This window comes from Lemur catta, unplaced genomic scaffold (genome assembly GCF_020740605.2).
Source record: "Lemur catta isolate mLemCat1 unplaced genomic scaffold, mLemCat1.pri scaffold_66_ctg1, whole genome shotgun sequence".
Classification (NCBI taxonomy): domain Eukaryota; kingdom Metazoa; phylum Chordata; class Mammalia; order Primates; family Lemuridae; genus Lemur; species Lemur catta.
This window is the reverse complement of record NW_025423865.1, coordinates 343392-404339: the sequence shown is the minus strand read 5'-3', so window position 1 is coordinate 404339 and position 60948 is coordinate 343392. Positions and strand designations below refer to the sequence as shown.

The following is a 60948-nucleotide window of genomic DNA, read 5'->3' as shown; positions in this document are numbered from 1 at the left end:
ATGACAATAAAAATATAAAGCTTTTGAGTGTATTTCTTAGACATTTGTATTTGGTAACATAACAAAAATGCTTATTGCCTAAAAGACTCTTGAGCGTTATTTGTCAATTGGTCAAGAAAGTAAATGATTGAAAATGATTTTTGACAATTCTGTTGAAAAAACACAGACATTACTTCCTAGGACAGCTCTATTTTATTATGAGAACCCTAAGGACTGAAACTACATCTATCATTGTCTACTGCAACTTGCAAAACCTAACTTATAAAGGCTCTTTCTTAAAGACGTACTAAATTAAAGGTGTCTCGTACACTTCAGATTAGCAGGTGCTTAAGTTGTCACACCTAGGGAGAATAGTACCATTTTTGCTATTGTGAAATGTTTGTGTACTTTTATTACAATTTGTTGAGCCCAAAGTAAGTCTGTTGGAATACTGACTATGGTAATCTTTTGCCTAATGGTAACAGGGTATCCTATTCTAATAAAATTACTGTTATCATGATAGTTATCTGGCAGATAGAAGAATATATATCTTGTTTTAACAAAGTAAATATATCTCATGCAGTTTCAATTTATTTGGGATGAGGTCGATAATAGTGAGACCACGTTAGTATAAAAATATGTAAGATAACTTGTGCTTCTCAACAAGGAATATCTGACTTTTGTACTCAGTATCTTTAAAAAAGAATTTTCTTCTGACACTACTGCACACTGGCTACTTTTTACAGTTCTTATTGCTATTTGTTCACACCAGAAAGCTATTTTTGAATTGCCAGTATTAAAGATAATTACTTCCTTAGTGACAGGAAACACTATGTAATACCCTTGATCACTGAACAACAAGGATTTGAAGTATAGGGGTCAACTCATATGCATATTTTCTTCTGCCTCTGCCACACAGAAGCAACAACACCAACTTCTATTTCTCCTCCTCAGCCTACCTTGTGTGAATACGATGAGAATGAACACCTTTCTGATGATCCACCTCCACTTTATGAATAGTAAATAGTTTTTCTTCCTTATGATTTTCTTAATAATGGTTTATTTTCTCTAGTTTTCTTTATTGTAAGAATATAATGTATGATACATATACACAACGTTTTAACTGACTGCTTAAGTTAACAGTAGGGCTTCTGCTCAGCAGTAGGCTGTTAGTAAAGTTTTGGGGGAGCCAGTAGTTACACGCAAATTTTTCACCACACAGGAAATTGGTGCCCCTAACCCCTTCAATGTTCAGGGCAACTCTAATTAATATTCATTTCCTAGACAGAAACATTTATTATAAAATAGAAATAACTCATTTTAATAAGAAATCCAATTGATTATAATGTCACCACAGAGGAAACATATAACATACTAACTTTAAAACCTATTTTATTATTTATACAAAAATATCATAGAGCATTTTAGGGACCATAATTAAATGAAGACTTTTTTTAGACAATACTGTTTGTGATTATAAACTCCCTACAATTAACTTCTTACATAATTCCGAATTCTAGATTACTAAGAAACAAATTTTTAAAATATGCACACAATTTACACATTGACTTTTTAACTGCCCTTTTTGTGCTCAAAACTTCCTTACTCTTTATTTTTTTATCCATGGTAGAACGACCAAGAGTAATTCACTATCAGAAGTCTTACCTGGATTGCTGTTTTCAGAAAGATCGTCAGTTATCTTTTCTTCTTTATATTCTGAAATTTGGTGGTGAATGCTATGTATAAAAATGTAATAAGTAATATTACTATTTTAATGCTGATATGAAAACGTTTACCAAATATGTGAAATTCTCAGAGTATTTCAACAAAATCAGGGCTAATATCAGAACTTTAATTAGCCCACACACTTCAAATCTGTAAGCACTGCAAACTTATTATGCTTTGATTTAAAGAATAAAAAACTAAGGTGAAGTCCTCATGAAGTGTGAGCAGCATAGTTCAGTCAACAAACTAGAGTACGCTTGACATAACAAAAAGTGTCCTGAACTTAAAAGAAGTCTTAGGTGCTATGACCAACAGCTATTTGTTCATGGAAAAGTTGCTTGTCTTAGGCTCAATGTCTTCAAAACATGACGATTTTTCTTCCTTGTGTCACTCTTAATAGACATTTTTATAAATATTTAATATTAATACTATAACATTTTTACAATGCTTGAAGAAATAGTCAAGTAATGGATTACTTTGTTCTTTAATTTAATTGCTGAAATTATTTTAGAATCCCAAATACAACCCATTCTGCATTTTTCCCTAGGCTGCAATATTGAATGAAATGTTGAAGTTTCAAGAAAATGTTATTAAGTCCTAATTTTGATTATTAGTTGTCCTATTCTTTGTGGCTTGTAATTCAGGGTATCTCAGCTATTTCATAATTTGTGACAAAATTTATTAATAAATATATTATCTCATTAAATTAGATAACATAACTCTACCCCCATTACTGAGCTAATCAATCACACCAAAGGCAGAATAATCAACAAATGTCAAGACCTGCCTTGGACTGCTACTATTCCTTCTCTACCTACTCAAACTCTGAACCAGCAGATCTTCGTTAGCAAGATGCTTAATCTCCATGTTCTCTCCAAGTGATGGGGAAGGCAAAACCTTACTTTTATTTTTACTAGATTCAATGAAGGAGATTCTGGTTCATATTTTCTCATGTCTGAGACCAGTACCAACAACATATTTGCATATGACATTATACATGTTGCTCAACACTCAACTCCACTGTCATTTCATACATCACTTTACACAAATTTCTTGTTAGTGAAACTCACAATCTTAATATTAGGTCACACCTGTTTTGCTTTGACATACACTGTTTCCTCAGAGCTAGTCAGCAAATAGTCAAATGATGTTCACAGGACTGCACAGAATATGGAATGCTTCATAAATTTTCATGTCATCCTTGGGCACGGACCGTGGTAATCTTCTTTATATTCTTTCAATTTTCGTATATGTGTTGATGAAGCAAGCACAAAGCCCTATATGGACACTGATGAGTCAGGGATGAGGTTTGGCCCTGTTAAATCCAATCAACCTCCTGTATGTATGTATGTATGTATGTATGTATGTATGTATTGTATTAACAGAAGAGCCAAACAATTAACCTACCTTTAGCTCAGAGAATTCTGATGAATGGTTTCCCTAAGAGGTAGAATTTGAAAGAATTTAAGAAACCTCAGGTACAGGTCCAAGTAGCTTGGGAGATTTTCATTACTATGGAAAACACATCACTTGAGAGACCAGATACAAGTTAGTGACCATTACTCTGCAGAAGGATGAAATGTGACTTTCCAATACTTAAAAAAAAGGCACTAAACACAGGCAAAAGGAGCCTTGGCATACAAATTGGTAGCAAAGAAAAAAGGAAGTTCTAATGTCTTCCTACAATGATATTTGAAACTCTCTGACAGTTTAGAACAATCTCAACTATTTGCTAGAGGGAAGACAATCAGGGGCATCAAAGGATAACTTACCATAAAGACCTACGCTAAGTCTAGGCTGAGATGAGGGCTCCACATAAGGTTTGGAGTGTGGAGGGAGGGCCATTTTGCTCACTATGTGTGTGGCTCTAGCTAGGAGGCCCAGCTGCCAGAGCAGGGTACTGGTGGTTTAGGAACAATGGTTGAGCATACGTGCACGAACTCAAAAAATGTGTATGTAGCCTTGAAGTCTAAATATGGATCACCATATGAAGACTGAGGGATCTGAATCTGTAAGGGCATCCTGGTTGCAAAGGTCAATCATTTCCAGACAGCAAGACCAGTGTCAAATGGAATAACAGAATAAATGAAACAATAGAATGATTGAAGTGTCCTTTCATTCCCCTCTCTCAGACTTGTAAAAAGAACTGTCTTCTTTGCATTTAGAGAACCATTTCATTTCCTGAAAAATTCAAGGAGGAGGCTATAGGAAATAGCCCCTAGAAGACACTACAACATTATCTGTCAAGTAGACATTTCAAGACCCAAATAACTAATTAGAAGGATCAAACATGTGGCATATAATCCCATGCACAAGAGTTATTCTTCAAATGAAATGGATGATGCTGATACCATCCCTGATGATAAAGGTTTCTTGAAAGTCTTGAGATGATGAATTCTGTACCCATTACTACTTCTAACTCGTTTAGCCTTTTGTTTGATTTCTGGCTGATGAATTCGACTAATTCACTGCCATTCCAACACTACCTGAAACACACTATGAAATCTCACCTGATGTATAAGATACAAAATTTGAAAGTATTTTAAACCTTGATTTAGTGTTCACTGGTCTTTTAATGTAAATACTTACGTATTAAAACCACTAGTATTGGCATAATCCTTAACAGTCCTTCCAGAGATATCTTCAGAAAAAACATCCATACCTTCCTCAAGAAGGTGTAGTATACTTGGTGAGTTATGATGTTCAGCAAGCATGAGGGCCGTTCTAAAATAACAAAGAGATAACCTCACCCTTGGGAACTTTAATAAAGTTATTTAAAATGCTAATTTGATATACATTGCCAGCTGAATATTTTGCCTATCAGTATAGAATTAACCTTTTATATGTACTAACAGACACAAGCATCTTGGGTGCTCAAGCGTGCCTCTTTGTAAATTACCACCTAGGTTAAAAGGAAGGGACAAAAACGTAGCTTCTTGTCCCATTAAGGTATGACATAGTAGAAGTTGGTCATTCTCTGCTGAGATCACTTATCTAAAGTAAGCAAAGCATTGCATGAAGTATGCTCCATGTCTTCCCTATTTTGACATAATGAACTGTAATTCAGAGTCAACTAGGGGTCAGTTAAGTAAGAGCTATCTGCAGGCTTAACCAATAACATTAGTAGTAATGGTGAAAATAGTAGCCATAGTAGTTTCAGTTAATGATGTTGATGAGCATGTGCTGGGGACTAAATTCAATGTTCTATATATAATCTTACTTGTACACAACCACCCTGGAAGGGCATAGTGTTATTCTCCTTCTCATATTAGAATACACATTTGGTGGGAAGTGGTCTTCCCAACGTCGCACACCTAGCAAGTGGGAAAGCTACAATTTAAACCCGGTTTTATATGAATGAAAAGCTGTCTCTTCCCTTTATCATCCACTTATGACTTATCTTCATTAAAGAAAAATTTTATCCACTTAAAGTTGTCTTTCTCCCTTTTCTCATGACAATTAAAAAGAAAAAATCAAAATACATTAGAAATGAAAAAGGAAAACAACTGATGAACCCACAGTATCTAGTTATAGCAATTAATAATCCTTTACAGATCACCTAACATCAATATTTTTCAAAGAAAGCACTTAAGGCAAAAGAGTGGTCCCAAAGAAAAAATGATTTTCAACTTCTATTTATGTTTCATATAGCATTTTTGAAGGAAAACTCTATAAGAAGAAGTTAACAAAATACTATAAAAGTATTAAGAAGGTCAATATTGAGTCATAAAGTGATCTAAAAGTTAAAATCCACACTTCATTAAAACTAATATGGAACCTCTTTAGGTGATATAAGATCACATGATCAAAAACATCAGATTACAAATAACAAATATCAGTCAGTATCATGAGAGATGATGAATCCTACTGCATATTGTTCTTTAGCTTCCAGAGTCCAAATAATTGCTTTTCTATCTAAGTGATGATTTGTGTTGATATTTGTCACTCTATCCTCTCAACAATTATGTTAATCTTCTCATTCATTTAATAATTCTGACTGGAGTGACTCTTACTACCCTAAAATAACATTCACATTTAAAAAAAAAGCACTAAATACTATACCTGTTCATTTTATCTACTGCATTTATATCTGCATTCTTCTGTATCAAAAATTCTACCATTTCCTCTTTAGTTCCACTTACAGCAAGTAGAAGTGGAGTGAGGTGATCCTGTAATACAGAAAAATCAATTTATCATTCAAAAAATTTCATATTTCTCAACTGAACTGAACATTTGATGTAAGAGCCTATGAACTTAAATGTATCATACAGAAAGTAAATGAAAGGTAGTTTCATCCACTCGCCCGTCTGTTCTGCTCCTTCCCTTAGAAACTCCCCTCCTCTGCCTCTCCAGGCTAACTCCTGCCATCTCCAAAACTCATTTCAAACGTTTCCGGGTTCTAAGAATCTTTGTTTCTATCACAACATTTACCATGATATGCTGTACTTATTTTATTGTTTTCCATCTAAACCAAGAGCTTCTTGGGGGCAGGGGCTGTATCTTTTATCTCCATATTTACAAACCCTAAGATGTAGTAATAAATGCTTCAAGGATTTTTATTGAATTAATATCAATTATTGTACCTACAGCAATGTTTTTTAAATGATATTCCAAAGAGTATTTAGATACCATAAGTTAAACACTGTACCCCAAAAGGAAGATTCCATGACCATCCAGGCTAGAGAAGTAGTGCAAAACTGTGCATCGTATGTCCAGTATTAAAGAAATCTCTCAAGCTTTGTCTGATCTCTATTTGACAAGTATTATTATTATTTAGTTTTTTTGGTAAACAACATGTGAAGAATTAAATCTTTAGAGATACAGTTTTAAGAACTTTCCAGTGAATGTGGAGGTTTCCTCCAGGTGATACAAACTCATGTGATTCTCTTCTAACAGTAGTGTAGGACCCCAGGGTACCAATGTCAGGTACTCCTTCTCCAAAGGGTCACGAAGGAAATGGGCTCTGAATAAAAGAGAGAGGTTTCAAATGAATTTCAACTCATTATTTCATGGTCCATGTTGTTTCTCCTGTGACAAGGTGACAGATTTTTATCTTAGTTATTAGAAGGCTCACTATGATTTTTTTCCTCAATTATCCTGATGATCCTGGGATGCTAATGCCTATCTGCTTTATTTTAATCCACTTGTATTCTGATTTCTATTTTAATTGGTACTCGAGTTGGTTTTTACTTCATGCAAAATATAAATCAGAAATAAAAATATAATGGCTTATCAATTAGAGTTCTAATACTGATCTATATGGATTATTGCTAGCACAATGGAAGCCATTAAATCATTTGCATTTTATAGAGTTTATGCTGAGGAGAAAGATATAATGCTGTCTTCATTACACACAGCCTAGCCAACTATAACCATGGGTAAAGTTCCCTCGTGGTCTAGTGGTTAGGATTCAGCGTTCTCACCATGTGTAACCTAAAAAGCTTATAGGTATTCCAATAGGATGATGATTTTTTATGGTATATATAATAAAAACTTGATTTTTTAAAAAAATTTCTATATTCTAAAATTCAACCATATTACTAATGGATAAATGTATATTATAATATAGATGACATACATTCTAAACAAGTATAAACTGTCTTGAAAACCTTGAAATTATTTCAAAAAATACTAAAAAACAAGCTTTGTCCTCTCAAATACTTAGGTAGGCAAGTAGATGTCCTGAGCCTGTGAAATATCTAGATAGGCACAGTAGCAAACTGGAGAACATACACGTTGTATAAAGGGGGAAGATTCTGCACAGCACAGCAAACATATGAGCTCAAGGGACAATAGGCTTGACTCTTTAGGGAAGCCTGAAACCCAGGTTCCTGCATGTCTCCCAAATTTTACATGCGGACTCAACTTATCGAGGCAAAGTAAATCTACTTATGGGCTGCATTTTGACTATAGTCTCATGTTCTAAAATTCACTAATGATGTTTCCAAATAGTCATGTATAAAGCAAGTACTTGCATGTGAAATCTTTGTTTTCTTTAGTGTCATAGGTTTTACCAAAATATCAAGCCCCAATATGGAATAAAAATTGCTATTAAGATTTATAATACCCACAACAAGAATTTTTCAAACATCTATTCGTTTACTGTCTACTTGTGTTTATTTTTCCCAGATTGTTACCCAAATGGTTAACTAGTTCACAGACTGCTAAAACTAAATTATTAAAAGAATTCCTCTCTGTGTTCTTGGAAACTTCATGCTTTTAAGTGTTGAAAACTGCCATCCTCATTATGTCAAAGCTGTATGAACTTAACAGACATACTGAGATAGTCCATAATACAGCTGTACCTGAATAAAAGATTCAAGATTTGCTACTGTGCTAACTGAGAATGCCTTGCTTGTAGTAAACATTTGTTGAACTAATCCCCTGAATGATAACAAAGAAATGTGAAATCCCGAAAGGGCCCGTTACTACTTATTGAAAGACTGTCCATAAGCAGATTTCTAAAGACCCTCTGACTGGCAGTGAATGATTGCTAAACAGCAGGAAACGGGTGTTATTCCATAAGCTGATAGATGTTGCCAATAATATTCTTTGGAACTGCTCAACCACAGAGCTAGAGAGAGGCAGATAAAGTCAGGCTAATATTATTAGAAAGGACAGATTTGAAGGAAGTAGCATCTCTCAAACTCCAATTCTTCTGGAGATTTCTTATGTTTTTGAAACATGGGAATTTCTATATTATATTTGTTTATTCAGTGGTTCTTAAATAGGAATGCATCAGAATCTGAAGAAAAGTATTTTTATTGGCTACAGAGAGGGTCTGACTATGTTGCACAGGTGGACTCAAACTCCTGGGCTCAAGTGATCCTCCTGCCTCAACCCTCCAGACTAGCTGGGACAACAAGCACACGCTTCTGCACCCAGCTTTGAGGAAATGTTTCAATATACATATCCAGGCCTTCTTAGATTTACTAAATTAAAATCTGCAGGGCTGAGCCTAGACTTCTAGATTGTTAAAAAATGTTCCCCGGTCACTGTGACACGGCTCTAGCTGAGCACTAGCACAGCAGGCAATCACTTCAATGTCCGGTCTCTCTCACATGGCCAAGGCCCTTTATCACTTGGAGATCTGGCCCAAAACAGGAAATAGTGAGAGATGGAGTCATTTGCTGAAAACTCCATTTAGTCTTGCTGCACAGGGTTAGAACAGGGACTAAGAAACTCAAAATGCAACTTGATTTTGCTATTTATAAGTTTTGTACCTTCCACCTTCCCAACAAGAAATTCTAGTAGAGTCTTGTCGAAGTGGCTGTTTCTGCAAGAGGAGGATAAGTGGCTGTTTGGGCAAGAGCAGGATATTCTTCCCTCTTCTCAAGTCTTTCCCACATCCTCACCACCTATTCACTGCCAATCTGCTTTCCTCAGAGTCCTCCTAACATCGATTTCTGGGCAAGTTTACAACTCCCTAACACTCTTTCCCAAACTAAGAATTACTTTCCGTAAAACTGAAGAGCACTTTGTCTAAACATAGAAACCAAGAACAAACAGACAAGTAAACACACAAAAAACTCTTCATTGTATTTTCCGCAAATTACCTAATTTCCAAATTTCCTGCATATTTCTGACTGTTCTCTCTTTCCCTTTCCATTTCTCTCTCTTACGACTTGCCAATTAGAGATAAGTCACTTTGATATAAATTGCATTTCTAAGGAACCTGTCAGCAGCAGCAAGACTTCCATTTACTATATAATGCTTTAGTTTTCAGGTATAAGATAAAGGGTATTTGCAGGGCAAATTTGGCTCCCCTGGGTTGTTTTATACTAAATAGAAAAAACAAACAAACAAACAAAAAAAACACAACACTTGTTTCAAAAAAAAGTTAACAAGTTTTCCTTTAACAAATGCAGGGTTTTCACAAATATTAACCATGAATGTAGAAAAGAAAACTGCATCTTCTAATGCTTCTTTAAATGTATAAACATTTTAAGTAAAATTTTAAGACAATTAAGGTATTTCAAAATATTTTCATTCACGGAACGTTTGAGCTTCCAAATATGGAAAATTGACAGTTACATATGTCAGCGTTTGATATTTTTCAAATACAGTTCATTGATCTCTACCTTGTTTATGGCTTCTTTATTTGCGCCATGTGAAAGGAGCTTTGCTGCGATCGATGGGGTGTCGCCATAGACAGCATAGTGAAGAGCTGTGTTGCCATACACGTCACTGTGATTCGGATCGGCACCGTGTTCTAACAGGATGGTGGCACACTCCTCTTCCAGGCATTGTACCGCCTATCAGTATCAGATCAAGAAATAGATCATAAATTCTAAGAGTTCAAAAGAAACATTCCAAAGATTCCACCGACTAGTTACATTTAAATGAAACAAATTTGTTTTTATTGTGTATATTGAAATGAAATCTGTCTCATGCTGCAATAGGTGGCTGCTATATACCTTAATCAGAGCTGTCCTTTTTTCACTGTCGGGGACATTGAGCTTGCATTTTCTGTCCACCAGGACAGTAACTACTTCTGGATGGCCACTGGCACAGGCCAAATGGAGAGCAGTCCTATGAAAGTGAGAGAGATTTTTAGGAAATTGTAGTGCACTACCTTAAAATATACAATGATTCATGTAATTATAAATATTAAACAGCATGTTTTCTTCTACCTTTAAAGCAAATATTTAATTTTCTTGTGAAGAAAGTACAATATTTATTAGCTGCTATTCCTCACTAGATTAATAAAAGAGCAGCCTATTTTAATAGAAAGAGATTGGCTTTTGGTATCAGTTCAACTTGGATTTGCATCCTACTTTAAGCTCTATCAATTATGAGCTATTGACCAGGCACGGTGGCTCATGTCTGTAATCCTAGCACTCTGGGAGGCCAAGGCAGGTGGATCATTTGAGCTCAGGAGTTTGAGATCAGCTTGAGCAAGAGCGAGACCCTGTCTCTACTAAAAATAGAAAGAAATTAGCTGGAAAACTAAAAATATACAGAAAAAATTAGCTGGGCATGGTGGCACATGCCTGTAATCCCAGCTACTCAGGAGGCTGAGGCAGAAGGATTGCTTGAGGCCAGGAGTTTGAGGTTGCTGTGAGCTAGGCTGATGCCATGGCACTGGAGCCTGGGCAACAGAGTGAGACTCTGCCTCAAAAAAAAAAAAAAAAAAACTTATTATCTATCACTTAGCCCTTCTGTGCCTCAATTTCCTCTTCAATAAAATAGGCAAAAAGAAAAAAATAGTAGCTATCTCATAGGACATCACTGTGATGCTCAAATGAGAATCTGTACGAAGTATGTGGAACAGTTCCTAATGTAAATAACAGCTCAGTGACTGTTACATAATGTAATTATTACTACTGCTTAACAAAGATAACATTTTAATTAAGCAAAATAATGCAATTATGCCTACATTGTGATTTATTTAAAGACTAGAGATAACATTGTATTTCAGTGCTGCTAGGGTGCTCATTTTCTCACATTTTAACATCACTGATACTGGAACAGCACCTTTTATTCATGATTTATTTCAACTACAATGGGCAGCATAGAAAAATTATCTCATTGATAAGCAAAATAACGGGACATCACAAAATCAATGCTGCCTTACATTAAGTGAAATAGGGCATATACAATAGGTCTATGGAAGTTCTAGTTATTTCACTGGCAGTTATGTAAGTTTCAGTTCTTAAAAGTACTATGGAAAAGAAGGTTGAAATAACAAAATTTTTAATACCAAATAATTCTTACTTTGATTTTCAAATAACTTCAGAGCAAAAGAAACTCAGGACTAGAATGAATAGGTATGCCCCATTTGTTCAATATATAGATTTATACACTGTGTGAGAATCAGATATTTTGAACGTTTAATGTTAATAATTAATACTGTTACAAATTTTAAAAGGGCAGTTAAAGTCATCTTTTACAATTGTCTACCTTCAGAAATGCTTTTGTTTGAAAGGAGTGAGCAATGACTTTAACTGAAATTAAGTCCTAATCCTCCAATTTTAAATTTCTCAAATTGCTCAGGCTGGTCAGGTAAATAGTTTTAAGGATGGATGTGTCCTGAAAGTTAGTAGAATACGTCTGCTACATAACAGGTCTTCATAGTATGTTTGATGAATAAATGCATTGAGAAAACAGAGTACAAGAGTTAAATATTTTGAAAGAAAACCCCTATAAAGTAATACCTTTGTAATAGTAACATTTATATTTCCTATTTTTCATTTTCATAATGATACACCTAAACTATAATGATTCATCTAAAATTTTTGCATGTAAGTAATAAATTATATAACAAAACAGATGCACATTAAAAAACTGTGTATGTAATAAAATCTTCAAGCACAGATGAAAAGATTCCCTTTACTTCTGAAGGGATAAAAGTTGGTGGAATATTCCAATCCACAAAATAATTTTAAAATAAATTCATAGAAATTAAGAAATTACTTCTATCTGTGCAAGATTCATATAACTGCTCTTCCCAGGGATTATATCCTTAATGACAAACTTTTACTAGAACTTTTAAATCGTACATGCTAATTGCCCAGAAATAACAAATTTTACCACATTGTGTACATATTTTAAGCTAACATGAGACCACAGTGTGTTTGTGTATATGTATAATAATCAAATTGACTTTTATTCTTACTTGATATACCTAAATACTCTTTACATGTCAGCACACATATGTACCTATGCCACCTTCTATGGTGACATATTATTCCATCTATGGACACAATCTAATTGATTTATAAAGCCATCATATGCATTCCTCTTAAAACCGTATTATTTTAAGTGCTGAGAAAAACAAATTGTATGATCTCTATTTCTTGAGGATATTTTGCTGTAATGCAATTGATGGGTAAAGGGCATATACAATTTTTAAATGTGTAGTTCCAGTTGCCTCCTTAGTGTAGTAGGCAGCGCGTCAGTCTCCTTTGTATGTAGTTACCACCAAGTTGTCTATTTGAAAAGAAATCAGCAACATAAACTGTAAGCACCAGTATAAGTATTTTCCATGTTTAATATTAGTATTTAATGTCTTCATTCTTACAAACTTCGAGGATAGATTAACAGTATCTCATTTCTCTTTTAACTTAAAATCCTTCTCTTAGCAGGGACACTTAATATTTTTTCTTATGTTTGTAGGTCACTTGTAGATCTGTAAAAAAAAGTACTTTGCCCAATTTTAAATTAGACGTCAGTTTTTATCTTGTTTAATTTGTCACCATCATCAAGTTTTAAATTCTTTCATACATTTGGGTGTTTCTAGATTTTCTATTCTATTCCATTCATTTATCTATCTCTTCAACTGCTAATAAATGATTAATTTGTGGAAATTCATAGCATATTTGGATGCCTAGAAGAGCAAGTCTTACTCCATTACAAAATTTTTCTTCATCTCATCACAATAGTAAAAGCAAGACAGCATGTGTTAACTAAAAAATTTAGAAACCTTATAACATTTATTTAGCTCATGTAAAATTGATAAAATAGAAAGAGCTCATATTTTCAGAAAAATGAGTCTTCCTATTGAAGACTATGGTACCATATACCCACTTCAAATTTTCCTTCTAAGTTCCCTGAGTAAAGAACACATTTTCATAGGTGTACAGTGACATGAAATGGATATTGAACTTCTTGCTAAGATGTTTTAGCACAGAATTATTTATAGTATACTTATTATTCCTCTCACTATGTACCTTCCCATAAGGTATATAACATAATGATTTAAAATGTGTACATTAACAATAAAACACCGTGTATACTTGTGCTAGTTAAGTAACTAAACTTGGCAAGAAGCTGTCCTAGAAGGGGAGTCATGAGTGGACGGGGAAGCAGCTGAAGTCCTGTTTTTGTGCTGCTGCCCATGAAGCTGGCCTTGGCGCTGGACCCCTCCCAGGTGCCACGTCCCAGGTGCTGCGGAGCCCGTAGGGAGGACAGCCGGGCTCCCTCACCGCCAGTTCCCCGGGCTCCTGCAAGTCTGGGAAAGGCATCTCCCCCACAACCCGGGATGGCCGCGCCCATTACCTCTTCTTTCTATCTCTGGCATCCAAGACCTTTTTCTTCAGCGAAAGGATCTGCTCCACTTTCGCGACGTCACCGGCGCTGGCAGCTTGGTGGATTTGGCTGAGATCTTTCTTCCAGATGTGGTACCGTGGCTGCAGGAAGGCGCTGTCACCAGCCTCGCCTTCCAGGCCCTCTCTGGTCTGGCCATGGTGGCTGGAGGGGCCGGAGGGCGGCCCACCCTTGTCTGCCCCAAAGCAGAAGATCTTCCTCATGGTGGCGGCTGCCGGTTTCGGGGGAACCTCAGCCCACCCGCACCCCCACCCCACCCCACCCCAGCCCACCCCCTGCCTATTCCCCGCCTCGGGAGTCCAGTGCAGTGAGGACAATCCGATCTACCACGACCTCCAACAAGGGAAATCCTGGTCTCCAACTTCTGACAGCTGTAAATGGCCAGGCAGCACCAAGCACAGCCAAGCGACCACAGGCACCGCCAGAACCGTTAAAGCAACTGCTCACGTGCGCGTGACAATGAGCCGTCACTGCGCATGCGCACAACTGCCAGTGGGAAACCGCCCCCGTCCCCCTCCCCCCCTTGGTGACACACTCCAGAACGCGCCACTCGGGGCTGTTCTGTCCCTGCTGCCGCGTGGCCTGCATGTGTGGCTGCAACTCGGGCCCCTACGTGGGCTGGCGGAGCTCACCCCGGGGCTGCCTCAGGCTCTCTGAGGGTGGCACCCCTGGGCCTGTGGGTTCCCAGCCAGCTGAACTCTCTGCTGACCATGGCTATAAAATTACAGACTCTAAATAAAGCTGTCTATTTTTCCAAATCTTTCTATCAGAAAATGTGTTTCTGTTTTGAATACCTAAAGCTGGTGCAGACAATTACTTTTCAGTATGAGTGGTGGGAAAAGAGGCTGTCAGTGGAGAAGTAGAATAAAATATGATCCTCCAAGATTTGGAACAATAGACAGCTTTCCCATTGTTGGGTGATGGCATTTGGGCCTGGGTCTGGTTAAAGTCCCTGACCTGGTGTTTGTCATATAGGAAGGGTCACAGGGAACTGACAGGGGTAGACTCCTGTGGCCTTTTGGTCTCTCTCTGCTGACCATGGCTATAAAATTGTAGACTCTAAATAAGATACGCACATCTCATTGATACCTTGAAGCTGAAAAAAAAAAAAAATCAGTCAAGACCCAAAGATTGCCTGGCCACAAAATATCTCAAAGCAAGCTTGGGCTCTTATTTCTGGAACTTTCTTCTTCCCCTTTTACAATTCCTCCTCTTAATTGTTCCCTTAGCTAACCTCTTCTTTTTACAAAATCCTTAGCTATTCTGTCAGACTGCTTATCAAAAACATAAACCCTCTTGAAAACCAGATTTTTTTTAAGAAATATTTTTGCCATTCATACTTTTTTTAAAAGTAAAATGTAAAATTCCTATAAAGACACCCTCCCTATACTAAAGGAAATGGTGACATTATCTTCAACGACAAAGAATGAGTCCAAGAAACTACTGTCAGACCTTGTTAAAAGAACTCATAAGAGTTCTAAACTCATAAGTTTTCAGCCTTCTCACATATTTCAGTCACATTTTCACAGTTAACTGTTGTTTGTACAATCCAGTATATTGATAACTGAATCAAACTGCCTTACTGAAAATTGGGTGCACAGACTTTATAAGATGGCCTACTAAAAAAAATCTTAACCTTATGCCATTTTGTCAGAAAAAATGATTTAGATCCAACTGGTTTTTATAAACTGGTGAGTTTATGTGTTTTACTATCTCATGACTAAAATTCTAAAATGAAAACTTTAAGACCTTTTTTATGTGTACATATATATATATATATATACACACAATACATATATTTAGATATATTGATGCATATATACATACATTATGTCATATGTAATGCCTACATAATAAAATCAGGTATCGTCAGCAAGAAATCCCTTCAAAAGTTCTATTTTGGCCGGGCGTGGTGGCTCACGCCTGTAATCCTAGCACTCTGCGAGGCCGAGATGGGCGAATTGTTTGAGCTCAGGAGTTCGAGACCAGCCTGAGCAAGAGGGAGACCCCGTCTCTACTAAAAATTGAAAAAAATTATATGGACAGCTAAAAAATATATATAGAAAAATTAGCCGGGCATGGTGGGGCATGCCTGTAGTCCCAGCTACTCGGGAGGCTGAGGCAGGAGGATTGCATAAGCCCAGGAGTTTGAGGTTGCTGTGAGCTAGGCTGACGCCACGGCACTCTAGCCCAGGCAACAGAGCGAGACTCTGTCTCAAAAAAAAGAAAAAGTTCTATTTTGATTGGTTTAAATAAATGAGCACTCAAAATATTTAGTAATTGAATCAAATTATTTTTAGTTCAAAGGACAAGAAAAGCTTTGATAAATTAATTGTTTTAAAAATTAATGATAAAATGAAATTAGAAATGTCTTCAAAGTTGTCAACATACTTTCTTGCCTCGGTTTACTGGCTTACCAGTGAAGGTTTTTACATCCATGTAACTTTCTGTACTGTTTTCAAAGTCTTTTGATTATCAGTTTGGTTAAATGAATGACTACTATTTTACAGTGTTCTGTGATTTTGTATTGGTCAAATGTTTTCAGCCCTTTAACATCTTTGACAAACCTCTCCCAAATTGAATTCTAACTTAAGCATCTTTAACCTAGAATTAATTATGAAAATTTCCAGTTGGGTCCCTGGAGAGTTTCAAAATACATATCTCCCATCTTAAAAGGATATTAAATGATTAGGTGTATTTGGTAAATTGTATAAGAAACATGGTCCAATGATAAGTGATACTAGATCTTCTTTAGTTTCATTTATTGGTATGTTGTTGATATGAATGTTTCAAAAATATCATTTCTATACACATGTAAGTATATAGAAATCTAATATATTATCAGTCATAATGCTGGTTACTATATGTCATAGATATGGTGAAGTTTCCTTATTGACTGTAAACTTTCATCAGATTTTTAACCATGGCTATTCTAATTCTTTGTCATGGTTATAGTTTTGAATTCTCTAAAAATCATTTACAGTCAGATTCATGAAACAGACTCCAACAGATTCGCTGTTTTTTTTTTTTTTTCCCCCAGGGACAGAGGGGAGGGAGAGGAGGGAGAGAGGAGAGAGAAAGCCTCCAACAAATACTCTTAAATACAGCTTTCTGATAACTTTAAGGACAATGGACTAAATAAAAATTTCCAGAACTCTGCTAAAGAAATGGGTGGATTCATGATACTACTAACAGAGATTAAGCAGAACAAATGTTCACTATATGACATTGAATAACTGATAAAATCATGTCTTTATGACTTTTATTTAAAGCATTTTTGTTTGTCTACTTGAAAGGTTTGTTTTCCAGATTTATTTATTACCAAGGCTTTGACTAAAATATCAAATTTGAAAATATGCATACAATGCCTGACTTCAAGCATCCTTAGACTAAAATAAGTAAATAAAAACTCACTTTCTGCCAGAGCCAGCATCCTTAAAACTGTAAATAAAACCTAAAGTCTGCCTTGTTTTGGCGTCCTAGCCTTAAGAAGTTATTAAACCTGAGGTTTCTATGTGATCAATATAGAGAAAAACAGTTATACTTCCAAAAAAAAAAGCTATAATACACTCATTATTCGACTGTAGCTCTGTATATTATTTTGTGAATTTTTCTGTGTTCTTCTTATCTAACTTTCCTACAAAAAATTACAAAAATGCAAACTTCTCTGTGCCTTAAGCCCTATAAGCTGAAACTAGATAAATTTCAAGGGACAAGTCTATGGGTAATGTACGGGCCACACAGAAAGTTCACCAAACTATCCGATGCTATAGCCAGAGACACTGAAATGTAAACCAGGACAAGTTGAATTTCCCGTGCCGTAAATGGCTTTTCCTAAGAGGTTGAAACAAGACTCCATATAATAATACTCACCACATATGTCTGGACTTTTCAGTATGTTTAGTTGATTACCTTTAAAATTAGTTTCATGGTTTAAAGCTATTATTCAAACTGGGCTTATTATTTCATTATGATTTTAAGCTTTGTTCTTATTGCCTGCCTAATCTTCGTAAATCCAACTCTCTTCATAATATAATTTGGCTAAATGCTTCAAGATAATTTCTGATGCCTGTGGGACTGAGAAGATGGAACTTGATGCTGGAATCCAAACAGCTGGGCACAGAGAACATTTTTCCTTCTGGCCTCTCTGTTACTCTAATGTGTCCTGGGTCTCTGACAGGTCCTCATACTTTCCCCTGACCTGGGACAGAGACCGCCAGGACAGGTCCATCCTGGCACCAAGGGACAATTACGTCTAACTTCAAAATGATTGATCAGTGATTGTTTCAGAAAAAGATATTGATCCAAAGGGGGAAATGTAAAACTGTGTCATTCTTACCACACCCAACTAAAACAGAGTGAAGCAGCCTGTGGTGGGGGAAAGCACTGAGAACACATAACATGTGTCAGCAATGCAATTCTCTGTAAGTCTGGCTGCTAAAACCGTGTTCAGGGAACTTGAGGCCAGTTTTATCTAATATTGCTTTAAATGACCTGCTGTAAATCTAAGGCTAAGTTTTTCCACTACCGTTACTTCCTAATCAAAACTTGCCAGCTCCATCAAACCTTACTAGTGCAAATGAATATATTACATTTCTGGTGTTTATAAAACTTCCAAACTTCTCTTTGTTTTCAGACATAACAAAGACCACTCAGTCTGCATGTATGCCTTGAGTTGCAATTCTTCTTTCCCAAATAAAAAATTAAATTTATAGATTCATCTCTATATTTTTATTTTGACTTTGACAGTGTCAGGGCCATTTCTTTCCTTGGTGTTTGGGAAATGTTGAGTTCCTGTTCTAGGAGAGAGCACAGAGAGTTGACTGGCTATTTTGGGATGAATAGGGGAACCAATAGACTATAGGATCAAGTAATATCAGGTGGTATTCCAATCAAGTCCCTTCTGCTTACTACGTCCCAAGTTTCTAAGAATAGAAGACAAGGGTGTCTTATATGGCCATACACTTCTCATTCAAGCCTTGGGACCCAAATTCCAGCCAGGAAGGTAGCAGAGCTCCTGGCCCAAGAACATCTGACTGAAACAGGGGCTAGATAGCTCCCAGATTGTGCAGGTTCAGTGTACATCTGCTATGATGTACCCTCCTAACCACACAACATAGGTACTAGTTTTAGCCACCAGTATCATCCATTCCCCTGGGCTAATAGTGTCCAGCAGTCTGCCTGTGACCTGGTTTTCCTTGCCTGACACTTGCTGTGGAGTCCAGAATGGTTTATCAAATCAGACGTCTGTTTTCCATGTTCCATGTACTTATGGAAGAAGCCTTGGGGACCTAGCTTCAAAGTTATTTCCAATCCAGGTGTTCTTAAGGCCTATTTATTGTTTTCTCCAGATCCAGCTGAAAATGGCCAAAACAGGCTTAATCTGGACTGTGTAGCGTTCTGGTCCAATAGCCAGGCAGCCAAAAGCCAAAAGACCATCAGTGCACTTCTAACCAACCTGGTTTTGCTGTTCTTCCAGGCCAGTACCACTTTACCCACCTACACTTTCAATGCCCCCAGCCTATCTTGGGGGTGTAGACCTTGTTCTTCTGTCTCTCCATGGAAAGCATTTTCTCCACCCACCCATTCTGAGACATAATTATCTGCAGCCCTCTTAGGTGTTAAAAAGAAAAGCACCTATCCTGATTGAAAAGTTCAGAGGGAGACAGCGTTCCTACTTGGAAGATGATGGCACATTACTTAAAGCTGCAGGCCTGGTGTTTGCCATCAGGGATGGTCACATGAAACCAGCAGGAAAAGACACCTGTGGCCCTTTTGTCTCCTGTAGCTGAGACTAGGTGGCTGGAGGGACAAACACAAATGTGTTTGGCTTCTTTACATAATATGTGTGTGTGTATATGTATGTTTCCTTTTACATGTATATGTATACATATATGTAACCATATAACATCTATGCATGTATGTATCTGCATATATGTGCATATGTGTGAATGTGCACATACACTTCTCTCCTGTATGGAGAAAGACCACCAAAGAGTGGTAGGCAGGGCTATGAAGTTGCATGTATAAATATCTATATTTTAATTTCTATTTTATATGTTGATGCTTATATTTATATATGTTACATATTTAATTACATATTTAATACTATGCACATTGTGTGTATACATATTTATTTCTAGTTATTTGGTTTTTTTGTTCCCTGTATACATGGGGAAACTTCAAACCGATAGACTGTGCTTCAGTGTTTCTTGAGAGCCCCTCATGTTACTCCGCTGCTCTATGTGAAAAATGCAACTGTGTGTGGGCTGTGAGCTTCAGAGTCTTTTCTTCTCTTGGTATTTGGAGAAAGTTGAGCTCGTGCTCTAGGAGAGAGCACAGAGAGTTGACCTGTTTGGGGGTGAATATGGGTGCCAAAAGCATTTGGGATCATGTATTATCAGGTGGTCTTCAAATTAAGTCCCCTTTGGTTGCTACCTCCTGAGATTCTGAGAATAGAAGAGAAGGGACTTCCGGCATGGCCATGCTCTCCTGATAGTAGCCTTCGAACACAATGGTCAGCTGGAAAGCTCCTGGTCCAAGGCCCCATGCCAGGAAAAGGCCTCAGGGCTCCATATAGCTTCCCACCTTGCTCATATGCAGTTCGTCTCTGCCAGGGTGGACCAGCCTTGACCCCCAAGGTAGGCACTACCTTAGCCACTGGCATCATCCATCCACCTCGGCTGCCAATGTCCAACAATCTGCCCCTAACCTGGTTTCCTTGACCTGTCAGCTAAAGTCCAGAAAATTTGTCAAGTCAGACTTCTGTTTTCTATGCCTAATGTACTTATGCAAGAGGCCTCAGACATCTATATTTGAGTTTATTTCCCATCAGCTATTCTTCATGCCTGTCTATAGGTTTCCTTAGATCCAGATGGAAAAGGCCAGAACAAGCTTACCCAGAACTGTGCAGCCTTCAGTATCTGAGGCCATGTTTCTTGCCCCTTAAAGACCCCAGTGGCCAATGTGGCCTGGTTGTCCTTCAGTCCAACACCTTTACCCCTCAGGACTCCCAGTCCCTCCAGCCAATCCTGGGGGATCAGACCTGGCCTTTCTACATCTCTATGGAAAGCCCCTTCTTCACCCACCCATACTGAGACAAAATTGTCTGCTCCCACCTCAGAGGTTAAAAGGAAAAGCATCTATTCTAATTGAAAGATGCCTCTAGTATAAATATATTTGTATGTGTGTCAGTCTGTGTGTATTTGCGTTTGTCTTTTTGGATAATGTTTATTTATTTAATACATATTATTTATGCATATTTATTTATATTTATATAATTTTTAATATGTGCATATATACATATATGTAATAAAAGATATATATATACACACACACACATTTATATACATCTGTTTTTCTCCTGTATGGAGAAAGATCACCAGAATGGCAGGCAGCACTTCTATATTATATGCATAAATATTTATATTTTAAGTTTATATGTTGATACATATATTTATGTTGCATATTTATTCATATATTTCTAAATATCCACATTTATGTCTGTGTATATATTTATTTCTAGTTATGTCTTTGCTTGTGCCCTGTACACATGAAAAACTCCAAACTGACAGGCTGTGCTACACTGTTTTTTTAAAGCAATGTTTCCAACACAGTGAGATGCCCCAAGTGCTTTTCCTTTTGTTTCCTGGGAAGGCACAGCTACGTGCTAAACTCTGGGTGTCAGGACCGTTTCTTCCCTTGGTGGTCTGGTTACAGTTGACTTGACTTTCTGCCCTGAGAGCACAGACTTTTTACTGTCTCAAGGCACAGGGGCACCAGCAGCCTACGAGTGCAGGTAGTACCAGAAGTCTTCCACTCAAATCCCATCTGGTTTCTACCTCCTCGATCCTCTGCGAATAGTGGAGACCAAGCTTTCTGCACATCCATGCACTTCTCACTTCAGCCTGGAGACCCACAGGCCAGGTGAAAGCTGGCAGATCTGGCCCAAGGCCCGTTGCCTGGCCTAGGGTCCTGGGGCTGTGTGTAGCTTCTCACACCCCCAGAGCAATGGTGGCTCCAGTCAGGGGATAACCACTCAGCGCAGACAGACCACTTGAGCAGCCGGGGGAGACTCCGGCCACTTTCCCCACACTACTTTCTACTGCTGTTTCCTCATCCTAAAGGGATGCATGCCACCTCTTTTTACTCAATACCTTGCATGTTGTTCTCCCTCCAGATACCTAGCCAACCTGAAACGCAATCTTCTCTCTGCCCCTTTCTAGAGTCTAAATTCTAGCCACCTGACATCCAGTCAGCACCACCTTGAAGCTGTCCCTAAGGGTTCTATCTCCGAGTTCATCCTTCCATTCTAGTTTGCCCACAGGGTTTGGCACTCAGTTTTGTACCATTTTCTCCAGTTTCCCGTGTGCTTGTGTGACATTCCAACATGACTGTGTGATCTCTGGGTTAGAAGCTATGTCCTTACAGTCAATTACATTCTTAAAGCCTTCATGGGTCACTTATTACCCTGTAGGTGCAAAGCAGTGTTTTCAGGGTATATGTGCGTGTGTGTTAGAGTATGCAGGTCTGTGTTTGTGACTGTGTCTGTGTGTGTGTCTGAATGTTGGTTCGCATCCATATGTGCATGTGTGTGAGCGTGTCTGTGTGTGTGAGAGAGGGACGCCAAGGTGAATGAGACACTCCCTGCTTTGAGGAGCTCCGACTGGAAGATAGGGCCATCCAGGGCACAGGTGACTGTGGTGGGAATCAGACATGTGGTGGAGACGGGGTAGAAATCTGGGAAGGGGTGGGAAAAAGCTCCATGGAGTGAGAGGCCTCTGGGCTGGGGCTTAGAGGTGAAGCACATCTCACCTGGGCACAGTGCAGGGGACAGGCCTTCTGAGGAGGGAACTGCTGGAGCCAGGCTCAGAGGGCAGGGCCATGTGTGTCCAGGGTCAGGGAACTCCAGCTTGACTGGGTCTGGCTCTGGCTGTTCTCACAGAGTCTCCTTTGGTACTGGGACATCTGATGTGGTCATGAGGCCCAGGCCACAGACAGAACCCTCCTCTGTGTCCAGGAGGTCGGCTGGAGCCAGGAGGGGACATGGCTACTTGGACTCCCTACAAGCCACACTGGGGGCCCAGGAGACTCAGCCGTGAGGTGCGATGGAAGATGGGGCGTGGATGTGCTCTGGCTGCACCTATGTTCTCAGGCCCTGCCCAAGCACTTCTCACCCCTCAAGCCAAGGGCCCCAACTGAAGTTATTTGGGGGAAGCCACGGCCCACAGCTGAGTGAGAAAACTGGGCACACACTCTGATAGGAGCACACACTGATTTTGTCAACCCATGTCAGTTTATTTTCCCCCACCCCAGAAAGTTCAAGGCAGAATTGAGCACAAGCTGAGGTCCAGGCTCTGAAAGAAATCCAGGTGTTTCCCTGTAGGAGCACGTCGTGAAACCAGCACACACTCCGGGCCCCAGATGCCCACTCCTTCCTACCAGGGGAGCCCGTTCATGTTCTCGGTGTGAAGGCACCTCCCGGAGGTGGCCACCATGCAGCATCTGATGTGACTCAGTGCCCCTTAGGCTGCTATGTCAGCTGAGCCAGCTCCCTCCCATGCTCAAACTGCTGTTGGCCGCCTGAAGGAGCAAGGACAGCTTCCACTCCAGGTCTTCAATCCTCTGAGCCAGGTGGACTCTCCTCACCTCCAGCTCCAGGGCCCGGTGGCTCTTCAGGGCCCAGGGTCCCAGCTTCTCTCCGTCTGGGCCACTTGTCTCCAGTGGGTGAAGTTTATCTTCCTGCCACTCACAAGGGGAGATGCTGGGAGCCACCTGGGAATGACAGATGCACAACACGGACAGGTGACCCCTGAACGCTCTCAGCTCACTCTAGCCTGAGCCCTCTCTGTGGTCTTGTCCCTGACTTTTGTCATTTAGACACTCTCTAGGCACCAACATCCACCCCAAACATGGGAAGATGCCAGTGAGCTCCCTCCAGGGACTGACATCATGATTAACAAATGAAGACACAGTGTTCACAAGTTTCTGTCACCACAGTAATGCACAACAGTGCCAACTATATCATTATGCAATTGTCATGTTTAATAATTTAGAATGATTATTGAATAATTAAATCTCAGCATATTTTATAATCCCTCATCTAATCCTAATTTTCCCTTCCTTAAAACCAGGGATATTTGTATAAAATGTATTTTTAAGGATGATCACCTGTTACTTTACCCTCACCGAGTCATGCTCTTCTGGCCCCTCAGTGCAGGTGAGGACAGGCTCCTGCACCTACCTAGTCCCTCTGCTGTCGAGCTACCTTCACGGCTGCCCGTCTGAGGTGGACGGAGGGCGGGTTCACAGAGGAACTGACCCCTCAGCTTAGAGCAAACGCTGTGGAGGAAGTCCAGATAAAGCTCAGGGCAAGAATGATTGGTGCGATGAGATGACAGGAAGCCAGCATCTGCATTTGGGTTTCCCGAGGGGACCCACCTCTGGGGCTCAGGGACCCTGGAAGGCCGTGAGAGACACAGTTCCCGCAGCCTCACTGGGAAGGGCATCTGTGCCTCTCGTGGCCAGTCCTTGGGCCCCACCCTGCCTTGTCTGCTCACAAGAGAAATGTCCCCTCAGCTGTTTGTGGACACAGGTGCCCTTTCTTATCATTTCTGTACTGAGAGGTCAGTTTGACCAAGATGAGTTGATATTCCAGATCTTCAGACATCAAGACCCAGATACCCACGATGTTCTCCTGAAACTCTCCATATTGAGGGACCAACCTGATTTTCCCTGCTGAGTAAGAATGAGAAGAAAACCTGCCCCTTGGCCCTGACTCCTGGGGTCACTGTGGCAGAGGGTGTTCCCTGGCAGGGGAAGAGGGGATTCTGTGGTATTTCAAGGTATCCCAGCTCAGATGCCCACACTGGGAAGGCGGATGTGAGAAGGTGCCTACCCATGCCCCTCCGCCACCCAGGGTGCTTCGCTAATTTTAGCAACGCAGGGACGAGGCTGGGACAAGTGAGGCACTGGGGTTCGGTGCGAAAGTCCAGGGGTCTAGAAGAGAGGATTAAACATGACCCGATAGCAAAGTGGGAACACGACACACAGTAGAGATAAACGACATAAAAGGTGCCAGAAACTTCAAGTCCGGTTGAATAGTATGTTATGCAGTACGAAAACAATCAAACTGGTCAACTAACACCCAGAGACTGGCTGCAAGCTTTAGCAAATAAAGTTGGCTTTTTTGCTTTACTTTTTTGATATTTTTAAGCAAATAAAGTTGTACTGAGCTCAGTGCAGACACAATGGCATGATCACTTCTATCTTTCTTCTTCGTTTCCTCTCCATCCTCTCCTGCGTCTGCAGCTAGGACAGGGAACAGCCTGGATGGAAGATGCATCTTGCAGAAAGCTCCTGGTCCCAGAGGTGTGCACTATTAATTAGGCTACATCTACAACAGCCATTGTTAGTGCTCCTTTTCCATGCCCGTCCTCAGTATTTTCAGGCTGTGAATTAATTTAGAGAGTTCCAACCTAATCTGATGGTGTGAGCTTCCCTGTCTCCAGCCCCAGCTCTAAGCTTTCCATTCATGAAACCAACAAAACAGAACCTGACTTTGACTGGCGGACACTCTGGTCAGAGCTGGCTACTGTAGTCCCAACACCTCTCTGTGGAAGGGGCCGTGACTCCATGGGTCCCACCCTCCTGGACACCTTAGGAGCTGAGATGCTCGTCTGCTGGGCTTACCACAAATGTGCTGCCTTCACCTGGAGGCAGTGGGTCTGGCTCATCCTCCTCTTTCTGGAGCTCCAGGACTGGAGAAGAGAGCTGGAAGAACTCCTCATTCACCTCATCCACAGTGTCTTCCACATGCCGTGTCTTTCTCTAGAAACAAGGAACATGTGGTCTTTATTACTTTCATTTGTATTCTAACTTCATTGAAAATTTCTTGTGCTCCTACTCCATGATTGACAGCGGGGTCAGTGCAGGGCACACAGACTCAGAGTCAGGTGCTGCTCTCAGACAGCTGAGCGTCTGAAGGCAAGGGGAGCCAGACCTGCAGCCCAGCACAGCAAAGTAGCAAAGCTAATTGTAGAGAGTTACACCAGGCACTGCAGGAGCAAAAAGCAAGATGCCTAGTCCAGGGAGGATGGTCAGGGAGAGCTTTCTGGAAGGGGGAATGTCTCAGCTGAATATTAAAAGGTGGATAGGAGTTAGCTGGGTGGAGAGCGGGAGAAAAGCATTTTAGGCAAAGGAAGCAGCATTTGGGTAAACACAGACATGAGAGAGTATAGGTAACATTGATCTATTTGTCCATCTAGTCATCTGTCCACCGATTCGTTCATCCATCCATTCATCTAACCTTCCATAAATGAACTGAACCATCCATCTACTCATATATCCATCTAGCCACCCACCCACTCGGTTATTTGTCCATCCATCTATCCACCCACCCACCCATTCTCTACCCATCTATCTACCCATGCTTCCATCCATAAGTAAAGAAAGACTTACTATGAACCCAGTGTGTATCAAGACAATGGTCAGTTATGGGACACTATTAAGCGAACTTCCATGGAGTTTATAACCTATGAAGAAAGGCAGACATAGGGCAAGAAATTACGTGTGAGCGGGGTTATGTGAGGGGATGCTTGGCTTGCAGTGGGGAATAATTAAAGTTCATTTGGCAGTAGCATAGAATTTGTCAGGAAAAGTGTCAAGAGATGATGCTAGAGAAATGAGGGTGGCGTGCTTTTCTTACATTGTGGGGTCATCTAAAGGCCAATTTGGTAGAACCTTTCTTATGAATAGAACCTTCATTTTCTTGGGAGCGTCAATTCACCCCGCTGAAAAATGATTTATCTCAGACTCTCCATAAGATAGAGATAATCATGTGGCTAGTTTTGGCCAAAAAGATGTAAAAGGCAGTATTGCCGGCCTCTAAATGATGGCTTTGTTGTCAGGCTGGCCTCATAAAATGACTGCCAGCAGCACGCATGCTGGCTACTCCTTCACATCCAATGGCAGAGCAAAGGCCAAGGCCCCTTGTTAGAACTGCTGGTTCTAAAACCATATGGTCTCAAGCTTCACTCTGACTGGGCTGCCCCAATCCAATTTATCTAACTAGGAAAGTGCCATTCCCTGATTGACTTACATCTGCATCAATCACTATGACAGGGAAATGGGATTATTGCAAGTGGTTTAGAGCAACCAGAGCCCTCCTCTGGATCTGAAGATGAAGTTTCCCCTTCTAAACACCATGGCTGTCACTTGAGGGAACTGAAAATGGATGGTAGAACAACTTCAATGTTTGCTACAATTAAAAAAATAATTTTTAGCTATTTAGTGCAGTGTGTTCCTCCTTGCCTTTTTTTTCATTTTAAAGTTATCACTTATTTTACTACATTAGACTCTTTCCAAATAAAATATCATGCTTTAGCATCCAAAGGCAGGCATAGCTTAGAGTGAATTAATGCAAGCCAAGACATTAGCAACAATTTCAGAATGTCCAGGTTAGCGGTCTTGTCTTCTCTCTCCAATTCCCCTGATTTTCCTCTCCCTCCATTTTCTCAATAATCTTTTCTGTTATCCCTTTCCTTCCACTTATAATCCTGTTTTTCTCCTCTCAGTATAACTTTTAACATATGCAAACATAACAGGATGTATAATTAGACATTTCCTTACCTCTCACAAGTTTAGCTAAAGCCTCAAAGCTGTTGACACAGGTGACAATGTCCTCCCACAGAGGAACTACACATGCCCTCTCAGGAGTTATTCAGAGGAAGCCAAAATCATCCATTGCTCATCTCCCCAGCATCCTGTGAAAGAGAAAAATAGAGATTCATTAGAAAGAAAGTTCTACAGAGGTGAATTTATAGGTAGAGATGAGACAGGGATGGTCTCACCCCCCCAGAGCCAAGTGAGGAAGACTTTCAAGTGACTCACTCACAGTGTGCAGGTGCTTGTCACAAGGGGGAGCTAGTATCTTATTCCCCAAATGGATATATCCCTAGAGCCACAGTCTAGGAGTTTGGAGGGTGAAACAGGGGAAGAAAGAAGAGAGTAAAAGAACAAATATTGCCCATCCTTCCCACCGCTGAACCTCAAGGTTTAGGGGCAGGGTTGAGCTGAGCTGAGGGTGGAGACCTTACAGGAAACCTTTAAGTTGCATGCAGGATGGAAAGTTGGCTTTAGACTGAACTGGGCTTTCTAATACCTAAAAACACCACTCTTCAATAATATCCCCAAAAGGCCCCGCCGAAGCTGTTTTCAAGAATTGAGAAAAGTCCAAATGAATACCATTTTAAGTTAGTTGTGGAAACATTCTTTAACGTTTTACATTACTTTTTTAATGTGAAGAAAAAGGTGGTTTCCTAATTCTACCCTACTGAATTCAGTTATTTATTAAGCAGGAGGAGTGGCTGCCTGAGCCCACAGAGAGATGGAGCTGAGCTTCTCTGGCTTGTGCCCTGGACACCAGCAGGGGAGGAAGCCCGGCACTGCTGGGCACAGAGCAGAATGTATGTAAACAGCTCACTGCCCCTGGGAAATGGCAAATATTTAGCACATATGAAATATTTCCATTTCAGAATTCTGACAAGCAGAATTGTAATATACATAATATCCAAATTACTTCTGACTGGTAGATTTGTGTAGAATAAAGTAGAATTTTTCCATTGAGTCTTTTGGCCAAACATAGAATTACCTTACTCTAGGAAAAGAAATTCACTTGGGATCAATGAAACCAGCCTTAAGAGTGCAGAGAATGTATTTGAACAAAATTATTATTAGGCTAAAATGAATATGGATAAATACCTGATAGAAAATAATCACCAAGGCCAGGCACGGTGGCTCATGCCTGTAATCCTAGCACTCTGGGAGGCCGAGGTGAGAGGACTGCTGGAGCTCAGGAGTTCAAGATCAGCTTGAGCGAGAGCCAGACCCTATCTGTACTAAAAATAGAAAAATTAACTGGGCATAGCGTCTGTAGTCCCAGCCACTCTGGAGGCTGCAGCAGGAGGATCGTTTGAGCTCAGGAGTTTGAGGCTGTGGTGAGCTATGATGAGGCCATTGCACTCTAGCCCAGGTGACAGAGTGAAACCCTGTCTCAAACAAAACAAAAAAAAACCCACATTACTCACCTGGTATGATTTATACTCAAAACATCCCCATCAGTTTGAATCCATTATATTTGAAATCTCCAAACAACTTTCAAATATTGAAAAAAGACACATGCCAGAGCTCCTGCCTAGTAACTTCCAAAGTGGAGAGTTTATGGATAATTCATTCTAACATTTCGTAAGCAGGTAGCATACCCGCATACATTATGACGGTGGAAAACATAAAAGGGAAAAGCCAGCGACAGCACTGCTCATTCACAGTCAGCGCAGCAGTGGGCTGGTGACAGTTTTCTAGGTGACTCTCAGGGAGGCTCCAACCCGGCGGCGCTGGGTCAACGTGATTCCTTAACCCTGGCCCTTACAACTACACACCACTGTGATGCGCTCCGAAGCTGATTACAAAAGCCTGACTGCTTGGGCACATCAAGTACTTGGGCGTCCTTTTATATTTCTCTCCCACGGAACACGAAGCCTGACACCTGAAACTCGTCTAACCTTGTTCGGGGGCTTTGGAGTTTTTATTACTTTTAAAGCCCACTGGGCATAAATTCAGTTTCGTGTGTGCTGTGTATGCAAGACCAACCCATCTCCCGCATGCACGGGGAAGAACGCGTGACAGTCAAGCGGCTCCGTCTCCCGAGTAACTTTTTTATGGGTTAGTCCTGAAATTCCCACAGGCAGCAAACGTCAAGCACCGGCCTGGCCACGCGCACAGACCGGGCCCTGGCGCCGCCCCTGGCAGATCTGCGCACCCTGGTCCCGCCCGGCCCAGCCCCGGCCCCGCTCCGGCCCGGCTCCGCCCGGCGGCCCCGACCCAGCGCCCCCCTCGCTGGCCCCGGCGCAGCAGGGCGCCTCGTCGCGAGCGCGGGGCTCCCCCGACCGCCGCCGCGCGTGTCCTGAAGCCGTCCCGGCCCGCGCCCGCCCGCCGCCCCCACCCGGTCGCACCCACGCCCGGCCCGGCGGCCGCACCCCGGTCGCAGAGCGGCGCCCGCTCGCCCGTCCGAGGTGCCCACGGCCCCCCAGAGGCCGCGCCCGGAGCCCGTCGGCGCCCCCGGAAGGGGGTCCCGCGGGGGACTGAGCTCGCGGCGTCCTCTCCTCTCCGGACACCTTCTCCTCCAGCCGCGCTCACCTGGCCGGCTCCCGCCGAGGGGCCGCCCGCCCGCACCCCGGGCCGCTGCGGGAGCGGGGACTCGGCGGGTCCGCAGTCGTCACGGCGCGGGGCGGGGGCTCCCTCCAGCCGGTCAGGCCCGCCCGTGAGTTTGACCTTTCCCCCCAGCGTGGCTGTGGGGAGGGGCCGAGCGCGCGCGTGCATGCTTCTGTGCGCATGCGCGCTAGCGGGCAGGGGGCCGGGGTCGCTCCCGGATGCCGGCGTCACTGCCATGGCAACGGCAGCCCATACCCCCAGTTCCCCAATTCCTGTCCCTGCCCACCGTGCATGGCCCTGGGCTTCTCATGCTCTCTCGCACGAACGCACGCACTCTCAGAGCGCGCCCGCCCAGAGCGCTGGGGCGTTGGGAGGTAATCTGGGCCTCCTCGCTCCCCGTCCCTCTATCTCCGCCTCTCGGAGTTCGACCAATCCGGTGAGGAGGAGCCATGGGCGGGGCGGGCTCGGCGGCGTGAAAAATTTCCCAAGGCGAAACTGAGTCCTGGAGAGAGACTTGGAGGCAGGCACGGCCCTGACGAGGAATTGGGCACCACTCTGCAGAGGTGGCGGGGTCGGAAGGCCCCTCAGGGCGGGAAGGAAGCCCCCCCTCCTGCCTGCAGAGCCCACCCCCAGGCCTCGCCCGCCAGGGGGCAGCCCAGAGCTTTCCAGAGCAGTTACTCCTGGGTGGGAAGGAGTTTGTTGGAACTGCTGACACACCTGTCCTTGACCCCAAACCACCCTCTCTGTGGGGTAGGCTTGGGAAGCAGGACGAGGTGACATAACTGGAAACGCGAAGACGTGACGACCCGCTCTGGCCCCAGCAGGATGCGCCTGTCACAGTCACACTGAGGACACGGATCTCACACCCGCCATGGCCTGGTCCCACAGCCCTTCACGTGGGGTGGGAGCAGCAGGCCCGGGTCATTCTCACCCGACACCTGCCTCGGGGTACAGGGGTCTTTGGGCCCTGTGCCTTCCCTGTGCCCACCCAGTCCTGCCTGCCCCCCCCACCCTGCCTGGGCCCACTGAAGGTACTGGCCCCTGGGACGCTGTCCCTCGCGGGCTGCAGAGCCTGAGGGACCCGTGCTGAGCGTCGGTGCTCAAGCCTCTGGGTTCAAACCCCAGCCCACCGCTTCCAGGCTGCGGATTGGGGGTGAGAGCTCATTTCTCTGAGCACAAGTTTGCTCACCACTGAAATGAGGCCGCTCTTTCTAGGGTTGAAGACAGGTTTCTAGAGGCAGAGGGCCAGCCCCAAGGCTAATCACCACCGTTTGCTATTAATGACACTTATTACCACGGGAAAAGCTCTAACAACCACGGGCTATGGGGCACTCAACCAAAGGGCAACTCACTTAACTGCTCAGACCCTCCGTCTCTTCCTCTATAACCAAAGACGAGGTCCCAAGAGTGAAGAGAGGATGCGTGGAGATGCTGGGCACAGAGTAGTCACGGAACCAGGCAGCCAGGCCCTTGTTTGTGGCAGGTGGACGTGGGGCTGGGCTGCCGTGGGCCGAGGCCGCCGGGGCTCCAGCCCTGCTCTGCCCTCGGAGACCAGGCCCCCAGGGAGCACCCCCGGAACTTCTCCCTCAGCAGAGGAGACGGGGCACAAGGTGCAGGGACTGCCAGTGAGCGTGTGCCCGGCCCCGTGCAGTGGAGGGGCTCAAGCTCAGAAGCAGCTGCCCCGGCTTTAGAGGGCGGCGGCTGTGTTTTCCCTGGGTGGAATCAGGCACCGGCCCACACACACTCACTGTGCACCTACTGCGTGCAGCCTATCAACTGCTGCGGACCAGGCGCAGGCTGAGCCACGTGGGAACGTGGGGAGTGTTCCAAATGGCCCTCCCAGAGGGTCTCCTGGGGCTGGGGTTGAAATCACACACCTTGTCTGGGGTCCCTAGAGACTCTTCCCAGAACAGAGAAGGAAAGCAACTTGCCCAGGGTCACACAGCCCCACTTCCTGACTGTGAGGCTGAGGAGCTCCTCCCAGCACGGCAGCCTCCACTCTCCTGGGAGCCCACATCTTGCCCACACTGGTTCATCTAATGTTGACCTGAGTCCAGCTGGCCCCCTGCTTTGGATGAGGAAGCTGAGGCTCAGAGAGGGAGGGTGACCGTTCCAGGGATGTTGCAGCTCAGCCTGACATGGAACTCTCTCCTGGGCAGAGTTCTCCAGAGACAAGGGAGGCCACCTCAGGGAGAAGGGTCAAGGAGGACACGGGGGTCTCCTGCATGGATGGAGAAGTGTGTCCAGGTGACCTTGTTGGGGGCATTGAGGTGCCCTCAGACACTGGTTGGCACTGCAGTGATCTGGGCTGCATTTTCTAGGGAACTTGGTAGCTGCCAGCTTGAGCTACCTTGTGTGCCCAGTGCCTGGCCCGGAGGACAGGGGTGTTGGTCACAGGCTGTGCACCTGGCCAGGGTGGACTCTGTGTGAGTCGGGGGCAGGAAACCAGTTGACTCCAGGCACCAAGCGCCCCCAGCAGTGCCCCTCAGCGTGCCTTCCGTGAGCCTCAGGCTTCTCGTCTGGAGAAGAGGCAACGAGAGGGACCCTGATGGACGGTTAAGAAGATGGACAGCGGCATGTGCGACAGACAACCAGCGCGTCTTCCAGGGCTTGTCAGGCCCTCCAGGGCTGCTGTGAACACACAGGGAAGACAAGGATGGAGGATGAGGTGCTTTCACCCGGGCGGAAGGCTGGGCAGGGAATTCTAAAATGACTGTTCCTCGTCCCTCCTCTGGAGTGTGGGTGGCTGGCTCTGGGATATGACAGGACTTCAGTCCCATAATTAGGTTACACTGGGTGGGAAGGTGCAGGGTTTGCAAACATGGTGAGAACTCTAATCCGTTGACTCTGAGTTGTTGAAAGGAGATGACCCTGGACGGGCCAGACCTGACCCGGGAGCCCTTTACAAGGGCAATTCTGCCACAGCCACGAGAGTTTGGAGCGAATCTGGCGAGGTCGCAGCCCAGGTGGCACCTTGATTATAGTCTGTGGAGCCCCTGAGCGGAGAGCTGTGGCCGGACTCGACCCCACAGGAACTGTGAGACGAGAAATGGGAGCTGTTTGAAGCCGCCGGGTCCGTGATAATTTGTTCCGCAGCACAGGTAGCGCGCACAAGGCCGAGCCCAGGACCCGGGAGGCCGAGCCCCAGGCGTCCCTGCAGCCTGCGGCCCCGCCTTGAGGACCCACAGTGAGCAGCAGACCTGGCCGCCCTGCCCGAGGCCTCACCCCACCTGCCCCTGCGCCTGCCACGGGGTCCACGCATCAAACCGAGGCCTTGAGGCCTGGCTCCCGCACCAGGAGTGCAGCGGGAGGGAGACGCAGGGCAGGGGCTGGGCCCCCAGGCTCCCCCCTGCACCCAGCTGCGCGACCCCAGGCCAGCCCAGGCTCCGGGAGACCCTTGCACAGGGCAGAGGTGGGCACCCTGCCAGGACCGGCCTGAGGCCCCCCTCTCTGCCCCAGCCCTTGTCCACCCCCCGCTGCGCTCACAAGGCCTCAGCGCCCGGCCAGAGCCCAGCAGGATCTCACACCATTGGGGCTTTGGGCCGGGTGCGTAAGGCCTCCTGGGAAGAGGGAATTCCAGGGCCAGAATGTCTCCAGGAATCGGGGGGTCCCTCCCAGAACAAACAGGGCAACTCCCCCTGTCTGTGAGGTCCTGGCGAGACCTCAGCGGGCACCCAGGGATGTGGGGAGGCTGGGGACTGGGGAGACAGGGCCAGCTCTCTAGGGAATTCTAAGGGAGGAAGACTGCTCTTGCAAGCCGGTGCCTCAGGCTCTAGGATGGCCCAGCCCTTGGGCGACGGCAGCAGGTGGCAGAACCCTGCCCCGTCCCCCACTGTCCTGAAGGGAGCCACCGTGCATGTTCGTGCCTCCTGTGCAGGGAACACACTGACTGGTCACCTGTAGGCCAGCAGGCCAGCAGGGAGGACCCCGCCCAGTGCAGGGCTTTGTGGGCATGCCCGTTCCCGACAGGGGCTGGATCCTGGGCCAAGTGTGAGACTGTGACCTGAGCCTTGTTTCCAGCACTTTCCTCAGAAGGTCCTGCCTATCCAGGGTGGCTGAGGAGGAGTGGCGTCACCTCCCCATGTCCACCCGGCCCTTCTGGGGACAGCCCTCCCTGTGTGGGAAGAGCCCTGGCGAGAAGGAGGCTCCGGGACCACTGTGCACTCAGCACTCCCCTGTGTGAGCTTCACCCCAACTCCAGCCCACGCTGTGTGGACACATCAAGGGAAGCCCCAGAGCCACCTCAGCAGTTGTAGGAGGAGTGTTCCACACTGGTGACAAATACTCCTGCAAACGAGCAGGAGCATAGACCCGCCTACACGTGACAGGGTGCTGTGCCCTACCCAGCAGTGCACGTGAGAGCATTCCGTTCAGGTTCAAGTGCAAGGCTGATCCTACCACCAGGTCTTGCTAACATCCTATTGGAGATCCCAGACAAGGCAGCAAAACAAGGGGAAAGAAATGGATTCAAAGGATTGTTAAAGAAGAAACAAGTGGCCATTATTCACGGGTGGGACCGTTGTGGAGAAGATCCAAGGGAGTCTCAGACAGCTTTAGAGCTGATGGGTAGCCAGGTTTGGTGGGGAAGGAGTGAGCAAAAGTCAACTCTATTCCTGCAGACCCGCAACAGAGAGCCAGGAGATGCAAACTTTAAATCATACAATTTAGAATACCAAAAAGAAAAAAAAAAAAACAAGTAAGATACCTAGGAATGAATCTAACCAAATATTTACTATGTTCAAGGGTAGGAAAATGCAATACGGTAAAGATGTCAGTTTTTCTCAAATTAATTTATAGTTTCATGGCAATTCCAATAAAATCCCAGAAGTGTTTATGTAAAACTTCACAAACTGATTCTAAAATTTATATGGAGACAAAACGTTCAGGAGTAGCTACAATACTTCTTACAAAGAAGAAGAAGTGGGGATGGAGTCCTGCCCTATTAGACTTGATTTGTTATAAAACCACTTTATTAATACTGAGTGTTATCAGTGCAGGGATAAATAAATAACTATGGAGAAAAGGAAGCTGAGAATGGAATTATCAAATATCTGGACACCTGGCATAAGGCATGCAGATTGACGGTGACAAGCTGGCTTGTTCAGTCACCAGAATGGGAGCAAGTAGTTGCCCAGGAATCATGGGCATCCTCACATCCTCCTCAAAAACCCACCCCTGTCAGATTAAAACCCAAAATATGGAAAGCAAAGTGATGTTCACTTCATAAAGAAATGAGAATATTTTCACGAGCCAGAGTGGGAAAGAGTTTCTCAAACAATACACACATAACATAAAAGGAAAAGATGGGTAGGTTTGACAACATTAATGTTATAAGCCACTGGGCGTGAAAACATAACACAGACACAGTGAAAAGATAGGACAGAAGCCTTGAGGAGACATTTGCAACGCATCTATTAGCATTCTGCAGAGAAAACGAGCCTTAGGAGACATGCATGAGAAGATCTGTTGCAGAAATTGGCTCGTGATTATGGGGGCCAAGAAGTCCCATGGTCTGCCATCTGCAAGCTGGAGGAGGCCCAGGAGAGCTGGTGGTGTGATTCTGAAGGCCTGAGACCCAGGCCAGCTCACATCCGGGGGTAGAGGGTGGATGTGCTGGCTGGGAGACAGAGAGAGAGAGAGAGAGAGAGAGAGACCATCTTTCCTCCACATTGCTGTTTTATCTTGGCCCTCAAGGGATTGATGATGCCTTCCCCCATTTACTCAATCTACAGATCGTAATGCTAGTCTCTTTTGGAAACACCTCACAGACACACCCAGAACTAATGTTTTACCAGCTATCTGGGCATCCCTTAGACCACTCAAGTTGACACATAACACAAACCATCATGATGTGTATTCCAAACAGCAGTAACAACGTGTGTGTGTATGTGTGTGTGTGTGTGCGTGTGTGCTGTGTAACACATAGAATATACAACACACATGCGTATACAACATACAGTAGTATACAGTTGTATATTATCTCTAGGTATATGATCTGCAAACATCATGTGTAACCACATACATGCACATGGCCACACACACATACAATCCAACAGGCACTGTAAATAGGGAATAAAAATAGAGGCAAATTAGGGAAGAGGCAAACGAAATGGCCCACAGTGTCTGCAAAGGAGCTCAGCCTCCCAGCCGTCAGGACGACTCACGTCCGGGTCCTCCCCGGCGCCTGGAGAATGGGAGGAAACGCAACCCCAGGAGCCCCGCACACTGCTGCTGCGGTGCGAGTTGGCGCGGCCACCGCAGAGAGCAATGCGGCATTTTCTAGAGACTCAGTGGCGACTGCCCAGCGCCCACAGGGCCGCGCCATGCTGCGTGATGAGTCCTGCTCAGCTGCTCCAGGAGGCTCACGTGATGACACTGAAGCGTCCTTGGTGGCAGTCAGTACAGCAGAAGGCAGGATGGACATGGCCCGTCCCTTCCCCTGGATCTGGGGGCTCCTTCCCACCCACAGGCACCTGTCCAGGGCAGTTCAACCTCCCTGCACCTTTATGTGTCTCCCCCTCCCTTGCTGTCCCTTTCTGACCCCGACAGGCCACGTGACTGGCTTGGCCGGTGGCCCACAGCACGCGGGCAGAGGTGTGCGAGGCGCGTGTGCATCGGGGCTCAGCCCTGCTGGCCAGGGGACCCTGCCCTCCCCGACAGCGGGGCAGGGGGGCGAGGCCACCCCAGACCACCCGGCCGCTCACGCGCCGGCTGAGCGCCAGAGCCGAGGGGGCTCCGCGGTCACCGCCCCGCGAGCCTGTGCAGAGCTGCTGGTGGCGCAGGGACTCACAAGGTGCACAAAAGGGCTGCTGTGTAGACCCACTAAGGGACGGGGCTGCCCGTGAACGGTGGCGATGGCAAGGACAAGCTGGGGACCTCACCATGCCCGTCCATGGGAGACCGGGAGGGCGTGGGGTCCGCACAGCGAGACTCCCCCCAGCAGGGACAGCGAGTTGCCAAGGCCAGACTCGCAAACGCCGCGCAAACTCACACGCAGACGACACCGGATCACATGCAACCCGGTGCCACCGACACGCAGTGTGGGTTTGAAGAGCTGATTCCACCCGGCCAGTCTCCAGCCACCGGCGTGAGGCCACTGAGTCAGGGTTGGGAGGACGTGCTCCTGGGCAGCTGTCCCCAGCCTGGGCCGCTGGGCGCCAGCCCCCACGGCGTCTGCTTCAGCCCCCTCCTCCCTGTCCTCCTGCCTCAATGGGCCTCTCTCCACCGAGCGTTGACCATGTGGGGTGTTGTCGTCTGCCCGTCCCACCCTGTCCCCACGGCGGCATCCTCAGAGTGGGACTGAGTCATCTCTGTGTCCCCAGTGCCCAGCGCAGGGGCCTGGCCAGAGACAGTGTCTGGCCTGTGGGGGCTCCCCAGGGTGAGAAGGTGCTGAGAACGAGGGGGCTCCTTCCAGGGAGGGCGCCTGTGCCAGGATGGGGAGGGGCAGCAGGAGGGCCCCTTTCCCTGACCCAGCTGGGCAGGTGTTAGCTGTGTTCTCCTGGTGGCAGGAGCGGGGGTCAGTTTAGGGCCCCAGGGTCGCTCCTCCTGCTGGCTCTGGGACCCAGGGACAGGGGGGTTTCCCGCGGAGCCCAGGTCTGGCCACCCGCACACAGGGGAGCTCTGTCCTCAAGAAGGGCCGGGTGTCTGGCGGGGGCTTAAGTATGAAGTGGCAGCGGCACACTGGGGCTCTGCCTGCTCCCCAGCAGGGGTGTCTGGGCCCCCCGGCCTGGCAGCGTGCTCCGTTCGGCGGTTATCTGGGTGCCGGGGCCCCAGGCCCGGGGCCTTTTCTTCACAGGCCTGCTCAGCTGCTCCCCGGGTGCACAGAGGCAGGGGTGAGGCCCGAAGGGATCGGGGCTGGCTTGGCTCCACCTTACTGTGGTGGTTTAGACACTGCTGTGGCTCCCGGCTCTGCAGGGTGATGTCCCAGCTCCTGCATCTGGCCTAGAGGCCCTGGAAGCCCCTGCTCAGTCTCCAGCTCACCATTCACTCACCATCCACCACCTGGGAGCCTTCTTTCTGGCCACCCAAACTCTTTCACCTTTGTGTTGAAATCTTGCCTTGATGGCTTTGAACTCCTATCTGTCCTTTAAGATGCTGCTTAAATATCCCCTCCTCCAGGAAGACTTCCCTGATACCCCAGTGTTGTTAGGTGCTTCTGTGGTGCCCCCACAGCCCCGTCTTGCCCTGCTCCATCACTGGTCTCCCTCAACAGTGTGACCTCTTTGAGAATGAGTCAAAAGCAGGGTCTTCACTGTGATTCTGAGGCCCATGGGGGCTGGACAGAGATGGAGGTGGGGACGTTGGCTGAGGAAGGCGTGAGTGGCAGTCTTGGGTGAGGGGCTCTCCCTCAGCGTGGTCTGGTCACTGTCCCTCAGCGCCTGCTTGCCTGGGCTTCCAGGGGAGCCCGTGGGAGGTTGGGGCCAGTGGTCTCCAACGGTGCCCGGACTCCTGCCCCTCTCCTGGGATCCCGGGCCCAACGCAGATTTTCTTGGTAAAAGAGCGACTCACACATTAGAGAAAGGTGCTCCATGCTGGTCAGCATCTCACAGAGCTGGTCCCTCGGTCACCTGGAGACCAAGGGAGGGTCATCAAACCTCTGGCACTGCCCAAAGGCTGCACGTGAGTGTCCTGCGGCTGTTGCAACCACACACTGGGGGACTTAAAAGAAATTTACTCCCTCACAGTCCTGGAGACCAGACGTTCACAATTAGTATCTCTGGGCCAAAGTCAGGAGTCAGCAGGGCTGCACTCCCTCCAGGGTCCTAGGGGAGACCCGCTCCTCTCCTCTGCAGCTGTGTTGGCTGCCACATTCTGTGGCTCGTGGCCACATGGCCCCAGGGTTCAAAGCCAGCACCTTCAAACCTGACTCTGTTCCATCTTCTCATCAGCGTGGCCCCTGCGTGCCACTCTCCCTCTGCCTTCCTCCTGTAAGACACTTGTGATGGCATTTAGGGCCCGCCCAGATGACCCAGGGCAGTCTGCCATCTCAGGACCCTTGACTAGTCACACGTGCAAATCCCTCTGTCTGCAGCGTAGGGGACAGGCCCAGGACCCAGGCTTAGGGCGTGGACGTCTCTGGGGGCCCTGTCCTGCTGACCACCCATCAAGGGCAGTTCAACCCCTGTAACTTTACACTTCTCCCCCCACCTCTGTCCTTGTCTCGATCTTGGAGGAGGAGGCGAGGACGTTTAAATCGCTGCCCCTCCCCAGACAGTCCTGGGGTTTGGGATGAGACAAGGAGGCCCGTGGCTTTTCTGCTCAGCCGTGCGCTGAGCCACTCACCCATCCCTTCCCTCCCCTGCGTTCCCTCTCTGGAGTGTGCTCCCTCCCAGCCCCCACCGGGCTCAGCACCTGGAGGAGGAGTAGCCCCCCAGCCCCTGGCCTCAAGGAGACAGACAGACATACAAGGGTGCCGTGCCCTGATGGCCAGGGACCCAGGGCCTGGGGACAGGGTGGGTACAAAGGGAGTGCCCTCCTGGGGGGCTGCCCTACACCAAGGACGGGGCGCTGGGTGGCACTCCCCAGGTGGAGCTGCCGGGGCCAGTGTACCTGGAGCAAGTGGCCACGATTCTCCAAGCAAAAGGCTGCCTGACAGTTCACTGTTATAAACAGCTCTGCAATGGACATTTTGGTACATGAATTCTGTCTTCCTGATCACATTCCCAAGGTCAGATCATCTGGACTCATGAATTTCGAGGAGACATTGGCCCAGGGCCTCCCTGAGCAGAATCACAAGCTCCTGAGCAGGCAGGGCCCAGGGAGGACGCTCCGTCCCACTCTAGCTTGACAGAGTCACTGCTCGCTGTGTGACTGGGGGCAAGTCGCTTTCCTCTCTGACCCTCAGGATTCTCATCTATAAAATGATGCTACAAGCACGGGGGGAGCATGTTCCAGAGTGCACAGGATGGGTGGGCTCCCAATGGCATCCCAGAGAGACCACCGTGCGCCACACCAGCGCAGTTCGCAGAACCCCAGCTAATTAAGCCCCACTGGGTGCTGGGTCTGGGTAGGCTCCGAGTGGCAGCGATAAACGATTCATCACGTAATGCGGAGTGGACAGGGACACTGTCACCACTAGCTGATAGACACAGGGAACGGGGCAGGGGGAGGGGGAAATCCTCCCTGGGGGACTGAGCATGGCTTCACAGAGGAAGCCGTGACTCAGTGGGGTCTTAAAATGTGTGCAGAGCCTCAATGTTTCCCGCCTCCCCGATTGCACTGAACCCCTGAGTGCCGCCCGTGCACCCCCGGGCCTAGGGCACTTGGGGGCATGTGTTCCATCGGGAGCCAGGAATGAATGAGCAAACCGGTGAAGGCGGGAGGGCAGGGGGAGGGAATTCCAGGCAGGGCCAGCTCACGCGTGACGCTGCTGGGACAGCACATTGTAGGGTGTGACTGGAGCGTGGGCTGCTTGGAGGGGTCGATCAAGTAGGGCGCCAGATGGGAGCGTCTCAGTATGAGCAGCTGCTGCCAGACCCCAGGCATCAAGCAAGGGAGGACAGGGGACCCGCCGACACGAGCCCTCTGGCTTTCCCCTGCTTCCTGTCCCAGACACCGCCCCATGGCCTCTGTTTGTGTCACTCCCAGGAGACTCATCAAGCACCAGGAGCCAGTTGCACAGAGTCAGCTTTTAGACCTTTGAAGCGTTTAATGCCGTTTGAAGGTCATAGTCCCTGGCGGCAGAGCTGCATCAAGGGTAGAAAAACAAGCCGGTAGAAGAACAAACCAGCTTCTAGAAAGAAGTTGGCTCTCTACGTCAAGAGTCTCGAAAGAGTTTATATTCACTGACCTGCGACTACTCTTCTGCTCGTCCTATTCTTATCTACGTCCCGAGGAAGGAACCGCAGACGCCGCAAACGCTCATGCCAAGGATGCTCACCCCAGGGTGGAGACCGTCGGCACGGCATTCAGTGCTGCGGGACTGATGGACTATATGTGACGCCCTCAGCGTCACAAACCCACTAGATTCTAGGTAGCTATGTAAGTGTGTTTCTAAAAATATTTAATATAAGTCAAACACATAGACTACACAACTATAACGTGAGCACCGTTGACAAAAATAAGCACAGCTCTGGCCACCCCGGCCCTAGCACTGCAGTGATCCCACCTCCTCCCTCTGCCCCCAGCCCCAGGAATGGAAAGAGCTCCTGGCCCTGTGCCCCTACATCCTCGAGTGGCTTTTCTGTCCTTCCATCACTACGTGGCCAATCCCCTGAATTAATCACCTCTGTTTTAAACACCTAGAGTAGCTTCTGTTTTGAAAGCATGTTTTTTTTTTTTTTTACTTTTTATTTTGAAATACTTATTGATTTGTAAGAAGTTGCAAAGATAGCACAGTGAGGTCCCGTGTACCCTTCACTCAGTTCCCCCAGTGGCTGTATCTCACGCAACTGTGGTACAATATTAAGGCCAGGACACTGCCGTGGGTGCAACGCGTGTCTATAGTTCTGCCTCGTGTCATCACACGCCTGGATCCCTGTACCCCCCACCACGAAGACTTCCCTGTGCTGCCCCTTTGCAGTCACACCCAGCCCCTCCCCAACCCTGGGGACCACAAGTCTGGGCTTTGTCTCCGTCGGTTTGCCATTTTGAGGTTATACACATGCAGTCACACAGTGTGTGGTGCCTGGGGACTGGCTTTTCCTCTCAGCGCGATGGCCCTGCAATCCACCCAGGTCCTGGCGTAGGTAGTCTGCTCCTCAGCCCTGCTGCGCCGTCGCCGCAGGGCGGGTGGCGTGGTCTGGGCACACCTTGATCCGACTAACTGCTCACCTGGTGCGCTTGGTTGCTGCCAGTCTTTGGCTTTTACACATAAAGCTGCTATGGACAATTATGCACAGGGATGTGCGGACATAAGTCTTCCTTTCTCTGGGAAGATTGCCCAGGAGTCAATAGCTGGGTGGCATGTGTAGATTCAGTTTTTCTAAGAAACCACCAAACCATTTTCCGTAGTGGCTGTACAATTTTACATTTCCTGAGAGGATTTTGAGCAATGCACAAATCTAGAAGAAAACCACAAAAATGATCATTATTTTTGGTTGGCATAATGAAATACAATTTTTATTCCTTGTGTGTATATGTCTGTATCTTCCAAATGTTATGAAATAAACGTATTTTGCAATCAGAAAGATATTAAATTCTGTAAAAATTATTTGATGAAATGAGAAAGCTCTCATGAAATCATGTTTTTAAACATGAAGATACTGCCAGGCTGTTGGTATGATCTTAACTATAACACACACTCGCACACACTCCCGCACATACGCACTCCCACACACAAACACCCACACTTTCATACATACACCCGAGACTGAAGACCAGAGGAGAGTAACCTGGCGTGAGTGACAAGGACTCACCGTGGCCACTGAGACGAGGGCCCGGGTGTCAGCGTTAGTTTCCCGTGGCTGCCGTAACACGCACTCACAGACTGGGTGGGTTAACAACAACGCAAATGTATTCTCTCGCGGTTCATCCAGAGGCCAGTTCAGAATCAGGGCGCAGGCAGGGCTGTGCTCCCTCCAAAGGCTCTTGGCGGGCAGCTCCTTCCTGCCCCTTCCAGTCCCCATGGCTCCAGGATTCCCCTGACTCGTGGCCGCGTTACCCCAGCCTCTGCCTCCATCTTCTCAGCCATCTCCTCCTTCCCCTGCTTCTCCTCTCCGTGTCTCTCACAAGGACACACCTGTCATTAGATTTAGGGTCCCTGTGGATAACCCAGAATGATTTCAACTTCTGTACATCTGCAAAGACCCTTTTTCCAAATAAGGGCACATCGCGTGGCTGGGGGCTTGGATGTGGACATATGTCTCTGGGGCCACCATTCAACTTACTACAGGGGGTGACTTTTAAAAAGATTTCTGCATACCCTTTGCTACTTTCTAAATTATCCATAATGAGAAAGGATAGTTTTTATTATGAGAAGCAATCGGTAATAATGCTACTAATAATAAACAAGTTACAAAAAGGTACTAGTAATTTTTCCCAACTTCAGAGAGGACAAGAAACAGAAAGGGGGAGACAGTTGACAATGACAGGGGGACGCCTGGATTCCTGGACCCACCACCACAAAGACTTCCCTGTGCTGCCGGATGAGGGAGGGAGCCAGGTCCCCCCCAGGTGTCAGGACACCCCTCCCTATTCCCTCTCCACTACATTCCTCTCCCCACCAACCCGCCCATCGCACAGGGCTGGACACTGCCCAGAGAGCAGCCGTGTCAGCGAGCTGGGTGACATCATGGCTCAGGCATTTCCCAACTGTGCAGGGACAGGGCTGGGGGCAGGTGGCCAGGACTACAGGGACAGGGGTGGGTGATGCAGGACCTAGGGGAGCTGCAGATGGGAGGCTTAGACCGTTTACTGAGCACTGACCGGGCAGCACTGTGTGGGCCCAGGTGAGGTGGTGCCGTATCTCCCTTTACAGCTGAAGGGACAGCAGCTCAGACAGTTGGACCTTCTGGTCCAGGCTCATGGCTGGTGAGTGGCAGGGCTGTGACTTGGGCTTGTGTCCAGGCACTGTATGCAGCAGACGTTGGCTGAGCTACGCTGGAAAATGTGTCGCTTCATCTGTCCTGGAAATATGCAGTGGTGCTCAATAAATGTCCCTGGATCCCATCTCCCCAAGGGCAGAGGTCATGTTTCATGTGTTCCTGTGTTCCAGTGTCCAGCCCCAACGGAGGGACCCCTGGGGTGATGACCGAAGGCTCCAGGGGATGGTCCCAGGGCAGAGCGGGGCGACCTGAGCCCTGTCCCACAGTGTCACCTGCTCTCTCTGTGATGGGCCAAGTTTCACGCCCTCTCTGGGCCCCCGCTTCGCCATCTGCACAGTAGAGGTGGATGCTCTCTGAGGCCCTTCCATGCTCTGCTCCTCTGAGCTGGGGTGATAAACGGAAAAGCAAGTTTTCTTGCCCCTGGCTCATCGGCAGCCCGGCCTTCCCAGAACTGTAAATTAGCTCCCAGCTCCCATCATCCCAGGCCACCCCCCACCCCCGGGCCCAGCTAAGGGCAACCCACCTCCCCGTCCCCTTTCTCTCTAGAAGAAACCAGGCCAGCAAGTCTGGGACAAACTCTCACCCAGGCCCTGGAAATGGGCCTCGGGGACCAGGACTGTCTGCCCAGTTGAGACAGTGATGGACGTGAAGATGCTACTACACTCCCAGACAGAGCAGCACACACACACACACACACACACACACACACACACACACGCACGCACGCAGGCATGCACACACCACACAGGCATGCACACACATACTCACACACACATACACATGTGCAGGCATGCACACACCCAAAGCAATACACATGTACCACATGGACACACACACAACACAGAGATGTGTGCAATACACACACATGTACCCACACAATGAACACACACATGCATGCATACCCACACCATGTGTGCATGTGCACATACACCACACAGGCATGCACATACATACCCACCCACATGATATGCCTACACATGTGGAACACACACACCACACATGCACACACTGCACATGCAGGCACCCGTATGCTTGCACATGCACACATAATACACATGCTTGCAAACACTGAGACAAAGCAATATACACTTCCATATGATAGTTTTATTGAGGACATATAAGGAAATGTTCTTATTCTTGGGATTTCATGCCCAAGTAGTCAAAGTTGAATTGTAATGTTGTCTATAACTTACCCTAAAATGGGTCAGAAGATAAAAATTTGAGAGAGGAGAAAAAATAAACGTGACTGAATTGGAGAAGTTGGTGAATTCAATATACTACTCATGCAGCTTTTCTGAAGATTTAAACTTTTTCAAAAGTAAAAGAAACTGGAAAAAGCTTACATTGTGAAAACAGGAGTAGGCTGGGGATGTGTCAGGCAAACTGGGAACTAAGATCACCTTCTTTACACAGCATATGCTATGTGTCAACTGCTGTCCTAGGTTCTGGATACAAAAGCTAAGGCACCTTTTTCTTTTAAAGGAGCTCATCACATAGAGGAAAAAACGGGTTAACAGATGTGAAATTTGTTGTAGAGAAAGTGTTTTCATGTCCCTGTGGATTTTGGTCATTCTGAACAAATTTTTGCTGAAATTTGAGATCTGTACTAACAGACCAAACTATGGAAAGAAATTTAGAATTGTATAAGTAGGAAATGAGAGTTCCAGAGAGATTTACCTAACTGCAGAGGTTTGTGTTTATATTATATTTCAAAAGGGGATCAGATCTGGGACTTTAGAGACATCTCTGTGTTGTAAAGCTAGAAACAGTGGACCTGTCTGGCTGGTGGAGAGATTATTTACATAGTACAGTTTAGAGTTAGAATCCAGGATCCCTCCTCCTGTTATATTTTTCAGATTCTCTCACTAGGAGAGTTTATCCATATAAGCAGCTGAAATTTATTTTTAACCATTCTTGCCTATGATAATGGCTGTACACATAGGATATTTGATCTGGCTTTCATTGCATTGCCCCAGGGATAAGAATTGCACCAGCACTATTGGTTGCAAACAAATAGAAATCTGTCTCTGATTATAAAAACCTAGTACATGCATTCAGGACAAAGTTGATGATGACGAATGTTAAAAACCCAACAGAAATATATTAGCGGTTCTGTGTTCTAGTAACACAGAGAAGGGAGCTGCTACTGTCCTTCAGGATTTGGTCTGGATCTTGAAGACTTACTAGCATTACAGACAAGAAAGAAAAAGCATTCTCATAACAGTTCCCAATAAATGTGCATTTGAATTGGAACAGGTGACATATTTCACATTTTAAATTTATGACGTAATACCTGTTCTTGTCTCTCTTCACCTTGAAGGATTGTGTGAAAAGACCAACATAACAGTAGATATTGCTTAGCAGACATTTAGGCAGACAGCAGGAACAGTAGAGAGCATTCATGGGCTTCAGAGCCAGTCACATGTGAGTTTGAGCTCAACTGTAGGAGCTTGGACCTGTTTGAGCTCAACTGTAGGAGCTTGGACTCTGAATATCAGTTATAATAGCTTAAAAATGAAATATTAATGTTTAAATCAAAGAGATGTCAGAAGTAAATGAAATAACCTATGTGAAGTGCTTAATGTAGCATGTAGAAATAATCAGTGCTAAATTTTGAGTATTTGTTCTCTTTCCTTCCTTTTAATCCTTCCTTTTACCACTATGTAAAAGGCCATCACGTTACAGGAAAAAGATGTCGACTAATTCTAGGATGTTATTTCTACTATTTACCTGTCTCTGCAAATATTTCATTCTTGAAATTGAGCTTTTTATACATTGATCTTATGGGGGGAATTGAGTACACATCGTGAGCCTGTAAAGAGTGATTCTGCTTGAGTGAGTGGAATTAGGCTTTTGAGAATTCTTAAAAGAATCACAGAAATTGGAAACATTTATCAGTTATCTACGTTCAGGATTGTAAATGATCTGAGTTTATTAGCCACATTCTAAACTGTTTTTAGGTCAAAACAATTAAATTAAAAGAGAAAATGCCATTTTATTTTTCTTCATTCATTTACAGATTTATACACTGTATGGAAATATATAGGTATTCCAGTGGAACCTTTTCTCTGAAATTTCTACAGATACACAATGTGAAAAACAAAAGATATGTAGATATTTCCAACCACTTCAGAAGTTTTTTTTTCTTTTCTTTTCTTTTCTTTTTCTTTCTTTTTCTTTCTTTTTTTTTTTTTTGCTACAAAGATGATTGTAACTTTCTTATCAGTAGTAAAGTACCATTTCAAACTGAGACCACCACAGAGGAGCTGCGAAACCCAGACTTCAGGCATTCCTTATTTTCAAAACTAAGAACCTCTTAGCTTTCAGAATGATTTTAGTTGAATAATATTTGATTGGTTAGGAGCTGAAAATCATTCATAAGCTGCTGATTACATGGGATAATGTTTGTTTTTTCTCCCATCATTGTTTATGGCATAACACCCATGGATAGAAAATTCCTCTGGACAGAAAAAAGAGTCATGTGTGCACATTAAGGAAAGAACAGAAGGAAGACCACTAAGGGCAGTGATATAATTATTTTAAATAATTTTTTATGTAAGACCAGGTGAAACAAAAATATATACTATCACAAATGCATTGACTATGTTTTCCATGCTATTATTTCAAAGTTTTCTGATGTAGTAAAACAGTCTGCTTTTCCATAAATATATTGCATTAGCTGTATTAGCCAGAACCTTCTATTTCTATTTGAGATTATAATCCAACCAAATGGAGCTTTATATGTGATGTTTGAATTGCTATGAATACCCAAACTATTTGAAGGAGTGTTCAGTTCACTTTCTAGAGCAGGAGAACAACAGGTTAATTTAATGTTATGAATAGTAGTCAATCATTATCAACCTGATTACCTCAAGTTTTTATCCTTTTGCTCTGTCTTTCCTCATCATCTCCCTGTGAGAGACCTCTCATTTAATTGCAACTTAAAGAAATTAAATGGCAGGGGGGGGACTAAAACATTTTAAATTGGTCTTACCATCAACCCTGGATCTTTTTACTGTGATAGAGCCAAGAAATCTGTTTCTCCTTCTGTTATGTCACTAAAAATTTCAGGATGGTAGAAATATTCTGACCTATAAATGATTTGACAGAAAGATCCTTAAATATCTAGATCCAAAGGTTTTCCATTCTGAAGTTGGGATGAGAATATAATCCATCTGCTGGATCCCTCCCTTAAAATATGTATGTCTGAATATACTCTTCCTGTAATTTCTCCTAAATTTATCTTCCTTGATAGTTACTTTAAAAGATTTCCTATTGAAAGATTTTTTTTTTCTGTTGCAGTATATCAAAAAGGTTTTTTTTTTTTTTTTTTTTTTTTTTGCTGGCTAGCGAAAGAGACAAAGAAGTAAACACTGTGCATTAAGTGCCATGAAAGAGGCAAAAGAGCACATGGAATGGACATCTAATTCAGTTGAGGGAGTCAGGGAGGACTTTTGGGAGGAGGTGATGTCTCCGTTTGTATCTGAAGGATGGGGCAAGTTAATTTACGAAGAAGTGGAAAGAGTGTTTCAAAAAAGGGAATAGGATGTGCTAGTTGAGCTAGTTAATCAATAACATGGTTTCCTTCCCAGCAATCCCACTGCTAGGTACATATCCAATGGAAAGAAAATCAGTATATTGAAAAGATATCTGCATTCCCATGTTTATCACCACACTATTCACAATAGTCAGGATTTGGAATCAGTCTAAGTGTCCATCAACAGATGAATAGATAAAGAAAGTGTGGTACATATACACAATGGAATATTATATGCCCTTAAAAAAGAATGAAAGCCTGCCATTTGTAACAATGTGGATGGAACTGGAGAACATTATGTTAAGTGAAATAAGCCAAGCACAGAAAGATAAATCTCACATATTCTCATTCATTTGTAGGAGCTAAATATTAAAACAATTGATTTTATGGAGACAGAGAGTAGAATGATGGTTACCAGAGGGTGAGAAGAGTAGTAGGGAGGAGGGTACAAAGTAGGAATGGTTAATGTGTGCAAAAATATAGTTAGATAGATAGAATGGACAATATTTGGCAGCACAACAAAGTGACTATGAATGATAAATTAGGATATACTTTAAAATAACTTTTTAAAAGAGTGAAATTGGAATGTTCCTAACACAAAGAAATGATAAATTCCTTAGGTGATAAAGATCCCAATTCCGCTGTTTGATTAATGCATATGATATGCCTGTATCAAAACGTCACATGTATCCTATAAATATATAAGGATTATATACCCATAGTAATTAATAATAAAAAATTTTTTAAAGAATGTAGTTTTCTTCTTAGAGTTTTTACAGTGATTATCTTAGTAAGTTATTTCATATTTTTATTACTAATTTATTACTCATATCTGAGCAAATGATAAGGTTTAATCAATCATTTTATATTGTTAGAAGTTTTTCACAATTTAAGGTTCAAGTGGTACAAACAATGAATCATCTTTGTTATAACAGAATTCAAATTTTTAAAAAAGTGTTCTGATATAAACTAATATAGCTGGCACTATATGTCAGAATATACACAAAGCACATATGATAAATGGATTCCATCAGATTACTTTTCTTCCTGGAAAACTATTTATCTTGATTTTATAAACTAAAAACACTAGGTAAGGCTTTTGAATAGCTGGACAGGATTTTTCTTCACTTAGTCTTGCATGTGTGCACATTTAATCAGCTCATTCTATAGCAGTTTACATGAATTTGCATAGGCAACTGGTGTATCATTGCTTGTCAGACTTATACATCCATAATTATAATGATTGTTCTGCCTTTTACAAACCATATTTAAAAAGGCTGTATAATGAATTAAATAAAGCTTATTGTGAAATTTATTAGCTGTAGTCCTGATCTATTTAACTGAAAGAAAAAAACAGTTTGAGGAAAGGAATTAACTAACACACATGGACAGAGCCATTAGTTATGGAATGGGCCTACTCTTTAAAATGTTTTGTCAAAGCAAATGTTTCAAGTCAGTGAGTTCTGCTCCTTCAGGGGAATTTCCCTGAAGAAATGTAGCATTTTGCCTCCACCAGTGGTACCATATTTACAGGCTTATTCTGCTTCCTCTTAAACTAGTTTATATAAACAAACAGCTAAATGTATTCAAATAGTAGATGAGCTAGAACATTTAAGGACAAGCAACACTATATTCTCTGGGTTTCTTTCCCAAGATGAAGTTTATCTAACCATAGATTTTGCCTGGTGAGTTTCTCCTATGCATAACTTGGAAATTCTGCCTTTGTCAATTTCACCTCCCCTTGCTTTTCGCATCCATTTCTATGTCCTAAATATTCATATCTGTTAGCAGACCCTGGACTCCTAGACACCCTCTTGAAATCTTATATGCTCTTCTGTGGTGGCCCAAAACCCTGAGTATCTCCCCGCAGGTTCTCATCATAATATTGGCATGACTGTACAAAAAGCAAAGGACTAATTTATATGATGTTCCAAGAGTTAATATATACAGGTATGGGGCACATAACAACATTTCAGTCAATGATGGATGGTGGTCCCTTAGATTATAATGGAGTTGAAAAAGTTCTATCACATAGTGATGTGGTAGTTATAACATCTTACCAGAATGCATTGCCTTTTCTATGTTTAGAAACATTTAGATACACAAATACCATTGTGTTAGTTCACAGAAAATTTAAAATCTTATTAAAAGAGATTCAATGTAATTTATAATTAAATAAATGCAAATCAGAACATCAGTATACTTTTTTTACCTACCAGATTAGCAAACATTCAAAAAGTTTAGTAATATCTAATCTTGAGGAAGTTAAAAACAATAATTTTCATAAACTGTTGGTGAACATATAAACTGATACAACATTGTTTTTGGCAATTAGCAGTATTATTCAAATTTTTAAAATGTTCAGTCTTTTACTCAATCCTACTTTTAGGATATAATCCTCAATATAAATTCACATAGTTTAATTTCTAACAAAACAAACAAAAAAAGAACAAAAAAAACCAGAAACAATTTAAACTGTAGAACATGCATTTAATTCAATACTCCGAAGCAATTAGAAAGATATGTATATATTTTTTCTTTTATTGATATATAATAATTTCCATATTTATGAGTACATGTGAGGTTACATGCATAGAATGTGTTCTAATAAAATCTGGGTATTTGAGGTACCCATCACCTTGAGTGTTTATGATTTTTATGTGTTGATATCATTTTGAGTTCTCTCTTCTAGTTACTTTAAAATATTGTTGCTAAGAATAGTCATCCTAAGTCTGCTATCAAATATTAGAACTTATTTCTTCTATCTAACTGTATGTTTGTACCCATAACCAACATCTATTCATCCCTCCCTCCCCTTCATCCACCCTTCCTAGTCTCTGGTATCTATCATTCTATTCTATATGCCCATGAAATCAAGTTGTCTAGTTCACACATGAGTGAGAACATGCATATTTGTCTTTCTGTGCCTGGCTTATTTCACTTAACATAGTGATCTCTAGTTCCATTCATGTTGCTGCAAATGATAGGATTTCATTCTTTTTATGGCTGAATAGTATTCCACACACATCGTATTTTCTTTATCCATTTGTCTGGTGACGGATACTTAGGTTGATTCCTTATTTTTGCTATTGTGAATAGTGCTTGTAATAAATATGCAAGTGCCGATATCCTTTTGATGTACTGATTTCTTTTCTTTTGGATAAATACACAATAGTGAAATTGCTAGATCATATGTAGTTCCATTTTTAGTTTTTTGAGAAATCTCCATACTGTTTTCCATAGCAGTTGTACTAATTTACATTCTCAGCAACAGTGTAAAAGAGTTCCCTTTTCTTTTCATCTTTGCCAGCATCTGTTATTTTTTGTCTTTTTAATAATAGCCATCTAATTGGGCTGAGATGATATTTCATTATAGTTTTGATTTGCATTTCCCTGATGATTAGTGATACTGAGTATTTTCTTATATCTATCAGCCATTTGTATGTCTTTTGAGACATGTCTGTTCATGTCCTTTGCACTCTTTCCAAAACACGCCTTATCACTGCAATCACCTGGGACTCTTACTAAGCACACAGATTCTGATCCCAACGCAAACTTATTGAATCAGACTTTCTAAAAGAGGGTAATTAATATGTTTAAAATGTGCCCCAGGTGAATTATATGATTAAGTCAGTTTGAAAATGCTGGTAAAAATGGTTTTATTCCATAGCAGTGGTTTTCAACATGTGATTTCTGGTCCAGGAGCACAGCATCTTCAGAAAACTTGTTAAAAATGCGAAGTTTCAAGGTCCTTATCAGACCTAATGCAACAGAAATTCTGGAGTGGGGCCCAGCAATCTGTGGAAATATAAGCCTTCCAGGTGATTCTGAGAAAGACTAACATGTGTAAACCACTGTTCTACAGCTTTCAGAATGATGCCGAGTAACACCTGAGTGTGAGTGTTCCTACAACAACTCTAAAGTAAAAAGTGTAAATAACCAGGAGATGTTAGACTCTAAGACAGATAAACAGATTTTTAAAATGGATTTTGACATTGTCTCTGTAAATAATATATGAACCTACAACTTTTGGATTTTCTCCTACTGGGAAGAGGATGCTATTGTCAACTGAATGGTTACTACCTGCTCAGCACTGATTAAGCACATTTAGTATATTGCAATAATCATCAATCCCCATTTATAGGTGAGCACATCATGGAGGAGTTGGAATTTTGTGGGACCTTCGAAGGTAACTAGTGTTTCAACAGGTAAAAGTTGGGAAAAGAAAATTAATTCAGGGCAGAGGAAAGAGCATTAGCAAAAACAAAACCAAAGAAAACTAAGTTGTATTTGGACAATAGTGAGTGGTGTAGGGCAGTGGGTCTCAAACTTTATCTGGATAAGTAACACTTAGGACTTTTTTAAACACTGGGCTTCAGCCCCAGAGTTTCTGATTTAGTACATCTGCGGGGAAGCCCAAGAATTTGAACTTCCAGTACTTTCCCAGGTAGTGCCAAGGTTGCTGGTCTAGCTACACTTTGAGAATCTGGTATAGTGTGTTTAATGGAGGTTGATGGTAAACAAATATCCACAAATATTAGTATATAGGGCAAGATTACAGAGGGTATGAATTCATACCAAAAATTAATGACATCTTTTATGGATATATGTATTTATTCATTTGAATTTCATTTAAATGAGGACTAATGAAAGGGCCGTGGTCATTCTGGACTGTTCTGATGTAATATGCTATGTTGGGTCAGGTAAGGGGAGACTGAGACATGTTCCAAAATTACTTAACTTCAGTCTACCTACCCTACTGCTGCTACTCCCATTCTTCAGCTCCTCATCATTATCGGATGACATATCAAATTTTTCAATTTTGAACATAAGCAAACTAATCAGACTACAGTGTGACTGATAATTATTTACAATGCCTTAATTATTTGCATTTTGAAGGTGATACATATTAAGCTTAATTAACTTTAACTGTGGAACTCCAGCTACTGTAACAATGTTAAAAGAAAAATGTCAAACTGTGTGCATGTGAGGCAAAAGGAAAAATACTTTTTTTGGGTGGGAAGGCTTCCTTGGAGGTTGTTTCCAAGGCTAATTCTCCCCAGCTGTTTAACAGTGCAGGGTTTCCTTGCGGTAGGTTAGTGCCACTGAAATGTGTTCTGCTAACCAATCAGCTGTGGTTGACAACTATGCATGGTAACCTAGTTTTAGTTAAGATTCGTACTTTCAGAACCTATTTAGTTGGAGTGTTCATGTTTCTTAGATGGTAACGCTTAAGGCTATGGCACACCAGTTTTTAGTTTGTATGTGAAAATATTCCGATATCTATGTAGTTTTGGTCTTTCATTCTTATTTTAAATTCCATGTGCAAATTCTGCTTTTATTGTAAGTTTCATGAAATCCTTTATGAAGTTGGTGGGGATATGAGTAAGTAAAACATACGAATATCATCATAATAGTGTCGTCTTTTATTTGCTCTGGTTCCAGTTATCACTTCAATTCCATATTATACAGACATGTAAAAAAAGAAAAAGATAAAGAATTTGATTTTTTATAAGAGAATGTTACTTTCTCAATGAATGATCCAATAAATAAAAATCTTCCAACAGAATAACCTGGCAGAGGTATTATTTGGCTCTGTAATGAATAGCTTGCTTGTCTGCAGTCACATTCCTCTTGCCATTGCTGTTTCAAGGAAATCAGAGAATACTTTAGGAGACAAAGCTGTGGTCCCCAACACCCAGGCCTGTGTACCGGCACCAGTCTGCAGCCTGCCAGGAACCAGGCCGCACAGCAAGGGGCAAGCTGCGGGTGAGTGAAGCCCCACCTGTGCCCACACCAATACCCTATCTGGCCTGCATCACCGCGGGAGCACAGCGCCCCCATCGGATCAGCGGGGGCATCAGACCCTCATGGGACTGTGAACCCCACTGCAAACTGCTCATGAGAGGGATCCAGGTTGGGCGCCCCCGATGAGAATCCAAGGCCTGATGATCCGAGGTGGAGCCAAGGTAGCGATGCCCCCTCAACACGCCCCCATCAGCAGAAAAACTTCTTCCTCAAAAACCAGTCCCTGAGGTCAAAAGGTTGGGGACCACTGCAAAAGGGGACCTTCAAGAGAGGGACACTGGAACTTTATCCAGGAAAAAAATATTGTAGTGGCGTTTAACAGCCAACAGTGAGAAGAGGACAATACTTTGAAATACACGAAATTACCAAGAATAGTGACAACTAGATGAAGATCAAGAGCTAATTGTTTGAAAGAAATGACTAGAATAAGACAGAAAGGTAATGCAAAATGAGTCACCCGGAAATTAAAATAATTGAAAATGGACTTAGGAATGCAATAAGTGGCCAATTTAGCTATATTGCTCAAGTGTGTTGAGACTGATAAATGTAAGACCACCATTTTTTTGACTTATGATAATAAATACCATGGTCATTAGACTTATTATTTTCTCTTCTCTGCAAAGTCAGTTGAAAACTACTCAAAGACATAAGTATACACATACATAAAACACACCCAATATAATATTTTACATTGTAGAGAAATAACAACAATGAAATCAATCTTATCTATTTTCTGACTGGTCATGTATTTTAAAATGTATCAGAAATGCTGCTGCTGACTGATAATTCTATTTCACTATCTCAGAAAATTGATACATGAGCTTTCCAGCAACATCATCAGGCTGATTATGTCAGTCATTAATTAGACTTGATTGAGATTTGAGTATTTCAAATGATATTTTACCAATACCATTTTTTTCTGAAATAAATTGCTATCAGTGATACTTCTCTTGTGTCTTTTCATCTTTCAGTATGGAGCAAATATAGAAAAGCACAGCACACGTAATAGTTGGGGCAGGTCAGTGTTTAAATCAGAGTATAAATCTCAGGGTATTTCATCTCTAATGTCATTTTTTTGCTATTGACCTCTGGGGAAAAGGTTAAGATATCTACTTTCAGCCTACAGGGATCTGTTACCCTTTGGTTTACGGTTTATGCTGAGAACACTGAGAATGATGGCACTGTCCCAGGAGAATAATGAAAAAAATATTTTTAAAATATGCTATTGAAATTGCTACTGAGTATATAAATATAATAATATGTATTTCTGTCTTTTCTTATAAATGACATATAAATGATATCTTTAATTTTTTTTTTTTACTATTTTTATCTGTCATGGTACTAGTCACTCAGTGAATGATATTAGAAACATAATGCAAGGGAGAAAAAATAATGCATATGTATAGTTTGAGGATGATTAGAAGTGAAAAGAAACTCAAGCGATCATTGTGGGTGATATGCATAAAAGCATGGGATTTGTATCATGGTGTGCTAAGTTTGTAATGAAAGCTCTAGCACTTATTGGCCACATGACTTTGGATAGTGTCTCAGTTTCCTTAGTTATAAAATGAAATTCTTCAAATCTAGTGTCTTACAGTGAGCTCCCCTAAAAGTAGAGTCTGAGTCAAGAAGGTGGGTGCAGGTAACTTATTTGAAACACGATCCCAGGATGCAAGAGTAGAAAAGCAGGGAAAATGAGACTGAGAAAGAGGAAAAGCCAACAGGATAACGGTTCACTATTGAGTTTGCTACTTAGGTAACAAGGTCTTAATTCCACCAGGACTTCTGAGAGCGGTTCACAATGCCTCCTAGAAATGCTGCTCCGAAGGACAAGAGGCTGGGGCATTCGTTCCCTACTGATTGAGAGTTGTCCCCAGGGTCATTAATTCCTTCACAATTTCAGGTTGCCTTTGCAAATGATCCCAGCTGGCTCTTGAAGCTGTAGAGGCAGAACAGTGGAGATATGTGAAAATCACTTAGTGCACATAAAACTGTCCACCAGAGCTGCAACAGAAATCAGAGATAGGTCAAAGGGATGTGTGGCATCAAAAGTATATAAAGTTATTTGAAATATTTAACGTGAGTGTGTGATTAAGGTGCTTGATACTTTGTGGGCACTTAAAATGTTTCCTTTCCCTTTTTTTTAAAAAATGGGAGAAGACTTTAGGGGAAGTATTATTCAATTTCATAAAATTATTTAACCTCAGAACTGGGTCTGGACCCCATGTCACCTGACTCCAAAAATACTTCATTCCTTTTGTTGGTATACCACCATAAACTTGGCCTTAGGGTACAAAATTATGTTCTTATTGCCCTGTCTTCAATCAAGCTTAGAATAAATGCTGACATATTATTTGTAATGGTCTGAAATTTCTACCTACATCCTTCCAAAGAAGGAACAATAAGGAGGATACCGTTAACATAAATTTGATCTTGTAAAAGTGTGATTAGCTAACCACATGGTTTTAATCATGAAGGAAATATTAGATAATTTTTTGAAAACACTTTTACTATCTTTTGAACTTAAGGTAGCACTCCGCCCCCCCCAAGAGTGGTGGAAAAATATTGACCCTTGGCAAGGAAAGACACTGTTTGGGTTTTTGTTTCTGTTATTTTTTTAGTGTGGCTTATAGCTTTGACTGATTCTCAGATTTTTGTTTGTTTTGAAGTCCACTGCTTTTTCCTTCACTTATTCACAGTTTCCATTAAGCTATTTCTGTATGTCTACATTTCAAAAACTTGTTGCAATAGCTCTCTTCTATCCCACAGACTGGCCTACAGGTTTGCTATATTCTCTTCTTCTTTCCCCCTACCCTACCACCAACCTGTCTACCATAACTTGGCAGATAACTCTTCCCAATCTTTGTCTTAGTATTTTGTTTTTACTCTCTGAGCCAAACTATATGTCAGGCAGTTAACTGCTCGATTTCCAAAGAATTTATTTATATTCATTTTGTCCCATTCTTGAATGTAAATTTAATGATTGCATTACTATACTGTATAAAAGGGAATAACCAAAATGATCAGGTAAATAGAGAGCTTTAATATTGTGGTGCTAACATTATCAAATCAGTTCTTTTTCCTGAGCATGCAAGAAAACTACATTTCCCAGCTTCTTTTTCAGTTAGGTAAGGCCATGTGACTGAGTACTAGTCAATGGAAATCACTGGAAACAATGTCAGGCCTTTCACGCCTAGGCTATAAAAACCTCTCAGGCCGGCGCGGTGGCTCACGCCTGTAATCCTACCACTCTGGGAGGCCGAGGCAGGCGGATTGTTTGAGCTCAGGAGTTTGAGACCAGCCTGAGCAAGAGCCAGACCCCATCTTTACTAAAAATAGAAAGAAATTAGCTGGACAACTAAAAATATATATAGAAAAAATTAGCTGGGCATGGTGTCGCATGCCTGTAGACCCAGCTACTCAGGAGGCTGAGGCAGGAGGATCGCTTGAGCCCAGGAGTTTGAGGTTGCTGTGAGCTAGGCTGACACCACGGCACTCACTCTAGCCTGGGCAACAAAGTGAGACTCTGTCTCAAAAAAAAAAAACACCTCTCACATGATCCTCGGTGTTCATTTCCTATTTGTCAGTGCAACGTCAATACCTAAGGAGACTCAAGAAGCCACTTTTTGATAGCAGAAACTGAAGCAACTTTAGCCATTGAATAACTGGGTGGAGCAGCAGAACTTTCTCCTCCCCACTCCTAACTAAATGCAGTCTAATCTGTTATATAAATGAGAAATAAATTTACATGATTTAAAGTTTATGAGTTTATTATAGCAGTTATCCGACCATAACTAATGTGGAAATATTACCTTATAATTGAAAACATTTCACAGAACATATTTATGTATTCACTTGACTGTTACTATTTAGTATGATGTATTTTTATACCTATTTTCAAATAAAGGAAATGAATTAAGTAGTGTTATCGAGGGTTTTGTGTCAAGTACCAGATAGATTTATAGGACTTAAAACATTAGACAAATATCAACTATTGAGGCAGGCAATTGGTTGAATGAAAGCAGTAAGATAAGACAAAGGGGTCCACAATATATAAATATCTAGTCAGGTAGGAGACATTAAATATAAGGGTTGATCCTGGACCAAATATATAGTATTCTCTTCTGTGTATTGGAAGAGCAAGGGTAGGCCAACAGTGTGGGAATGTGTAGCCGAAGGAAATGATGCATCCCCCAGAGGTGCAGCTCATTCCTGATTAAATTAGGTTAGAAGGCTAGGTCTTTGGGGAGATGCTTACACTGAATGAAACTATGCTAACACATGCTGCATTCCCAGCCACTAGATAACAGTCAGCTCTCCAAAATTATATCCTTCCTAGGTGACTCTGAGGAATTCCTGTAAAATCTGCCATAACGTGACAAGTGCAGTTCAAAAGTTTGAAAATTATAAAATATGGTGCCATGTGAGGATAATGAAATCTCTGGGAGCCTGTGCAAGCTAGCTGGTAGGGAGTCAAATGTCCTGTGGCAGAATCCAAGGTCCTTTTCCAGGGTTTGGCATCCCCTAGTTGCAATTGTCCCCTCCAGTTAGTTTCCAGCTATTTTCTGGAAGCAATACCGGGCTCTGTGGTTGACTGGGTCCTCTTACAACAATGGCAGACCTATTTGTCTACCTTGTGCCAATATCACAATGTCTTCATTGATATAATGCTATAATGGCTTATATGTGGTAATTGTAACACAGTGTAATACAGTAATAATAATAATACCCCTGTACTGTAATAATAAGTTACAGAAACTATTGTGTTCTTTCTTTTAATTCTTAGGCTAATAGGAATGTTAACACTTATTTTGATCTTCTAACCAAATCCATAATAATATTTCCATTTCAATACTTAATCCACTCTGCTGCTTAGTTATAATTGATGCTTTCATTGGAGCACTGCCTTTCACATGTTCCATTATTCTCATTTTATCCTGTATAATTTTTCTGATAGTTGAGCAACTGAAGCCTAATGCTTTCCCAATGAATGACGTCTTCTGGCCTTTCTTCCAATGCTTAATTATTTCTACTTTTGTTTGCATTGTAATCACCTTTCTCTTCACTGAAGGCTCACCTGGACTTGCAGTGGAATTTCACCTTGGATACATGGTCATAAGAGTAAACACAGGTATGGCTTTGATTTCATTATGGTTTTGATTTGCATTTCCTGAATTATAAATGACATTGAGATTTTTTTTCTGTGCTCATTGGCCATTAGTATATCTTCTTTGGAGAAATATCTATTTGGATCCTTTGCCCATTTTTATATCAGATTATTTGTCTATTTATTTTTTTAGTTGTGAAAATTCTTTCTATATTCTAGATAGAAGTCTTTTATCAGATATATAATTTGTAAATATTTCCTCCAATTCAATGGGTTGTCTTTGCACAATGTCCGTAAAATCCAATATATTTTATTCTTTTGTCACTCATACTTTTGGTGTCATATTTAAGAAAGTATTACCTAATTCAAGGTCACATAGATTTACCCATGTTGTCTTCTAAGAGTATCTCTTACATTTAGATCTATGGTCTTTTTTTGTATTTATCTTAGTTTTTCATATTTTTGGGATACATGTGATATTTTGATACATGTATACAATATGTAATGACCAAATCAGGATAATTAGAATATTCATCTCTCCAAAACTGTCTTTTTTGTGTGCTGGAAACATTATAATTCTTCTTTAACCTATTTTGAAACATACAATATATTATCATTAACTATAATTTTCCTACTGCATGGTTGAATACTAGAACTTATTATTTCTATCTAACTGTATTTTTGTACCTATTAACCAAATTTCTCTTCATATCTCCCCTCCCCTCTTCTTTCCCAAGAGTCTGGTAACCAGCATTCGGCTTTCTACCTCCATGAGATATACTTTTTTAGCACTTACATATGAATGAGAACATGCATATTTGTTTTTCTGTGCCTGGATTATTTCACTTAACAGAATGATCTCCAGTTCCATACATGTTGATGCAAATGACAGGATTTTGTTCTTTTTTGTGGCTGAATAATATTCCATTGTGTATATATACACCATATTTTCTTTAGCCATTTATCCACTGATAGACACCTAGGTTGAGCCATGTCTAGGTTATTGTGAATAGTGGTGCAATAAACACAGGAGGGGAGATGTCTTTTCCATATACTGATTTCCTTTCTTTTAGATATATACCCAGTGGTGGGATTGCTGGATCATATGGTAGTTTTATTTTTAATTGTTTGCAGAACCTCCATACTGTTTTCCATAGTGGGTATATTACTTTGCATTCCTACCAACAGTGTATGAACATTCCCCTTTCTCCACATCCTCTCCAACATTTGTTATTTTTTGACTTTTTGAAAATTGGTATTCCAACTGAGGTGAGATGATGTCTCATTGTGATTTTAATTTGCATTTCCTTGACGATTAGTGATGTTGAGCATTTTTAATATACCTGTTAACTATTTTCTTTGTGGAAAGTGTTTATGATTACTAACCCAATCTCTGTGCACTATATAGGTCTATTCAGAGTTTTTCCTTTTTTTGAGTCAGGTTTTGCATTTTTTGTGTTTTTAGGAATCTCTCCATTTTGTCTATATAGTTTAATTTGTTGGCATAGAATAGTTCATAGCATTCTCATATACAAAGATTCGTAGTAATGTCTACTCTTTCATTCCTGATTTTAGTATTTTGAGTCCTTTTTTTTTGTTCATTTGGTCATTATAGGTAAAGACTTGTCACTTTTGTGGATCATTTTAAAGAACCAACTTTTAGCTTCATAGCTTTTCTCTCTATTGATTTTTTGTAATCTATTTCATTAATTTCTGATCTAATCTATTACTTCTTTCCTCTGCTTCCTTTAGGTTTATTTTATCTATTTTTTTTCTAGTTTACAAGGTGGAAGGATAACATTGATTAGAGATCTTTCTTCTTTTTTAATATAGGCATTTGCAGCTATAAAATTCCCTATGAGCATTGCTTTTCCTGCGTCTTGTATGTATTATGTTGTAATCTCACTTTCATCCATCTCAAAATATTATATAATTTCCCTTGTAATTTTTCCTTTGACCCATTAATTAGGAGAGTATTCTTTAATTTTCGTGTATTTGTGAATTGCACAAAATCCTTCTGTTATCAACTCCTAATTTCATCCCAATGTGGT

General features: G+C 43.1%; 1 protein-coding gene, 1 long non-coding RNA gene and 1 other non-coding gene across 8 annotated transcripts; all 3 read right to left on the bottom strand.

The window, feature by feature from the left end:
- Nucleotides 1-2868: 2868 nt before the first annotated feature.
- LOC123630002 lies at nt 2869-2975 on the bottom strand. The gene has a single exon (XR_006732517.1). It is a non-coding gene; the product is annotated as a U6 spliceosomal RNA (small nuclear RNA).
- A 1314-nt stretch (nt 2976-4289) lies between these two features.
- On the bottom strand, nt 4290-13955 carry LOC123629978 (putative ankyrin repeat domain-containing protein 20A5). Its single transcript, XM_045539318.1, has 5 exons — nt 13705-13955; nt 10122-10236; nt 9786-9959; nt 5767-5873; nt 4290-4428 (listed from the first exon to the last, which is right to left on the bottom strand). The coding sequence occupies exons 1-5, from the start codon at nt 13953-13955 to the stop codon at nt 4290-4292; spliced, it is 786 nt and encodes a 261-aa protein (XP_045395274.1).
- A 9073-nt stretch (nt 13956-23028) lies between these two features.
- Nucleotides 23029-30054, bottom strand: LOC123629988. 6 transcript variants are annotated; one of them, XR_006732495.1, is made up of 6 exons: nt 29947-30054; nt 27382-27515; nt 26852-27010; nt 26212-26285; nt 25444-25581; nt 23029-23526 (listed from the first exon to the last, which is right to left on the bottom strand). It is a non-coding gene; the product is annotated as an uncharacterized LOC123629988 (long non-coding RNA). The 6 variants fall into 6 exon arrangements; XR_006732494.1 differs by having other exon boundaries at nt 26852-26976; XR_006732492.1 differs by lacking the exon at nt 26852-27010 and having other exon boundaries at nt 29947-30053.
- Between the last annotated feature and the right edge of the window lie 30894 nt (nt 30055-60948).

Bases quoted from the DNA above. Each gene is read 5' to 3' on its own strand.
- LOC123629978 (XM_045539318.1), bottom strand. From the start codon at position 13,955: ATGAGGAAGATCTTCTGCTTTGGGGCAGACAAGGGTGGGCCGCCCTCC. The intron at 9,960-10,121 runs GTATATAGCAGC...TGATACTGATAG, and splicing joins AAAGGACAGCTCTGATTAAG to GCGGTACAATGCCTGGAAGA. The intron at 4,429-5,766 runs GTATAGTATTTA...TTGTTATTTTAG, and splicing joins GCAGTAGATAAAATGAACAG to AACGGCCCTCATGCTTGCTG.